The sequence below is a fragment of the Citrus sinensis genome, chromosome 4 (assembly GCF_022201045.2).
Source record: "Citrus sinensis cultivar Valencia sweet orange chromosome 4, DVS_A1.0, whole genome shotgun sequence".
Taxonomy (NCBI): Eukaryota; Viridiplantae; Streptophyta; class Magnoliopsida; order Sapindales; family Rutaceae; genus Citrus; species Citrus sinensis.
This window is the reverse complement of record NC_068559.1, coordinates 17261477-17333565: the sequence shown is the minus strand read 5'-3', so window position 1 is coordinate 17333565 and position 72089 is coordinate 17261477. Positions and strand designations below refer to the sequence as shown.

The following is a 72089-nucleotide window of genomic DNA, read 5'->3' as shown; positions in this document are numbered from 1 at the left end:
AAGATTCATTAAAGATTTTAGTAAAATTTCTAGACCCTTATGTAATTTACTTGTTAAGGATGTACCTTTTATCTTTGATGAATCTTGTCTTGATGCTTTTGCAAAGCTTAAGAAATTGGTGACTTCTCCACCTATCATTTAGCCACCTAATTGGGATTTGCCTTTTGAAATTATGTGTGATGCATCTGATTATGCTGTAGGAGCAGTTTTAGAACAAAGATTAGATCGTGTGCCTTATGTGATTTATTATGCAAGTATGACACTCAATGATGCACAGTTGAACTATTCAACTACAGAAAAAGAAATGCTAGCTGTGGTGTTTGCACTTGATAAATTCAGATCTTATCTTATAGGTTGTAAAGTGATTATTTTTACTGATCATGCTGCTTTAAAATATTTGTTTACTAAGAAAGATGCTAAGGCAAGATTGATTCGTTGGGTGTTGCTGTTACAAGAATTTGACATTGAATTTAGAGATAAAAAAGGTTCTGAAAATGTTGTGGCGGATCATTTATCTCGCCTTGATCTTAAATTTATTCCAGAATCTTTACCTTTGAATGAGTCTTTCCCAGATGAGCAACTTATGAGTGTAAATGTTGTACTATGGTTTGCTGATATAGTTAATTACCTTGCTACAGGTCAAATCCCAGAGCACTGGACTAAGCAAGATAGAACAAAGTTCTTATCTAAAGTGAAAGACTTCTTTTGGGACGATCCCTATTTATTTAAATATTGTGCTGATCAGATTATTAGGCGATGTGTTCTCAATAATGAAATTCAAAGTGTTATCTCATTTTGCCATGAACAAGCTTGTGGAGGCCACTTTAGTGCTAAAAAGACAGCAACAAAAATTTTACAATGTGGTTTTTATTAGCCTACTCTTTTTCATGACGCTTATATTTTCTGTTCTTTGTGTGATAGGTGCCAACGTATGGGTAGCATTTCAAAGAGGAACATGATGCCACTCAATCCTATTCTTGTGGTTGAGATCTTCGATGTCTGGGGTATTGATTTCATGGGACCTTTTCCTCCATCTTTTGGTTATCAATATATATTGGTTGCAGTGGACTATGTGTCGAAGTGGGTTAAAGCTATTCCATGCAAAACCAATGATCATAGGGTTGTAGTGAAATTCTTGAAGAGTAATATTCTGTCTCGTTTTGGTTTCCCTAGAACAATCATTAGTGATGGTGGCACCCATTTTTGCAATAAACCTTTCAACACTCTTTTGGACAAATATTCCATTACACATAAGGTTGCCACCCCATACCATCCTCAAACCAGTGGCCAAGTAGAGATTTCTAATAGAGAGATCAAGCAGATTCTAGAGAAAACAGTTAGGCCAGATAGAAAGGATTGGTCTTTGAGACTTGATGATGCATTGTGGGCATATAGGACTGCTTTTAAAACACCAATTGGGATGTCACCTTATCGACTTGTGTATGGAAAAGCATGTCATCTGCCAGTAGAGTTGGAGCATCGTGCATATTGGGCTATCAAGAAATTCAATTTTGACATGCAGCAGGCTGGTTCCAAGAGAAGATTACAACTAGCAGAACTTGAAGAGATTAGAAATGATGCATATGAGAATGCCAAGATTTATAAACAGCGAATGAAAGTCTTTCATGACAAACACGTTTTGAGAAAAGTCTTTACACCAGGTCAGAAAGTACTTTTATATAATTCCCGATTGCATCTCTTTTCAGGTAAGTTACGTTCTCGATGGTCTGGTCCTTTTATAGTTCGTACTGTCTTCCCTTATGGAGCAATTGAGATTGAAAATCCTAAAAATGGTGATTTATTTAAGGTGAATGGCCAAAGATTAAAACCATTTTTAGAATTAAGAACACCAGAAGTTGAGGAGATACTTTTAGATGATCCTGTTTATCAGGATTAATTAAGTTCATCTTTGCACTCTTGTTTTATTTTAATAGTAGGTTTTCTTTTCTTTGTTTGTTTTTCTTTTCTAGTATTTTTCTTTTCTAATGTTTTCTTTTCATTTGGTATTTTCTTTTAAGCTTTCCCAGCCCATTCAAGTGTATTCTCTCCAACTTTCTTTTTATTATTTATGTTTTTATTATTATTAATTTTTTTTCTCTTTCATTTGTTTGCATGCATATCTTTTGTTTGTGAAACATTGAGGACAATGTTCCGAATAAGTTTAGGGGTGGGAATAGTGTGTGCTTTGTTTGTTTAAAAAAAATCAAAATTTAAAAATTCAAAAAAAAATTGTGTTTTTTTGTTTTTACGTGAAACGCCAATGATAAGAACTTGATTGACAATGAATATGGTTTTTAGAAATGGTTGAATATTGTCTTAGTTTATACTTGATTCTTGCGTTAGTTACTCTTGATTGAGATTCTTTAAACCATGAGCACTAATATCAATTCTTTCATAATTTTGACTTGAAATTTGATATTGACGCAGCCTGAGTTGAGAATTTTAAATAGAAGTAAATGACTGTTTGTCTTGATTCTTATCTCCACAATACAAAATAGTATACACGGGCGCCAAAGTCAGAAATAGCTACCTATAACCCTTAAGAGTGAAGCTATCCTTGAGTAATTTGGGCCTATGTACCACAAGTATGTAGAGGATAATCTACCATGAGAAGAAGGCTACCTTAAGGGGTAGAATGAAAGCTCCTGACTATGGTTTAAAAAAAAAAAGAAGAAAAAAAAGAGGAAAGGAAAAAAAAATCAAATCAAGTGCATGTGCTGAAAAAAAAATCAACAGAAAATGCACATAAAAGCCTGTGAGAGGAAAAAAATTGGAGATCAAGATGATAAGATTAGTTTGACCTACTCTGTTCTTTGTTTGAGGCGAAGGCTGTTGAGGTTGAGGATTTTGGGAATGGATTTGATTGAATTGATTTCACACACACACTACAAGAATCGAAAGAGAGGTGGGATTGACTATTGAATTAAAATTAGAACTTTGCTAATATTTGAAATTTTCTTTGAGCTATATAATTTTTGCAATCTTTGAGGCTATTTTTCATGTTTTATTTAAAGTTTTTTTGTTATTTTAATTTAATTTATTTTTTTAAATGATGTTTGTGGGTATCATCACTGAAGCCCTCACGAGACTATAACTCGTCCACTAGGGCCGCCTAGGGGTTTAAAGGCTTGTTGCATACGCTAAATGCAATCGCGATTACCTGCGAAAGTGGTTTAGTTAGGATTTACTTTTTATTTTGTTATTTTTATTTTTGTTTTAAGTTTTAGTTTTGCTCGAGGACTAGCAAAATCTAAGTTTGGGGGTATTTGATGAGCATATAATACATACATATTTTACCATTAATTAAATAATTGTTAGCTATATTTATTTGTTATTTTTAATTAATTGAATTATTTTATTGAATATGGAATTAATTGGAGATTATGGATAAAAAGAACATAAAGGAGTTCAATTTGTAAGCATTAAAGATTAATTGAATTTTGGAAGAAATCAGACGTACATGCATGTGGAAATCAAGCCAAGAAACCGAATTCAACAAATTCATTTACCCATGCACATGCGGACAAAGAAGATAAATGGATGGAAAGCAACTTAAAGGGGCCCACACTTGGCTTTTACAATTGGAAAAAGGAATCCTAGTGCAAGCCTAATTGGTGAGCACGTGAGTGAGAGTAAAGAAAATTAAAAGGCCAAGCCTTTTGGCTTAAGGAAATAACAAGGTCAGTGGGGCCCATTTAAAGAGTAATATAAAAGCAAGCTTTTGGCTCTTGGAGAGAGTAGCCGCCAGTGGAGGAGAATTCGGCTTTGGAAGAGAGCAATCCGCAGCAGCAATATTTCGGATTCCCATGGCTGATTTTATTTCTTTTGTTGCTCTCAATTCAAGTATGTCTAGCTAATTTTCTTACACTGAGATTAAGGATGAAACCCTATTCAATAAAATAATTATCTTTTTATTTAATTAATTCCCTATATATGTTCTTTGATGATTATGGTTTTTATTTCACATGATTAATTGGATGTTAATAAAATCTTTTCATCAATTCTGTCATGCATTATTGATTGTTAAGATTAATATTCGATTAATTCTATGCTTGGATTTATAAAGTTTATACATGATTATCTTTGATTTTATGTCTTTCATTAAATTGTTTACATGGAGTGCTTAGGAAACTTTGACTCTTTGTTATTCAATATGTTTACATGAGATTCTTAGATGTCATATTATTAAGCAGAAAAAGAACCTACATTAGATTTAATTACTTGGGCTTAATTGTTATATTCATGAGATGACATAGATTGATTTCGAGTTGTCACTCTAAAATTGGGGATTAATTAATAATTAGATAATTACTAGTTGAATAGTGGTGGATTCTGAAACCTTGGTAATTCTTATCTTATTGAATTCTCCTTTATTTTAATTGCTTCTTTAGTTTAATTGGTTTAATTTTCTTAAAAACTCAATTTGCTCAACTAGGTTAGAATTAATATTAATTTTAGATTTAAATTAGACTTTTCAATTTATAACAATCCCTGTGGGATCGACCTCGTTACCACTATTCTATCTCTAGATTCGTGCGCTTGCGAGTACATTAAAATTTTCAAAAGGCTTTGCAGGATCCTTGGTGTCAAAGATAGGGAAGGAAATGAGAAAATGTATTTCATACACTTATAGAGTGCAAGTTTTCCCGAAAGATGTGGAGTCTTACCAGCTTCAAATTAAGAGGATCTTAAAGGCCTAGCAAAGGAAGATATGTTAATTGTTCTGCAAGCAATAACAGGAAAAAGAAACATAACGACATGAAATTTTTTGCAACCATGTTTTGGGAAAATTGGCACTTAAGAAATCTTTTTATTTTTGAAAGAAAGAAAAAGGACCCCCAAATTCCAAGGGTTAGAGCTAAAGCAACAATTGAGGTTTATAGAAGAATCAAAGCTCCTCAAAATGCAAGAAATGTAAGGTAAAGGTCCACAAAAAAGCTAATATGGAAACCTTCCTTGGGGCTTGGTTTAAACTTTAAAGTCAATACAGATGCCGCAATTCAAGCATAAGGGCAAAGATTAGGGCTTGGAATTATAATTAGAGATTCAAAAGGTAGTTTTGTAGCTACTACAATGAAGAAATCTAGGTTTTAGGACAATGTAACATATGTAGAAGCTAAATAAACTAGGAGATTGAAGTAGTAGAATTGGCAACGAATTTACTACTGATAGTTGAAACTAATTGTTTAGAGGTAGTAAACCAGACGTCCCAAAAGAAGGGAAACAAATCAGAGCTTTCATGGATTCTCTTGAAAGACTAAAATTAGGTGCAAAGACTAAAGAAAATTAAAGTGCAGTTCACATTATGAAATTGTAATGGTCTTGCCCATAATTTAGCCAAGATGGCTTTGAATATTGATGAACCTATCGCATGGTTGGGTACATGCCCACCTCATCTATTTATAAAAAATAAAATAAACATTATCTAAAATCATGTCTTATAAAGTTATATAAATAAAATCATTTTTTTTTATTTTGGATCGGGTTGGGTCGGGATAGATAGGGCCCACACCTCGACTTGGATCTAATCGGGCCCTGATATTTAGGACCAAGCCTAACTCGAAGGGCTTAAATTCGAGTCGGGTTAATTAGGATAAAATTCGAGCTAGCTCTTTATTTCTACTTGTAATTGATTTATGAATAACTTCAAACACACCTATTAATAATTTAAAGGGAAAAAAAATTCTCCACTTCCCTTGCGAGGAGGGCTAAATTAAAATTTTATCTATTTGGATTTTACTTTTTCTCATAATGTTTACATATTATTTGTTAAATTTATTTGTTTTACAGTTTTTTCGTTATAGTCCCCTCAGTAGCTCACTCAATTTTTAATATTTTACATTACAGTCAATGAAACTTTACAATATTTTTTATTTTAGCTCAGTGCTACTTGTCATCTCACCATTTGCCATTCTCAACCACAATTCCAACTCTATTCTCAATTCCACAATTTCGGCTAATGAATCTTTTCGAAGACTAGGATTTCATATCTTTAGTTTGGTTTTAGATCTTATGATTTTAGAATCGACGTTAGATTTTTTTCTTCTTGTTGTTCTTCTATCTCAATGGAGAATGGCCGAAAATCCATTTATTATGAGAGCTCGAAAATTTTCAAAGTTGTGGAGCGACGAGGTGTTTTGGAAATATACAAGGGCCTATATTTCGGATGTTATAGTGATACCGTGGGTACTTTCTTCTGTAAAAGAGAAGGAAGACTAGTCCCATATAAGGGATTCTTGAAAGTCGAGTTCGATAATGTGGCTCTTCCACTACAGAGAAGAAGGCCAGTAGACCCCAACAGCCCTAGTTTCCAAGACGATATTGCAAATCTAATGTCACAAAATTCATCATTGATGAGTCTATAAAAGTTGGCATCGATAGGATTCTCATAGGTTTGCCTCTTGCTAAGTCTTTTTATCACCATATCGACTGTGCAGTCAAAGATACCTCAATTAGGAATGTAGTTGGTTTTGTTGACATTGAAATGGATAAAAAGTAACATAAGAGAATAAACCTCGTCTTCCATGGTGAGAGTGAAACTACAAAGAAAGGCGAAAGACAAGTTGATAAAAAACAAAGGTTTCATAAGAAAACGTATCCTCATCCCATGTTTAAGACATGAGGGAACATGTGAACACTGTGTTATTTGTCTAAAAGATGTCTGGCTACATATGAAATTTTATATTAAGGTGAGATTTAAAGTTTTCTTTTCTTTTCTTTTTTAAATTGTAATAACATTTAATTGTGTGGATGGCTGTTGGATTCTCGAATATGACTTTATACATTTTTAAGTCTTGAATTGTCATGTATTTTGATAGGTGTAAACTCTAATTAGCGAAAAGGTGGGGCTATTTGCACCCTAAAATTTACTTTGAACACTCACATTTTAATAAATTTTTATATTACTAATTTAACTTTAATATAATTTACTATTAAGGACAATTTAATAAAACACAATTTGATAAATTTTTATCCAATAAATAGTCATATTTTTTCTACTATAATCCACACCAACAATGAAAAATTGAGACAAGATCTCCACAACATCTCAGTGTCATTGGAGGTAATGGCTCCTAAACAACTAAATAGTTGTCCATTTGTTGGATTAAGCAAGGTCATATTGTGACCAAGAAGGAATTGCTGCCACGCCCAGTAGATCGCAAAGGGAAAACAAGCAAAAGGGTCCACTTTGAGAGGAATGTGATTGGGGAAGTTTCCGGCTTTGCACCCTACGAGAAAAGGATCGATGCGCTTCTTAAAGTCGGCAAGGATAAGAGGGCACTGAAGCTTGCAAAGAGAAAGCTCTGCACTTATGAGAGGGGAAAGATGAAGCATGGGGAGATGTCTAATGTACTCTGCAGGATGAGGGCCACTGGAGGAGGAAAGAAGAAGAAGTGATGCATTACTTTGCTACATGTCATGTTCACCTGAACTTGGGTTATTAAATTAGCAGAATTTTTTTAGGCTACGTTGCTTGCTTTTTTTTTTTTTTTTCAATTCAAAATTGTCATAAGAGGAAAATAAAAGTTAATAAAAAAAGAAAGAAAATTAGATATTTTGTTTGTGACGATGAATATTTTATTGGGTATAAAGATGTGATAAGGTAATTAAAGAAATGGGTAATAAGGACAATATTGGAATTTAAAAGAGTGGTCCGAGTAAAAATTAATATTTTAAAATTATTACTTGAGTGTACAGAGTAAAAGAGTGTTCAAAGTACATTTTAGATTGCAAATAGTCCTACCCTTAGAGAAAGGATTTTTAACTTTCAACTCGCTTGATTTTCCAACTGAGCATGGCATGGTAATTTGATTTAGGAAAACCGATGAGTTAAGCTGGCTTAGTATACCATTTTGTTTACATTTAGCTTGTTTTAGTTTTTATTTCCTTTTACATTAGTATAACTGGTGGGTATAATTTATCTACATATTTTACCCTTTATTATATATATGTTAATTATTTTTATTTGTTATTTTTAGTCAATTGAATCAATTTTATTGAAGAAGGAAATATTTAAAGATTAGAGAATAAAATGCTTAAAGTAATCAAGATGGCAAATAATTGAAGTTATTGGATTTATGCTTGATGGGTCGATTACATGAGTGAATTAAATCGGCCATTATTGAGTTTTGGACATGAATAATCATAGAGCCAAACAAGAAATTCTCAACTCCTTTTTAATTAAGCTCACACATGCTAATTATGGAAGAAAATAAAAATCATTTTGGCTTTAGGAACAAAGAAAGTCGGTGGCCTATTATTATAAAAGCCAACCTTTGGCTTTTGCACGAGAGGACGCAAGAGGAAAAAGGGCAGCCACCAGAAGTAAAAGAAAAGAGATAGACAGCAAGACACAAAGAAGAATCGAAGGCCGCAGCTTGACAATGGCTTGTACTGGTTCCATTGTCCTCAATTTCTTTATATCTTTCTAATTTTTTAGATTAAGGTTAAGGACAAAGTCCTGTTCAATGAAATAAAATAATTTTTATTTAATTAATTTCTTACTTGTGTGCTTTAATTTTATAGTTCTTATTTCACATATTTAGTTGAATATAATTAAATCCTTTCACTAATTATGTTATGCAATATTAATTGTTAAGATTAATATTTGATTAAACCTATGTTTGGATTTATAAAGTTTATTTATGATTATCTTTGATTTTATGTCTTTTATTAAAATATTTGCATAAACTAGCATTTAGGAAATTTTGACTCTTTGTTATCTAATATTGTTTACATGAAATGTTTAGATAAAAAAAAATCTATGTAAGATAAATTTTAATTAGCCTATATGTTTAGGGATAGAGGGTAACTAACTGGCTTAATGGAGTTTTGCAGATACGGGGACTTAATGGATCTGTTTTGAAAAGAGAAAATTGAAACAATAGGAAAAAGGCCTTACTTTTTCCTTTTTTTAAAAAAAATTATCATTCATGATAAATAAATAAAAAAGAAAGTATTCCTAGGCTGAATTAGCGCGCGCGCACACACACACACATATAGTTCTTTTCTAATACAGACGTCATCATTTTCTTTTTATGCAAATACACTTTAAACCCGTGGGGTTTAAAAGAGTTAATTTTTAACTCTCTTAAACCCCATAATTTTATAGTTCATTCAAAAATTATTTTTTTTAAACTACATGATTTAAAAGTGTGTTGGCATTAAAAAAAAAATGCGGGCGTCTGCACCTGAGAATGATTGTATAGATATATACACACACACATACGAAAATGACACTCATACCACAATAAGCACCAAATGGTGTGTTTTGGGTGCGCTATAAAATGTCTATGTAGCCCCATCTCACGTGACACACACTTAAGCACCACAACACACGTGCGACTTCTCTTGCGCAAATCTCACCGCTTTGTACTCTCTCCGCCGACAGTCACTTTCTCTGTTTCTCCATCTGCTCTCTCTACTCTCCATCCGCTCTCTCTTTCCTTCTCTCTCGCTCTCTCTCGTCGTGGGTCTCTCCGTAGCTGGTGAGAAAAAAAGAATAAAAAATATTTAAACTTAAAAATAATAATCTGGATTGTGAGAAAAAAAAAATCTGCATAAGAATGAAATTAAAGACAATTCCAAGAGATTGTTGCACAAACAAGTGTAGTTTGACATTTCAAGTTTGAAGCGGACGAGGTGGATACATGTTACAACTCTGAGGGTTTGACTCTTCTGAATGCGTGAAACGGTAGACCCATCAAATTAACAAGATTGTGGCCAATAATATATGAATGCCACATCTGTAACCCTTTAAATTGTAAGTTTTATTTTACAAGTGTTTTGCAGCCACGGAAGCTCTTACATATTCTCTGTTCCATTACTTTAAATTCCATAAATTTTTCGAACATTATCATCACTATTAACAGTTGCAATAGAAACATACACACAATTGAGCTACAGCTTCAGAATGAATACAAAAGGAAAACTTTTACTAGTTTTCACAAATGTATTTTATCCCATTAGTTCTAGAAATACATTTTTGTTTCAAATATACTCATTTTTTGTGAGATTTTTGGTCAGAGGCACCGTGAGGGAGAGTCCACCAGTAGAACAAAAAGTGGCATGGGAGAATTAGCTGGTGAGATTTCTGGCTTGATTGAGGTGTGGATTTGCTGTGAATGAGAGGGAGAGTGACGGAGAATACGTGTGTTTGATCTGCGCATGTATTGTGTCTCGTGTTCAACAATCACTTTTTATATTGCACTCAAAACGCACTGTTCAATGCTTATTGTGGTGTTTAGTATGGGCTAAATATTGGTGCTGATAGTTTGATTGATTATTTACAGAAATATTTGATGGAAAATCAAGTCATCTGTAAATATTTTTAAAGAAAAGAAGCATGATAAATCATGCAAATGATGATAACTACAAGGAAAATTTGCATGATAAATCATGCAAATCATGATAACTACAAGGAAAATTTGATCTATTTTATAGATGTAGATCAATTATTAAAAACCTTTAATTAATTAAACTAAATCAATTTTCTAAAAACAATGTATGTAATTGCTATTCGTAAATTACAGTTCACATAATTGTTCATACACACCTAAGTTATTAATATTTCTCGAAAGCAGTAAGTACAAAAAGTAAAGCATATAGAAAATTTTGTGTGGTACACCAACAGGGCCATGCGCAAATAGTAAGCAATTCATTGAGAATCTAAAGATTATAACTGCTTTCTTGGGTTTGTACAACTTCAGTCAAATACAATTTCCCATGTGGGTAATTATCATAAACCTCCCCTGAGGTTTGGCATATTCTCAATTTGAACGATTGTATTCTCGTATTATCAGCCACCTCCCCTAACATTAGTATAACGTTTATTATAATTTGAGTTGGTGTGGGCAAAATGGTAATAGAACTCATTAATAATAAAAAAATTCATACAAACTTTAAATTATCACATTAGATTTTGATAATGGTTTGAATTTTGTTCATATCCACTAGGTAAAAAACAAAAGCAAGCTTTTAAAATAGAGAAATAGGCATCTCCTTACTCAATTCAAACCAAAGCTACCAAGAACAACACTCCATCCATTTTCTCTGCTTTTGCTATGCTTTAATAGAGAAAGGGCGCCACGAGCAAGAAACAATTACGACGAACCCGAAGATACCAACACCAGGGACGACTGAATCACGACTCCTAAGTGGAAGAAGGCTAACCAGTGAGTTTTGCCGCCGACCCACAAACAATCTCAATCCGTACTAGCCACGAAAGAGGTATGAAAGTGGATTATTACTGTGCATGTCAATTTTATTAGCTAGAACTAATCAATTTAGTAAAATTTGTGTAATGGATGTCGATAAATTTTTGAGAAAATCTTAGTAATGCTTCCATCTTTTTTTTCTATCTATTGGCGTTAGTTGTAGGTTAATGATTGTTGTGAACGTGTGTTCAATTGGTTTTGATTCAAAATGGCTTCACTTACATATTGCCGCCTTGTGAATGATTGAAAATAGGTATGGAAAATTTTGAATTTTTTAAGCTACTACAACTAATTGTTGAACATGGATGCATGGTAGTTTTTGTGAAATTGAAGATGGGATTGAATGTTGGAGATAACTTGGATATATATTAATCTGTTGAGGATACTGCATTTTACTTTTTATTTCCATAATGGTATTTTAAGTGGAGTAGGTTGATAAAATTTCATGAGTTGCTGCAGTCTTGCTTACTAGAATGCTGTCCTTTTACATTTTGTAGCACTTGAAAAATGTCACCAAATTGTCTCTAGTAGCACCGGAAAAACATTACATATTAAAGTCTTATAGCACTTTAAAAATGGTACCAAATTGTCTATCATAGCATAGTAAAAATGTTACGATTTTAAATGATTTGTAGCATTTTGAAGATGCTAAAAGTTATAAGTAAATCACTAAATAGCTTGAACAAATGCCAGAGAAATACAATATTATTTTTAGATAATAACACAAAATTTCTCATATAAAAACTTATAATCCATATGAACAAAATTACACAATATATATTATTTATATTGATGTTATATCAATGTAATATTGTAACAATTTCATAATTTGAAGAAAAATATCAATTACAAATTAAATTATACTTAACTATAAACAAAAGAGAAACAAACAAATTGATCAAATCTGTTTAAGTATAGTGTTTAGTAAAATAAAATTAGTAGCATGATTTTTTTAATTTAAGAATTTCATCATAATGCATAGATAATTGTAAATGTTTGTCTCATAAACCTTCTTTCAAACTTATATGGACTATCATAGTTTTAAGTGGTGAAAATTCAAATATGCAGCTAAAGGATAAAATGAAGTATGGAAATTGGCAATTTAAAGTCGTGAACTATAGGCTAAAATCCGAAATAGGAAAAAATTCAACCACATGAAAGCACAAGCAATGAAAAAGATTGCAAATTTGTGGAAAGACACTATAGAAAATTAAATTGGATCTAGTACTTATTTTTTCTCATTTAAAATAAACAAGAAGAAAAAGGGTCATCAAAACTAATATTGTTGGGAATAAACATTTTGCTTTCAAATTAAATAAAATTTGTGTTAACTAACTAAACTCATAGGTTATTAAAATGAAATAGAGAATAGATTAGAAGCTATATAACTTGGCAAATTCATAATAACATCCAAAAAAACCAACCAATAAACACCAAATAAACAAAAAAAACTAACAGATCAAAGTTCATAAATAAACAAAACAAATGACACTGCAAACTTTACAATAAAAACTAACAAACCTAGTAGTCGAGGAGGCTGGAGCATTATGAAATTGGCCATGCAAGCCAGAGTTGCAAGTTATATATCAAAACAATGCAAAATATCAACCAATGATGGTTATAAAGCAGGCTGACGGCAAAATGCAGGGAGGAAGTACTGGCAATGTAACAGTCCCTAGAGATTTGAGAATTAACGCAGGAAATGAAAACTCAACTGAGGGGGAAAAATGGAAGTAGTAAGGGCCGAGAGACACAAGGAGACATTTGGCTCAAATGCAGTCCAAGAGGAAACAGAGAAAATGAAAATATATGCTGGGGCAGGTATATCCCAAACTCAGTCAAACAAAAAAAAGTGGAAGAGACAGGCACATGCCACAAAAAATGAAGGGGGAGCAAGCTCGGGCCTAAGGATTCATAAAAGGCCAAATAGCGAGGCAGCAGGGCTAAGCTCGAAGGTAAAGAAAACTAAAGTGGATGACCCAAGCCATTCGGAAATGAAGAAACTTTCTTTGATAGCAGAACAACCAAGTTGCACCGGGAGCCATTAGCAATAGAGGAAATTGAGCTCACAGCTTCAAGCTTAGAAGAGATATTGGCAGAGGCTGGTAGCCAGCCTCGCCGGAAGCCATGAAAATTCTTAGTTGGAACATTCGGGGTTTGGGGAATCCCCGAATGTATTTAGCTCTTAAGAAAATTCTCCAAATGCATGGTCTTCTTCTTGTTTTTTTATGTGAAACGAAGCTGAAGACTATGCACATGAATGAGGTCAATAGACAACTAAATTATGAAAATTGCTTTGTTGTGAGTAGTAACGGAAAAGGAGGTGGCCTAGCTTTACTTTGGAACTTAGGAACCAAGGTGCAAATTAAATCTTTCAATAAGCATCACATTGATGCCGAGATAGTTATGGAAAATGGGAAGCTTATTCGGTGTACGGGGGTTTATGATCATCCAGACATGAGGCAGAGAAAGCATACCTGGATATTGTTGAGGTGGTTATCAGGTTTATCTTCCACTCCCTGGTTCTGTTTCGGGGACTTTAATGAAATTCTTCATATTTATGAAAAGAGTGGGGGAAATGAGAGGCAGTTAAGCTTAATTACTGATTTTAGAGAAGCTCTCCGAGACTGTAATCTGTTAGATGTTAGTTACAAGAGGTACCCTTTTACGTAGAGTAATAGAAGGTTCGGCCCCGCTTTCGTAGAGGAACGGGTAGATAGATTTGTTTGTAATAGTGCATGGAGAGACATTTTTTCAGATGTTGCAGCTACCAATATTGACACATGGACTTCGGATCATTGCTCGGTGGTGATGGAGGTTCAAGCAAGGGGCAGCGGAATGAACTTTAACCAAAGGCGAGCCACCTAGATCCATTACAAAGATATGTAGAGCCCTTACGATGCTTGTAAGGAAATCATTGAGGAAGAGTAGAGCTTGCAGGGAAGCTGGAATATTGAGAATCATGTATCGATGTTTCAAAAAGTGTCCAAGAAATCTATGGCCAGGCTGATTCTGTGGAGCAAAGAAGAATTCCAAAGGAGACAAAAGAAGTTGGAGAAACTAACGAAATAACTCTGAAGCCTCAAGCTTAGTAGAGTATAGTATGTTAATGGGAATAAGATTAAAGAGGTGGAAAGACAAATCCAAAACATGTTAGCCGACGATGAAATTTTCTAGAAACAACGCTCAAGGGCAAATTAGCTTAAGGGAGGGGACAAGAACACGAAATTTTTCCATCACAAGGCATCATCAAGGAAGAAGAATAACCGAATCTGGGGGATCGAAAATACAGCTGGAAATTGGATTGAAAATGTCGAAGAAGTAGAGCATGAGTTCAGCAAATACTTCACAAACTTATTCACTACCTCCAAGCCTAATCAAGCTCAAATAGCAACTGCGCTGTCAGGGATATCTCGAAGAGTTTTTAGTGAGATGAATGATCTCTTAGAGATGACATTCACACCCGAAGAAGTAGTGGAAGCATTGACACAAATGTGCCCAACAAAGGCACCGGGTTCGGATGGCTTGCCAGCAGTGTTCTACCAAAAGTACTAGCAAACGATCAAGCAAGGAGTCCTCTCAACATGCCTCCACATCCTTAACAAGCAAAGTGATGTAGCCCCTTTCAATTATACCTATATCGTTTTAATTCCAAAAAAGGGGAAGCCTAGGAAAGTTACCGATTTTAGGCCTATTAGTCTTTGCAATGTTATTTATAGGATTGTTGTTAAGGCAATAGCTAATAGGCTTAAACATGTACTGCCCAAAATTATCTCGCCAATGCAAAGTGCTTTTATTCCTAATTGCCTGATCACCAATAATATCATTATAGGATATGAGTGTCTCCATAAGGTAAGACATTGTAAAGGAAGAAAAAATGTCTTGGTGGCATTGAAGCTAGATGTGAGCAAAGCATATGATAAGCTGGAATGGGATTTTCTTGAACAAATGATGAAGTCCCTCGGGTTCTCGCACAATTAAGTTAGCCTAATTATGAGGTGTATAAGCTCAGTGTCATCCTCAGTGATTATAAATGACGTTGTACGCAGGGTGATTCGGCCTCAGAGAGGCCTTAGACAAGGGTGTCCCTTATCTCCGTATTTATTTATCATTGGTGCTGAAGCCTTCTCCTCTCTTCTCCAACAAGCAGAGAACCAGAGGCTTATTCATGGGCTGTCTTTTGGGAAGGAGCTTAAAATTTCTCATCTCTTATTTGCGGACGATAGCCTAGTGTTCACGAGAGCCTCAGTTACCGATTACCAAAATTTCCAGCTAGGCCGACAAGTTCAGCAACTGCACAGAACCAATGGAACACTATATGGTTGCTCACCTTCCCTGAGAATATCAGGATTTTTGCTTGGAGGGCTGTAAAAAATCTTCTTCCTTCGGCCGAAACTCTTTGGAAATGAAGGTGATTCAGGAGCCTTTGTGTCAAATTTGTAACAACAAGTTAGAAACCATTTTTCATGCTTTAGTGGGCTTTAAGATGGTGAAGAAAATTTGGAAAATTACCAGATTTGAGGATGATCTGAAGGATTGTGTTGATCAAGACATTCTAAGCTTATTGATTGGTTTGAAGCTGAGAAGAAGTAAAGATGATATTGAGCTACTGGTTACGATTTTATGGATGATATAGAATGCTCGAAACAACTGGCTTTTTAAAGGAGTAAAAGATAAACCCCAAGTGACAGTCTCTAAGGTTGAAGCTGTGTTGGAAGCCTATCAAAGAACCCAACTTCCAGTAGCTACCCATATAGGCAACCAGAGATCTCTGATGCTAAAGGCCTGGAATCCTCCCCAAAGAGGATACTTTAAGGTTAATGTAGATGCGGCCACCAATTCAGAGAAGCAAACTGCAGGTCTAAGGGCTGTAATTCGAGATGAAGCTAGGAATGTGATTGCAGCTGCAGTTAAAGTTTCCAAGTTCTATAGGGATGTGTTTTCTGCAGAGGCAGAAGCAATCGAATGGGGGCTTCAACTTGCAGGGAATGCTTGTATCGAGTCTTTGATTGTGGAATCATATGCTCAAGAGGCTGTTAAGTTAGTTAACAACAGTCGAGGCTACAGATCCGAGATCTTCTGGACCATTTCAGAGGTGCAAAGAGTTTTGAAGAGCTTTAGCTCAGTTTATGTCCAATATGCTCATAGATCTTGTAATGTGATAGCTCACTCTTTAGCTAAATTAGCTTTAGAGAAGCTCAAAAGTATTGTTTGGATGGGTTTATGCCCTCCCCACCTGTTGTACTTGTCTTCTTCTTTGAGTTGAAATGAAGGTACTTTCCATTAAAAAATATATATATCAACCAAAGGTACTTTTGTCAAGCAAAAAATATAATATATCTTAATAACAAATAAAAAAAGTTAGCTATATGTAGTGGATTTCTCATCTTATTCCTTTCAAGGGGCCAAATTTGATTTGTTTTTGCCTTTTTTTGGGGTTACAATGTGCAGCTTACATGATTTAATTTGTTAAGAATTGAACTTGTTTCAAACATTTACTAACTACTTCTCGTTGTTCCGTTTTTCAGCCTTATTTACATGGACATTAAGGCTATGGTTGATAGTGAAGTAATTAAAGTTGGGTTTGCAATCCCTGAGCAGTACACTTTAAAGAAGCTATGGGAGGACATCAAATATATGATGTACAGGAAGCCTATACGATATGCTGAAAAAGTGAAGTTTGAAGTCATGCTTCTGTGGCAAAATGCTGAAAAAGCCTATACTTTGTGCTTCCATTAATGTGCAAGAATGTTCCAGCTTGGAATAATACTTAGGAAATGTTGAGTTTTTTAATTGATTGTTGAAAGATATATCAGAGATGGTTGATAAGGAGATGAAGTGATTTTAGCAGTGTTGGGTTGGTGATTTAGAAGTGAAAGGAAAGCTAATTGTTTCCTTCAGTTTGAGTTGAAAGTGTATGCTGCTTATTTAGCTTGTTTATGGCAGGTTATATAGCCAATGGTACTGGCAATATAACCGCGAAAGGCAACGATAATAATGTCAGTAACAATTGCAGCTCAATTTCAAGTATTAAGTTTGAACTTTCACATCCTTTCCAATTAAAAAAAATTGAAATTGTTTGTTTCATTCATCCAAGTCATTTTGAAAAGTCACAAGGGTGATTTGGTATTTTCAATATGACCCCTTTGTTACCAAAACATACATGCTATTACTAACACACAATTCTTTAATTTGTGTATAGAAAGAGTTTTTCCCATGTCAAGGGTATTTTCATCATTTAAATAAGGAATAAACGGTCAAATAAACAGATTAGTAACGTCAGAAAAAGTGGCTGATAATACGCCAATATAATCTCACACTAAGAATACGCCAAACCTTTGGGAGGTTTCTGATAATTACCCTTTCCCATGCCTTTAAATAGTAGTCCAACTATCCGAGTAAAGCAAGGCAAAATTAATGCACGACATTCTTTTAATTAGGCATGCAATTTATAAGACTACACTCGTAAGTCATGTAGGCAATTTAATTCTTCAATCACGCATGCCAAGCTTCCAATGTACACATGCATGCTCCAATTTCAACAAGTTGCCTTGCTTCCAATATCTTCAATAGTTTCCTTATATATAGTCGTCTTGCCCCTCACATATTAATTTGCTTCCAAAATAACACTTATGAGGGTGGGACTATTTGCACTCTAAAAGTTATTATAAACACTCTAATTTTAATAAAATTATGTATTAAAAAAATACTCATCATGTGAATTACTATTAAGGACAATTTATTATAAGTAACATTGTATAATTACTTTGAAGACCTATATAGCACTAATTATTAATTTATAATTCTCATACCTTAAACACATAAATTTTTATTGCTAACATCTCAATTAATATTTAAATGAGTAATGAGGAAATTAATTTTGAGAAAAAATTTGGCTACAAAATATGTGTAATACTTTTATTTTTTTAAAAATAAAATAAAACAAAAGTATTGTATAAGAATTTTTTTTGGGGGCTTTGGCCATTCTTCTTCATCTATGTCTTCTTCTTCTCCTACTCTTTTTTTTTTTGGGTAGTTTTATGGAATATTTTCTATTATTATATTCTCATTGCAGGTTATTTTGGGTGCGAAATTCAATTTTGGACATAAACAAACAAAAAATTAATAACTAAAATTATGTTCAATTTTTTTTTGCAACTTGATTTAATTATATTATTGTAAGTATATGTCAAATCTCTTAAAGATAGTATGCTTAATAGTTTTATTAATGTTTTAAATAAACAAAGTTAAGTAAGTTAAATAGTTTAAGGATATTTTGCAATTTTAAAGAGTTAAGGAAGTAAAGCTTAATTTTTTATAATTAAGCAATGAGTGTGCAAAATAATAGAGTGTTCAAAGTAATACTTGGAATACAAATAACCCCACTCTTCTTATGAATTAAAAAAAAAATACTTGACAAAATAAATAACTAAATTATTTAGGAAAGAATCTCACTAAGGGTGCATTTGGCGCACTATATTATATTATATTGCATTATTTTAGTACATGCATTTTGTATTATGTTGTATTGTATTAGCACTATATTATAATAATATTGTACAATGTTTAGTGCTACATTGTACTATATTAATTTTTAATTATACTATATTTGGTGTTGCATAGTACTGCATTAATTTTTTGTAATTAATTTAAAATATATATTTCAAAAATAATATTTATTAGTACTTAAAAAAATTTAGAAATTTAACAATTTTTTTAGTGTAAATATTAAAAAATATACATAATTCTATTAATTATATTATAATAATTAAATAATGTAATATTATATTATATTTTATATACTATTTAAGTATTTATTATTAATCATATTAAATTATAAATTTTATTAATAAATTATAGTATAAAAATAAAAAATTATATTATATTAGAAATAAAAATATAATATGATATTATTAAATAATAAATTATTAATTTATTAATTTATAATAATAGTTATAATGTAAAATAAAAAATAAAATTACTATTATGTTAAATTAAAATTTTTTATTTTTTTATTTATTTATTAATTATTATTATTAGTAGAAAGTAAAAGAAAAAAAAAAAAGAAACCCAACTGCGAGTCAGGTTTAAGTTAATGCAGCAATTGCTGCATTAGCACAGCTCTGAAGACCAATCCCAATGAGCCTCAATTAATTCCCATACATGTGATTGATTTAATTTAATGTTGGGTCCACACTTAATGCTATGTAATACCACACACCAAACACACCCTAAAGGAAATGAACCCAATAAATAAGGATAGATAATTATATTATTTTTGAAATAATATTAACTTGCCATAAGATGCCAACACTATAAAAACCTAAGAATGTCTTAAAAATAAGAATGGTGTGGCACTGCCTCATCAGCCTCAGCCTCGGTCTTGTGATTTTATGATAAGAGACAAGATTGATTCATGTGCTGTGACCTCTTCACGTTCGCCCATTTCAAGCTATAGTGGTATTAAGAGATTTCTTTCAATAGGTCAGAATATGATGATGATGAAGAGGAAGTACGGCCACAACATATGTATATTTTGAATTATGAAATTTTCTTTTTTGATTAAAGGGTGCGTTTGACACATTGTATTATATTATGTTGTATTGCAATATTTTAATACAGGCGTATTGTATTATGTTGTATTGTATTAGTATTGTATTATAATAATCCTATACAATGTTTGGTGTTACATTATTTATATTAATTTTTAGTAATACTATGTTTAGTGTTGTATTGTATTATGTTAATTTTTTTAATGATTAATTTAAATTATTTATTTAAAAAATATAAAACATTATTTTTTTAGTATAAATGTAAAAAAAATAGAATTAATGTCATTCAGATAACACTTGTTTCAACATTTATTAAAAAAATAAATATTCTAAAAATAAAAAGCACATGTAACACTCTGACTTTGTTAAAATTAATAAATTCGAATACTAAAAATAAAATTGATGATTTTTTATTTATAATTTTATAGAAAAATGATTTTTATATACAAGTTTTACTAGAAAAAAATGATAAGAATTTTCTTTTTTTTAAACAAAATTCTAAGCTCAAATTTAATTACCAATGATGGTTGCACAATAAATCTAATCAAAACAAAAATAATTCCCATAGCAAAATAAAATAAAATTTTGGTTAAGGCATTCAATTTTATTTTAGTTTTTTAAATCTCATCCATCAATGTCTTCTTCAACCAATCCACAAAATCAAAACCCTTGAATCAAACCAAAAAAAAAAAACTAAGGGTGGTAGCAGTAGTGGCTATTAGCGGTTATATGAAGATGTTGAAGAAATGGAGTAGAAGACGAACAAGAAACACAGAAGAAAAAGAAGAAGAAACAGAGAAGATGAAGAAGAAAGGGGAAAATGAAAACTAAAAATAAAAGATAAATGAGAGAAAGATATAGAGAAGACGAAGAAGAAGAGGGGAAAAGGAAAAAAATTAAAAGAAAAGAGAAATAGAGATATTAGAATTAATAAAGGTGTTTGGCATAAGAGAAAGTGAAAGAAAACTTTAACTGAGAAAATTCTTATTGATTAAAATCTGGAATTATACATTATGATCGTGTTAACCACTATTTATAGTTACACTAAAAACTAATTACAGAAGCAAACCTCAAAGCTACAATATTAACAAACTAATCAGTCTTCCAATCATAACAAGCCAGCTGGATAATTTGTTACAACTTAATCAAAGCAAATAACCACACAATCCAGCTCAGCAGCTCAATACGTCATCAGCCAACTCAGCAGCTTCAGCTTATACACTTAACATCCCCCCCTAAGCTCAACCTAGTGAAGTCAGGGTGAGCTTGTCTCTCAGGTAATGAAAAGGATGATAAACTAAAGCTTTAGTAAGGATATCAGCTGAGTTATGGGAACTAGGAACATAACTAACTTGGAAGCTCTTATTAGCAACCTTTTCTCGCAAGAAATGAACATCAAGTTCTATGTGTTTAGTTCGGGAGTGGAATTTAGGATTACTTGCTAAGGCAGCAGCACTTTGGTTATCACACCAAGTGACAGGAGTAGAGACAAGAGAAATACCAATTTCAGTCAACAAGGACTTAAGCCATAAAACTTCAGATGCAGCCATTGCTAGAGCTTGATATTTTGATTCAGTACTGGACCTGGACACCACTTTTTGTTTCTTTGAACACCAAGAAATCAGATTAGGACTAAAGTAAACACAATATCCAGCAATTGATTTTCTGTCATTCCTATCAGCTGCCGAGTCTGCATTACTGAAACAATCTATGTGCAAGGGACCTTGATTAGAATATTGTAATCCCATATGCATTGTACCCTTTAGATATCTAAGAATACTTTTGCATGCTTGCCAGTGATTATTTGTTGGTGCAGCTAGAAATTGGCTGAGTTTATTAACTAGAAATGCTATCTTGGGTCTGGTCAAGGTAGCATACTAAAGAGCTCTAATTGTGCTTCTATACAAAGTTGCATCAGCAAAGAATTCACTGTCAATTTTGGTAAGTGGAACATTGGCAGCCATTGGAGTGGAGCAAGGGGTACAATCTTGCATCTTAACTTTGTTGAGTAGATCAGCTATATACTTTGACTGAGAGAGATGTAAGCCTGTGTCAGTTTTAGTGACTTAAATACCAAGAAAATAATGCAGTTCTCCAAGGTCTTTTAGAGCAAATGTAGTATGCAGATTAGTAATAACATGCTGAATCTGGGTAGAGTCTGAACCTGTTACAATAATGTCATCCACATAGACTAATACCAGCAAGAGATGACCTTAAATCCTCCGAAAAATCAGAGAATTATCAAACTTGGAATTCTTGAAGCCCCATTGATTAGTTAACATTTTTTTTAATATATCAAACTAAGCTCTAGGAGCTTGTTTGAGACCATATAATGCCTTTTGAAGTTTAAAGATGTGTGTAGGTTTGGACTGATCCACAAAGCCTTTAGGTTGCTGCATATACAGTTTTTCAATAAGATAACCATTGAGAAAAGCATTGTTTATGTCAACTTGTCTTAGTGACCAGTGATTAAGAACAGCCAAGCTCAAAATAAGTTTAACTGTAGAAGCCTTCACCACTGGACTAAAGGTTTCATTGTAATCAATATCTTGAGTTTGATGGAAACCCTTTGCTATAAGTCTGGCTTTGTACCTTGAAACACTACCATCTGCATTGTGTTTAATTCTAAATACCCACTTGTTTCCTACAACTTTGACAGGATATGTAGGCCGAACAAGTGTCCGGGTCTGATTTTTAACTAAGGCTTGATATTCTTCTCTCATTGCCTGAAGCCACTTTGGATCATTTAGAGCAGCTGAAACTGTAAGTGGTTCTGTTGGCTGAGGATCACATTCAACTAAATAGGCCTTTTTTGGTTTGAATATTCCCATTTTGGATCGAGTAATCATAGGATGTCCAATTATGGGTTGTGAAGGTGGAGATAATTGATGAAAAGGTTGAGAAGATGATTGTTGATTTATAGGACTAGGAGTATGAGACAACAATTGATTTTCTAAGCTGAATAAGTTTGAGGTGGAAGGTAAATCAATTGCTGAAGGTGCAGATTGAGAGAAAGATCTATCAAGTTGTGCAGCAGTCTGTGATAATGTGAATGAGACAAAAGGATTTGAAGAAGTAGACTCATGTAAAGAATCAAAACATGACTTTGTAGAAAAATTGTCAGTTGACTTGAAGGGAAAAGATAACTCATCAAAGGTAACATGATTACTTATATAGACCCTTCCAGAAGGATGAAAACACTGATATCCTTTATGAAGTGAGCTATAGCCAAGGAAGATACACTTTTCACTTCTGAACTGGAGTTTATGATGATTATAAGGTCTGAGATAAGGGTAGCAAGAGCAACCAAAAACTTTCATTAATGTATAATCTGGTGGTTTGTGAAATAGTTTCTCAAATGGTGATTTATTGTTGAAAATAGGTGTAGGAAGTCTGTTAATGAGATATGTGGCTGTATGAAATGCATTCCACCAGAATTTGAGTGACAAGTGAGCTTGGGCAAGAAGTGTGAGACCTGTTTCAACAATGTGTCTATGTTTTCTCTCTATTCTCCCATTTTGGTGATGTAGATAAGGGCATGGATGTCTAAATTGTATGCCTTGTTCAGAGAGATATGACACAAAAGGCCTGAATTCCCCACCCCAATCAGTTTGTAAGCATTTGATTCTCAAGTTCAGACAATTTTCAATCATGTTTTTTAAGTCAATAAAGGCTGACAGAGTTTTGGATTTTGCAGAATATCCAAGTGTATCGGGTGTAGTCATCTAGGATAGATAGATAGTATGAGTATCCTTGGGAAGAGGTAATGGGAGCTAGTCCCCAAATATCAGCATGTAACAATTCAAAGGGTTGAGTGGTTGAGGTTTCTATTGAAGGAAAATGCTGCATATGACACTTGCCTAGTTGACAAGCATCACAAAACTGTGATTTTGAGTCTTTGGAAAGGACAAAAGTTGAATCCAGACACTTCATGATTTGTTTTAAAGCATGAGTTGTTGGATGACCCATTCTTTTGTGCAGTAAACTATAATCAACAGTCTTATTACATAAAGCAAAATGAGCCACAGAGGCATTCTTATTAAATTGAGGACTATTTATAAACATAGGAGTATGAGTCTTAGTATCAAAGGAATTCAATTGAGTAAACATAGACACTGGAACTGCTGACAATGGACTTATTGAATTAAAAACAGACTCAGATGAGGTGGACACTGGAATAACAGGACTTGATTTATCACATACTGCATTTAAGCTTGGAACTTGATAAAGACCTCCTCTAACAATCCCCTTAAGCAATGTGATCCTTGAGTTCTTGTCCTTAACAAAATAGACATGGTTGTAAAATTCAATGAAAACATTGTTATCAGCAAGCAATTTGGAAACACTGATAAGGTTTTAGTAATTGTAGGTACATGTAAAACATGATTCAGGTAAATAGGTTTTGTTGACAAGGTTTTAATAACAACAGATCTAACATTATGAATAGGCAGCCCCATACCATTTCCTACATACAGTTTTTCAAAGTCATGGTAAGTTGAGTATTTAGATAGTATACCTGCATCTTGAGCAATGTGATTAATTGCTCCAGAGTCAAGATACCAGGCTGGATCAGCTACACTGCTATAGTTTGCCAATTGTGCAGAGGGATGTACATTATGAGGAATACCAATATTTCTAGCATACATGTTTGCTATTGGAACACCATTATATTCACCATTTGCACCTTGAAAATCAAAAACACCTTGAGGATTCATGACACCTGGATTCTGATAGGCAACATAACCAAAGAAATGTCCAGTTTGTCTAGGAAAATTATGTCTGAATCTAGATCCAAAGCCAGAACCATTGTATCCATAACCTCTGCCAAAATAATTTTGATTGTTTTCAGAAAATCCTCTATAATTCTGACCTCCACCTCTTGGCCTAAATCCATCAAAACCTCTGTTTCTAGGAATAAAGCCCTGGTTGAATATGTGTTTACACTTATAAGCTATATGACCTGGAATGAAATAGATTTGACACACAACATCTTTTCCAGGACCAGTACTACTATTCTAATTGTTATCATAAGCACTAGAATTTCCAGCATCTACATTTTTCTGATTATATCCATATCTATTAAACCTTGGCCTTTCTGAGCAAATTTTGCTGTCATATCATGCAGAGGTTCATTATGAAATTTTCTTTTGCTCATTTCCAACCTAGTTTCATGACTAACCATCATAAAATACACCTCCTTAACAGTGAGTTTCTCTTTTTCCAGTCTAGTAAGTATATTTGTACCTAAAGATTCATAGTTATCATCCAATCCAGTAAGCAAGTTCATAATCAATTCATTTGAAGTAATTGGATTACCTCCAATGGCCAAACTATCAACAATTTTCTTCATCTTATTAAAATAATCACTTACTAAGAGTGATCCTTTATTTGTTAATTGAATTTGCATCTTCAAAGGCAGATACCTCGCTTTAGATTGTGACATGAAGATTTCGGCAAGCATCTCCTAAAGCTCAAGTGATGTTTCACAGTTGATCACCATGATTAATACGTTATCCACAATTGATGACAGCATCCAACTCTGCAGAAGTTTATCGGTTTTCATCCATAAGACATAATCTGGATTTTCTTGTTTTTGTGAAGTTTCAGCTCCAGATCTTCGAAGTTCTTGAGTTGATTCAGTGAGATGACGTTCTGGACACACATCCTCACCATTGATGAAGCTTTCAAGTCCATTAACAATGATTGATGTTCTAACTTGAGCCTTCCACACTAGATAGTTTGATCTGTCGAGCTTTACAGGTTGAACAAAGTGAAATGAGAGTGATGAGGGAGCTATATGATTAGATCCAGACATAGGTGTTTGCTTTGATACCATATTAGAATTAATAAAGGTGTTTGGCATAAGAGAAAGTGAAAGAAAACTTTAAATGAGAAAATTCTTATTGATTAAAATATGGAATTATACATTATGATCGTGTTAACCACTATTTATAGTTACACTAAAAACTGATTACAGAAGCAAAGCTCAAAGCTACAATATTAACAAACTAATCAGTCTTCCAATCATAACAAGCCAGTTGGATAATTTGTTACAACTTAATCAAAGCAAATAACCACCCAATCCAGCTCAGCAACTCAGTACGTCATCAGCCAACTCAGCAGCTTCAGCTTATACACTTAACAAGAGAAATAGAGAAGACAAAGAAAAAGAGAGGAAAAGGAAAAAAATAAAAGAAAAGAGAGAGAGAGAGAGAGAGAGAGAGAAACAGAGAAAACAAAGAAGAATAAGAGGGGAAAATGAACCGATGCAACCCAATATAAACCCCAGTCTCACTCAGGTTTCCCTTATGCTAGTTTTCCCGCATTATTTTTTTTTCTTATGCAATACAGGGTAAGTGCCAAACATTGTATTATAATATATATTTTAATACAATGTAGAGCTCTAATACATCATGATGAGGCATGCCAAATGCAGCCAAAGGAAATATAACAAAATTAAGAAACTTAAATGTGAATCTAATTTAATCAATAAGCTTTAACTTTTTATTATAAGAGTTATTGCTTCCAACTTTCCAAGAATCTTTAACTTTGCGAACAACAAGGCAATGGCATTTTGGAAGGAGATATACATGAATGTCGATGATTGTATCGTATATAGAATATAAGGAACACTAGTATATAATTATATATCGGGTAAAAGCCTATTTAGTCCCTCTATTTTAAGATTAATATTCATTTAGTCCCCGTATTTTTAAAAATACCTCGAAACATCTTTGCCGTTAAAATATTGATACCCCTATCATTACTTTTTATTTCTTTTGGCTTACTTTTACAATATTATCCTTTCATAATAATTTTTTTTGGACATTAATAAAAATAAAATAATTAAGTTATCAATTTAACCCTAAAAAAATTATATTAATTTTTTTGCAAGCACCATTTGCACACTTGATAGTTTGTATATAATTTTTGACAACTAAAAATTAGTATAATTTTTTACTTTTATTTTTAGGGTTAAATTGGTAATTTAATTATTTTCTTTTTATTAATGTCTAAACAAAAAATTATTATAAAAGGGTAATATTGTAAAAGTAAGTTAAAAGAAATAAAAAGTAACAGTAGGAGTATCAATACTTTAACGATAGGGATGTTTCGAGGTATTTTTAAAAATACGGGGACTAAATGGACACTAATCTTAAAATATAAGAACTAAATGAGCTTTTACTCTTATATATCTATCATCTTTGTGAAAAAGAAAGCAATTCCCTCATCCAAATAGTATATCTCAACATGGGGTTCAGCTTTTCTCTATGTAAGTTTTGAAAAGTTTTTATGACATGAATGGAAAGTCCAAAGTAATTGCAAAGCAAGATCAGAGAGGGTTTTGTAGTCAAAATACCAAAGTCTCTTCTTCCTTTTAAACTTTACTATTTGTATTTAAAACTGAACAAAATTGACAAGTAGTCATTGTAGTATGGTCAAATATGAAATTGTAGTGCACAATTTGAAGTTTGGTATCTAAAAGCAAAGGTATTGACGTACGAATCAAAAGTCAACTTGTTTATCAGAGAGAATTCAAACTTTCAAAGCATAGATTGGACCAAAATGTGAATATCTGAAATTTGTGCGAAAGAGCCAATAATCTGGGAGGTTTCTTTCAAGTTTCAAGCCTCCTCTTAAGAATAGAAAACATTACGTTCCTGGCCTGCTTACCTCAAGCGTATAACATGAATGACGCTCACGTTTCCATGGCCATGGCATACGTCTACTAAAGAAAAGTCAAGAGGTCAAATTTTCCCATAAAACCTCCAATAAATTATCATATCATTAAACCTCCCATATAAATTAAACCTCCCATAAATTATCATATCATTTTATTTATTTGCGTTTTGAGAAATTAAGAGAATCAATGGAACTCTCTGATCATCATCACCAGAAGCAGCAGCAGCAGCACTACTACTCGTCATCGTCTTCATCACCCAAAAGACTTTTCGATTTGTATGCTTTGATGAGTAGTCAACCACGTCCATCATCATCATCATCACCATCATCTAATGGTGTGTCGAACTCGAAGAGTTTAGTGATTCCAGCACCAAAGGAGAAGATCGAGATGTACTCACCAGCCTTTTACGCCGCGTGTACTGTGGGTGGGAGCGTGAGCACCGGCCCCACTCACATGGCCGTTACTCCTATCGATCTCGTCAAGTGCAACATGCAGGTTTATTTTCTTCTCCTCCTTTTTAACTCTACCATTTATTAAATTATATTGAAACTATCTTCACTTAAAAAAAAAAAATGTTATATGAAACAAACAGTGTTTTGAAAAATTCATTTTTAAGCAATTTCTTTAAATTATTATAAACAAATAACCTAATTAATATCAACATCTAGGTCGAATATTCTTATTAAGTATTTTAAAATGGTTATTAATATTAGATTTGAACCTTCTCCTAAATTAATTTTTTCCTAAGGTTTAAATAATTCAATGAAATATATTACTTTTCAGCTTTCCCTATCTCAAATTCCCTTTTTGAGATTGTGTGGTTTGAATGATTCAATGGCAACTAAGAGTGTTGTGTGGTTAGAATTTATTTATTAATTACTTTTCTACATTAGTTACTAAATCGTTCTTGTTACTCCTGAATTTTAGCTTTCTCTATCTGAAATTTCCATTTTTACACCACATATTTTGTTAACCTTTCGCATACCTCCCCCTTCACACCCCCCCCACCCCCCCCCCCCCCCCAAAAAAAAAAAACCCAACAGTTACTAAAATCATCATTCTGGAGTGAAAATGATAATGTTAGTAACTGACATAACAAGTAATTAAGAAATAAATTTTAACCAAAAAATAATATAGCTGCCACATGTTGGATCCTCTAAACCTAAGAAAAAAAAATAATTAGAAGAGAATATGAATCCATTAATAATTTAGTCAAAATTGATATATATGCACTTATATATAGTTTGTATCTCAATTTTACATTTCATTCATCATGTTACTTAATGGATCGATAATAATATCAAATAATACTTCTACGAATTAGTGAATTACTATATTGATTAGTGTGATGGATTATTGTACAAATTACTAAATTCCAAATATATAAATGTATTATTTTCTTTTATTTTTTGGTGATATAATAAGACCATAAAGGTGCATAGAATTCGAATGAAGTTAGTTGGAATATAATTAAATTTTGTTAATAAAAATTTATATTTGTAAATGAAAAAGTAAAAGTAAACGCTTTTCTTGGACTAAGAATTGTGCATTTGACCCTGAACTTAGGATTCATTGAATGCGGAAGACAGCTAGGTCCTACGTCCCATTGAAATTTCAAAGCTTCTAAGAACTAGTTTCTTTCTTTCAGAAATTGTTTTCTTTTAAAACAACAACAATAATAATAATAAGTTGACATTATAATAGTCCCAATTTTGCAGATTGACCCAACAAAGTACAAGAGCATAACATCTGGATATGGAGTGTTGCTCAAGGAGCAAGGAGCGAAGGGTCTCTTCAAGGGCTGGGTGCCCACCCTGCTTGGTTACAGCGCTCAAGGTGCCTGCAAATATGGATTCTACGAGTTCTTCAAGAAGTATTATTCGGACATTGCTGGGCCTGAGTATGCTGCCAAGTACAAGACCTTGATATACCTCGCCGGCTCGGCATCCGCTGAAGTTATTGCTGCTGTTGCTCTCTGCCCCATGGAAGCCGTTAAGGTCCGTGTCCAAACTCAGCCTGGCTTTGCCCGAGGCCTTGCTGACGGGTTGCCCAAGCTTGTGAAGTCTGAGGGGGCTCTTGGGTAAGTATCGTGATCTATATATGTATATATATCGGAGATATGTACAAACAAGCTAATAAGTATATGAGACATAACCAACAAAGTGTTGGCTCCACTGACAATGGAGTCCCCTTAAGTGGCTTGACTGGGTTTGCTTCCCAGTTCGAGTCGCAGGGAAGTCGCATTTGTTGTGAGAACCTGTGCCTTCCGGTTCGAGCGGGGACTTCTAGTCTGGGTTGTGGTACGGGCTTAAAGGTGCCTCCCACAGTTGGGGCCCTCCCCAGGATACCTCGTGGATAAGACTAAAAAAAAAAAAAGTATATGAGACATATAAAAAATGTAAAAATGTCATAATTTTATTTTCAGTCTTATTATGATATTTTATAGGAATTGCGTTAGATGATTAAAAAGTCAATAAAATTTAATCATCTATTATCGTGTCTAGGTTGTAAAGTATGATAATTCGGTTCAAATGTTGTACCTCATTAATGTGGCCCACATCCTAGACACTATAAAGTGATAAAAAAAAAGGCAATAAGATCTGACTATCTGACTATACTCAAATAGATAGTATTTATTTAATAGATGCCTTTGTAAATTCTTTAATTACTTTGATATGTAAATATACAAACAATATATGATAAATTTTACTTGTTTACAGGTTGTACAAGGGGATTGTTCCGCTTTGGGGACGCCAGATTCCATGTAATAACCCATAAACTACATGCTAACAATTTCAAATGTGCTTTGTTGTGTATTGTTTGGATGACTTTATGCTGAGTGTTGTTAAGTTGTTGACTGTTTTGCATGCAGATACGATGATGAAATTTGCATCTTTCGAGACAATTGTGGAGATGATGTACAAGCATGCAATCCCAAAGCCAAAAGAGCAGTGCAGTAAGAGTCTGCAGCTAGGTGTGAGCTTTGCCGGTGGATACGTGGCTGGTATATTCTGCGCACTCGTGTCGCATCCTGCTGACAATCTGGTGTCTTTCCTCAACAATTCCAAGGGAGCCAGTGTTGGTGATGCCGTGAAGAAGCTTGGGATGTGGGGCCTTTTTACCCGTGGCCTTCCCCTTCGTATTGTCATGATCGGAACTCTTACTGGCGCTCAATGGGGTCTCTACGATGCTTCCAAAGTTTTCTTCGGCCTGTAAGTTTGTTTGTTCATCAACTTATTTTATCCTAAAATTATTTTTCCAATAGGTAAAATCAAAACGACGCCGCTTTGATTTTATCTATTCGGGAACCAAATCGGGCATAATTTCAGGGCTTGTTTTTAGTTTATCATAATCTTTACAATCAAATTACTTAATCGGTATTTCTTTAATTTCAGGCCAACTTCTGGTGGTGCTAATGCTCCTCCTGCAAAAGCATGAATTACTTGAGAGAAGATGGTTTAGAAGAACAATGATTTTACCTACAAATATTTGATTGGGGAATTTATTTTTACACGGATCAACAGGAATAATGATGGTTAATCTCATAATTCGTCTGTCACTTGATTTGTTGATTTGTTATTATCGATTGATTCATTTGATGTATAAATTTGTAATAAATTGCAACGGACGTGATGAATAAAAAAAAAATTTCTTCCAGACCCAACCACAACCCGCGAGAATCTCAGAGATGAGTGGCCAAGATTCGTTCTCCAGACTCAAATGGTCGCGCCATTTTTCGGGGGAGAAGTGGGCCCTCTTTAACTATTATTTGACTGCACGGACCTGGTTTTCCATGTTGCCATGTGGAATGCTGATTCTGAACCGTTGGCTGGCGATCTGAAAATCCAAGTATCCAACGGCTAGCTTATTGATGCACAAGTTGAACAATGGACACTGGAGCCGTAGTAGGGATGGCAGGGCTTGGGCCGGGCTTTTCGAAGCCCAGGCTCAAGCCCACATCATTTAAACAAAGTTTAGGTCTTTTAAAAGTCTGTCCAAATTTAGACGGGTCGGGCTCGGGCCGGGGCCTGGGTTTTTTAAATTAATTATAAAATATTTTTAAATTAAGAAAAAAATATTTAAATTAAAAATAATTATCTAATAGATAATAGAATAATAAAATATTAGTAATACAACCTAATAAAATAACAAATATTAATATAAAAAATTAAACTAATTTAATATTTTAAGTTTTTTTTTTTATTTAAATTAAATTTATTTTTTATTCATAATTTTAAAAAGCTTGGGTCAAGTCTGGGCTTTTTTGCTAAGCCCTTGTCCAGGCCCAACATATGTGGGCTTTACAATTTTTTGGCACATATCTAAGCCCACCACTTGAGGGCGGGGCCTGAACTTTTTTGCCACTCCTAAGCCGTAGGCAGTGGTCATCTAACCATATTCCATGAAAATTTATTTGTTGGTGCGGCGGTTCGAATGCCGAAATATGGGCATGATCGGGGCGTTTTGCCAGTTTTGCCCACCCGTCTTTTTGGCCATTTTCTGCTGGGGGCTTTTGGCACTCCCCGGGGGCACACCGAGGCCCCTCGTAAAGTCTCGCCTCATTCCGAGTCCGACGGACGAACTTCGCCCTAATTTAAATATAACACTAAAATACAACAGTTGGTAGAAAAAAAATTTATTTTAATGATAAAAGTTTAAATTATTAATTGAATATAAATAATAAAAAAATATAAATGAATCTCAAATTATTAATTTAATATAAATATTAAAATAAAAATATTATTTTATATGATATAATGTATAGTACATCAAACATAATATTATATTATAACTTAATATAATATAATACAATACAATATAGTGTGTATCAAACGTACCCTAAAAAAAAAAACTATATTGCCGTAATGTCACTTACCACAACTGCATGCACAAGTTGTAACACCTAATACAATAAAATTCTAACATTAGATCGATTCAATTTTTTAAGAAAATAATTATGGGACTAACTTATCTATATAAAACACATCGTTTTTGAATCACCATTTATCATTAAGTCTCAAGCCGTAAATCTTTAATTTAGAAGACTAGTTTTAATACGAAGAACAATGTAAGGTCATATTTTATTTATATGCTTTCAAAGCTAACACATGTTTTTGATAAAAGAATGAAGATTAAAGTAACATGTTAAATTAACTAAAGCTTAGGAAAAATTAAAATTAAAAAAAAAAGTCAATAAAGTGTAAATAAATAAATAAATAAAAGTCAAGAGGGTAAAAACTCGCGGCAAAACCTTTTATAAAATATCACGTTCCCAACAAAAACGCAAACATCCTCGTTTTCATTTAAAGCTGATTTCTCGCGCTCCATTTATGGCTCCAACCACAAACGTTCCCCTTTCATTCGTTCCCTCTCTCTCTCTCTATTCAGAAACAGTCTCATTTTTCATTTTTTCTTTTTCTTTCTCGTGAGAGGCCAATACAACACAAATAAAGCTAAAATAAACGAACCTTTGATTTCGATATAATTACGAAAATGGGACAGTCGGACGATCAGCACTACTCTCGCCAGTCACTGATGCCGAGCTTTCTCTACTCGTCGTCGTCCAAACGGCTCTTCTATTTGGACGCCCTGATGAATAATACTAAAGCTGGATTGTTGAATCGATCAGCGCAGTCCGTTTCGCCGTCATCCAGTGGTGCGTCGAAAAAAGCCAGCTTTGTGATTCCGGCGCCGAAAGAGAAGATTGAGATGTACTCGCCTGCTTTTTACGCCGCGTGTACAGCCGGCGGGACGTTGAGCTGCGGCCTCACTCACACGGCCGTGACTCCTCTCGATCTCGTTAAATGCAATATGCAGGTCCTCCCCTTTTTCTTCAAAAAAAAAAAAAATTAAATAATTAATTAAAATCTCATTCTTATTTCTAACAAAATTAATCATTAATCATTAATTTGCGTAGGTACGTGTATCTGCATTTGAATGTTGTTTTATAGGAAGTGCATTTCTAAAATCACTTTTTATAATATTTTTATCTGTTAGATAAACAAAAAAGCACTTTTAGCAGCCAAATGGACTGTTGTAAATTTGATTTTTGTGAAATCTGGAAATTCGATGCTTTGTTAATAGAAGTATATAGTTTTTTTTTCGTTTTTTAATATATTTGTCTCAAGGAGATATTCAATATTAAATAATTTTTTGGCTGGTGGCTTTTGAAAGTTATACATGTGTTGACCGTCAACAGTACTTGTAAAAATCTAAAAGATGCCTTTATCTGTTGGGACTTTCAAAGCTGTGTGGGCGGCATTTTTCAAATGCCAATGATAAAAAGAGTTGCTTTGGTGAAGTAGATATTGATATATTTTTTTAATACTTCAGATTGACCCAGCAAAGTACAAGAGCATTACGTCTGGATTTGGAGTGTTGCTCAAGGAGCAGGGACTGAAGGGCTTCTTCAGAGGTTGGGTACCAACCCTGTTTGGTTACAGCGCTCAAGGTGCCTGCAAGTTTGGATTCTATGAGTTCTTTAAGAAGTATTACTCGGACATTGCTGGGCCTGAGTATGCTGCCAAGTACAAGACATTGATATACCTTGCCGGCTCAGCATCTGCTGAATTGATTGCTGATGTTGCTCTCTGCCCTATGGAGGCCGTGAAGGTCCGTGTCCAAACTCAGCCTGGCTTTGCCCGAGGTTTGGGTGATGGGTTGCCCAAGTTTCTCAAGTCTGATGGTGTTTCTGGGTATGGATTTTATTAATGCCATCTTTGGTTCTGTGATTTCGGGATTTATTATTGCTATGAATTTTGAATTTTATATTGTAGATTATAAATGTTTTGCAGGTTGTACAAAGGACTTGTTCCTCTTTGGGGGCGCCAGATTCCATGTAAGTCAAAAACTTGTTCATATTCTGCCGGGTTGCTTAAATCTCTCTGGTCTTTTACTATTTTGGGATGTCAGATCATTTCCTTTGTTCTTTGGCGTTACCACATTTTCTAATTTGGTTGCTGATATGGTAGAAAAATACTGCTGCTGGGGGCAGCCACATTTTGCCTATCGTTAATGCTTTGATTGCCTTAAGCATTTCATTAGATATCTCAGATCATTTTAACCATGACAGTCATGATATGTTTCTCTAGAGTTGTACATTTCTGTGTTGTTAAAAATAAGTCTATTTAAGTAGATAGTAAAAATATGAAAAACAAACTTCGGTTAATGGTCTGATACAGCTAACGTATTATGAGGTGAAACAACTTAACAAGTTAGGTTGATTTTAGGTGTAGGCTAACCAAGTTGCTTGTTTTACTTATTTTGCTAAATGAGTCAAACTCATTTTGACTGAATTCTGTAGAAATAAACCCAATCCCTAAGTGTTATACTTGGTTCAAATGGTGTTCTGGGCTATGTTTAATTCTGAAACATCTACTTAGACAATAGATGTTTGCTATCTATCACCAAGTAGGAAAAAGAGAACTTTGCCGGTCCATCAATTCTCATAAGGGTGTTACCACTCCTTTCTACTCTAATCAAATCATTGTATTCAATAGCATGGACTTTGTTACATATTGGCTTTTATCTAGAGCCCAGTTTAATGTGCCTTTAATATATTAAATATTGGTGCATAAGAGGTGGAACTATGGAGCTAGGATATATTGACAGTGAGTATGCTTGACTATCCTTCTGCTGCTTTTCATCTAATTATGTTGCGAGAAGAGTTTCAATTCATACTTACTATTCATTTTTATGGTGAGGGTTGCTGACAATGAAAATGATTGTGTTGCAGATACCATGATGAAATTTGCATCTTTTGAGACTATTGTAGAAATGTTGTACAAATATGCCATCCCAACCCCTAAAGAACAATGCAGTAAAAGTCTGCAGCTTGGTGTGAGCTTTGCTGGTGGATACGTAGCCGGTGTCTTTTGTGCAGTTGTTTCACATCCAGCTGATAATCTGGTTTCTTTTCTCAACAATGCCAAGGGAGCAAGTGTTGGTGATGTGAGTGAATTTTGAACACATCCCATGCATATCTATACTTATTTTTTTCGACATTTTCATCCACTTTGCTCGTGTTATGTATATTGCAGGCAGTGAAGAAGATGGGGTTGTGGGGTCTTTGTACTCGTGGCCTTCCCCTTCGTATTGTTATGATTGGAACCCTCACTGGTGCACAATGGGGTATCTATGATGCTTTCAAAGTTTTTGTTGGACTGTAAGTTCTTATCCTGCATTTATGGAATTGTATTAAACACTGTTACTTCTTTTTTTTTCACTAGCATGCTTGAACAATATTTGCTCAGAGAAGTTTCGTTTAGTGCTTTTGTTTCTTTCTGCAATCAAGTAATTGGGAGCTTCTTGTTTGCAGGCCAACTACTGGTGGTGCAGCTCCACCTCCTGCTGAAAAAGCATGATTCATTGCTGCTGGTCAAGGGACAAGGAGCACTAGGATATTTATGTGTCGAAATTGCAGAGGTGAGTTTATCTTTTGACGGATTATACTATTAGTGATGCTGCTGTTATAGCAAGAGTTGCTTGTGTCATCGTATTCTTTCAAACACAGTTCATTTTTTATATTATTCTTAATCTTGCTGTTAATCGTGAGTTTTGATAGGATAGTTTTGTTAGATGGGCATTTGCTTGAAAGTTGAGACAACAATCACTATTGATGTCTGCAAAGTTTCCGCCTGAAGAAATAATGTGCATGGTTCAATAAATTTTGTTTTGCTCCAGTCTATTTCACTTTTAGTAGCATTCTATGTCATGATTTTTTATTGGTAATTGAAAGAACAAAGAAATTATGATTTGAGATGCTGCTATCCGTTTCACACTGCAGTGTAGTGTTACAAAACAACATTGATTGATGTGCAACGGGATGTGTCCTTGCTTGACGAAGGAGTTTGCATGTAAATTTAGAGAGCAATCCATATTGCATTTTAACTCATTTTTGGGTCTTAATCATATGCACCTGCAGAAATTTGTGGACTTTATTGTGCATATTGTGCAAACTTAGTATCATTTATTTTTGGGTTAATATCAACCCACCCCATCATTTTTTGACAATCTTCATACGGTACCACTTTATACTGATAATAGTGAATATGTACCCTAATGGTGGCACTGGCAGTATAGTTGATCGATTTTACTTGCGCAAGTTCGAAATGACCTTGATGTTAGCTAATCAATAAGATTATTGCCACATCTCCAGATAGAATTGTATTTAAGTTTTAGCTTTATTTTATAAACTTTTAAGTTTTAACTGAAAAATAAGAAGGATATATCTCATCCACGGTCTAGTGTTAACCTCAGAGTTAGTCCCACATGTTCAGTTGGATAATCTTACTCCTACAGCCCTTGCACTTTCAGTGAGTAACGTTATATATTCTAAATTTATTTCAAAATTCATTCCAATTGAAGGTGGTATTCATCATGTGCATTAAAAAATAATGAAATAAATTATTTCAAATATTGTGAAAAATTATCTACCATATCTTTAACCAAGCAATATGGAGGTGTTTGGACTGTTATTATTTTCGACTTCACCTTTAGACTTCTTTCCCTGGTGATATCTTAAAGATTTTCTTCCGCTTTTTGTTTATTTTTGAATTTATCTTGTTCAAGCATAAATCTGGTCCATTAAATATTAAAGCCTTGTTAGGTATTGAGATTGAGCAGCTATAACTTTTAAGTTATGTAATTAAAGTGTTTACTACTGTGGCTTGGAAGCTAAATAGATTTGATCCACTATTTATATGACAAAAAATTTATAAATCTTTATAAAATCTGTCAAAATTATTATTCAAAAGTCATATTTATTAGACATTATTAATTTTTATTTTATAATTATATTTTTATTCTTTTTAATATCAACTGATAACACCTTAATATCAAAGAGAGTCTAAATAGGTGAAATGATTGATCTAATAAGTATTATGACTAGTAATTTGTGGTGACTATAATAAAATTAGATTAAAAAAAAAATTCACCTCATAACTTTATTTTTCATTATCTGACCAAAAATTTCTTCTCCTCTTCCCTCTAGTGATTATACTTATTCTTAGTTAGACCATAACTGGGCATGACTTCCTATTCTGAGGTGTACTCTTGGTCAGTCATTATAACTCATCTTCTATAGACTAGCATGGAATTATTTGGGCTATTCTTGGATTGTTCCTAGTCCCACCAAGGATTTCTCCTCTATGAACTCATTCTGTCCTGATCAATGATCATGGTCTGACAAGGAATTTGTTCTTTGTGAACTATTATTTTTGGCAAGTCATCATAGACTGATTATGATTTCTTTAAACTATTATTGATTATTGATTATTGGTCAGTTATTGTTGTCTAACCAAGAATTCATTCTTTTTGGACTATTTATCGTCAGTCATCACGATGGGACTATGAATTCCTCAAATCGTTGACGCCCATACCATGTGACTATGAATTCCTCAAATTATTAACGCCCATACCATGTGAGGCAACTTCAGGACCATCTCCCTATTGGTTGAGTAGGTCCACCCCCGATAAATTGTCCTTGTCTAATTAATTATTCTTTTCTTACGGACATTTTTTGACTAATCATTGTGGTTTGATAAAAAATTCCTTCTTTGTAGACTATTCCCAATCTCATCTTGATCTCAACAATAGTTCATTCTTATTCATCATGATCTAACTAAAAATTCTCTTTATTGACTATTCATGGCTAGTCATCGTAGTATCACAAGGAATCACTTCACTTAATTTTTGTTATTTTTTTCAATTAAAATAATTCACTCTGTCCACTCCCTCCCCCCCCCCCCCCCCCCCCGAAAAAAAAAAGAGAGAGAAAAGCTCATTCTGTCCTGTTCTAACATATAACTACCTGTATTTTGTGGTTTATAGTTTTTGGGTTTATTGCTCACTAATTAAGAGAGAACATTAGCAAGAAAATTAGTAAATTAGTACTAAGTTCATATATCAACGTACCGTTTTCATCATTTCTACTCCAAGATGACTACGAGTTCTAAGAATGTATTTCTGTTGCCCCGCTGAACACGTTTCACCAATTTTGGAATAATAAAACCAGAAAAAATGATTTTGAAAACGGTGTTGAATACACTCTTATTATTCTTAATTTCTTTTTTTTTTAAAAAAAAGTATCCATACGGGTTTCAGAAAAATGTTTCTAACGTAACTTCGTAATTTCTGCTGTGCATTTCCACGAACAGAGAAGGTTTGTATTTCTCGTGCAATGGAATCTCATCTTTGCCTTTGTTGCTCAACAGAATTGCATTTATTATGCATAAATTATATCCGAAATAAGAATTTTAGAATACATCAATGATAATACAACCAGTTAATGCATAAATAATAATATAATTAAATTTAATATGACTACTAATTACTTATAATATGACTTACATAATAGCTCTGATGTATTTTAAAATTTCCTCTAAAGAAAAGTTCTTTCAATAATTTTTTACCACAAGATGAAAAAAAATAATTAATTAATGAATATTTTTAGAATATTATTTAGCTATCATATATGAATTTTCTGTTGCAAATTATTCGGTTAAATCAAGAGGGTATACAGTGTCGAAGACAATTCTTGCAAAAGTATGCCGAACTTCCTGCGGGCTTCCGTAAGCTAAAGACTCATAATCTATCTTGCTACCTTGCTTCGATGCAAATCTTCTCTCTGCACCCCCTCTCATGCACTCAAAAATCTTGATTGCTTTCAAGTATAATGCTAGTGGGATGAAAACCTGCACATTTACATCTGAAAAGATTCAGGATGGCAGGTTGGATAAAATTGAAGTGGGAACAATGAAAGAATGCATGGTATGCACCTAGAATTAGAAACTAACTGCACCAAAATGACTTCATAGTTTGGAGGCACTATGATACTGCAAAACATTAGAAAGCTATTATTTGAAAAGACAGATTTCCTCGTTAGTGAAGACAGTGCTATGATGCACCTTGCAAAACTAAAAACATTCATGTTACCACCTAATGCCATTAGAAGTTTTAAGAAATTTTCTGAGTTCATTGGTCATTGTCAGGAAAAAGTGATCAGCTAAATATCTGACTGACTTTCTATTATTACCTAATTTTGTAGATCATTCCAGAAAATCTCCCAAGAACTAATAATATACTAGTATAAAACCAATTGACGGCATACTTGTGAGTCTGTCTACTGCCACTCTGTTACGTAAGATTGCACAAGGAAAGGGAAAATGAAAGAAATGCTCACCAGATCTGAAAATGGGGCTCGAGAGTATCCTGCCATTGCTTGAGAGACAAAATATTCATCGGTCATCTTAGACAGGGCACCTTTTGATGATTCTGCAAGATCCATAACTTCATGTTTCAATGCCTCAAAGTCCAGATCCCGAGGTTCTAATAATTCACAAAAGCTTTCATCATGGGACTTATTAATCCTCCTTGCAATTTTTACTGCTTCCAGCATATCTCCACCATTGTAGACAGCAAGGCTAAACACAGCTACCACCAAAGGATCCCTAGGTTGGTCTGACAAAGCTTTGTGGAATGCCAAGATTGCAATCCTGAATAATCAGACATTTATGGATAACTGGCTTCAGGTACACCAGAGTCATGTGACAATAAGGAAACATGTATTCCTAGCACACATTTCTGATAGACAATAAGCATTTTATCAGCATTTGTCCAGTCATCTAATTGGTTAAAAGCAGGGCAAATATAGGCACGCATTATCCTCAAAACAACAAATTAAATGCAAATGACAAGAGCAACCCTGTGTAATTTCAATTCCTTAGATAAGTGACCAAAGGGATTAATATAGCTAGCGGCAAGTAGTTATTAATTTCTAAATCTGATCAAAGGGATTGATATAACTATATTAATTTCTAAATCTGATCAAAGTGATTAATAAAACTAGTGGTAAGTAGTTATTAGTTTCTAAAACTGAGCAAAGGGATTAACATAACTAGTGGCAACTAGATATTAATTTCTAGAACTGACATAATTCAGTGCCCACAGAGACAAATCATATCTTCATATTTGGTTTTTATTTTTATTATCTTGCACTGATAATTTCTCCTACCAAGCTGGTAACTTGACTTCTCTAGTATGCTGGGATGCTCACTGACAAATCTATAGCTTCCCCTAAAAGTGCTCTCTTCACCAAAAAGAAAGGTTAGTTGCTTTGAGATTTCCTTGTACTTTTGGTTAACCAAAATTCAAGAAAGGGTTGGAAGCATTACAGATATTTCTTCTAATAAATGCATCAAAAAAATTGATAATCTCAAAGATATATGTTAGGTATGCGTAGTCTGCCTATATTACATTGGAACATGGAATACCGTGAAAGCCAAACTGGGAAGCCATATTGTTAGAAATTAACCTTATCTAAGAGAAAAACTTAAACAAATTTGGTAGTTAAAGATCTTACCATAAGCTACTGTGGCATGGCCTGTCAGGTGCCAGAAGTTTATCCAGGTTAGAGAAAAGTGACTGCAGATGAGAGACCAGAATGTTATATTGAATACTTTTCAATAATCGTGCCTTTTTGTAATCATACCCAAGTAACAAGCCACAGAATTAAACAAGAAAGATCTAATACGTGGGACCAAAGAGCATATAGAAAAACACAGTAAATATTTTAAAGCTCCAGCTCAATATCTGCTGGATGGAGTGTAAACTGAGTGTGTTTTTGTTATGTTCTTCAGATCGCAAAATTTGCTAGTAATTAGGTACGAGAAAAGTTTCTTATCTGAAAATTATGTCTCTCACATGCATTTCTAGATAAAAATCAGGTCTATGATGCTTTAAAACTCAGGCAAGGATATAAGCTTCCTCTGCTACAATCAGTTTGGCCTCTTGAGTATCCCAAAAAACTTAATATTTCAAAAAAGAATAAAATAATGATCAAAAGAAGATATGTTGATATTACCAAAAGCATGTTAGATCTCTTGTCACGTCTCCGGAAACCATGCTTGACAAGATATGCTGCCTGTGAGATGGAACACATCAATCCAAAGCACCGTACCTGATGAATAATAAGTAAACAGAACTTAATTATCAAATCCATACCTGAATAGGTAGAAGTACTTCCAGGAGTCCAAATTTCCATAATAATCTGAGAGAAGCTTCAGCAGAACCATAAGCTAGCATATAGTTCATTTCCATCAGAAGCCTTCCCTGAGATATTTGTAAACATAAGAGCAAAACCAGAAACATTTTAATGTTGGCCAAATGCATGAATAATTGTAAGTCATCAAGACAGACTTTTTTAAATACCCTATCAAGTTTTAATATTGACGGAGATAGATGTTTGACAAAATGAGCGGTTTCCCTCGAAAATCGGAATCCTAAGCGGGCAGCAATTCTTATTGCACGCAGAATGCGAGCTGTAAAAAAAAATGGAGTCAGACAGTTTTTTATTGGTTTTAGTGCAAGAAGATGAAGCATAAACTGAATTAACAGTGTGATTCTTGCAAAGGTAAAAACTAATTTCAGTAAAGCTGCATATCAAAACTCACCACAATCCTCCTGAAAAGACGTACTGGCAGGAATCACAGTTTGCACCTATGATCACATAAGAAAAAAGTGAGGACAACATACATCAGTAACAGGTACTAAAAGAACTCAAGAAACAGCAGTTATGAAATACATTCACACTTTAGCTTTCCTAATATCTTCAATTCCTCCAATGTAGTCATAAATAATTTTCGCATATGGATCAAACATCAAGCTGCAAAACAAAGAGGTATGTTAAACGATGTCAAAGAACGCTACTATACCAGATAAAATTGCAATAATCAGGGAAATCAAAGAGAATCAAGCCATACTACTCTAAAAATTTGGAACAAATAACTTCAAGATCAAAGGGTCATATAAAGAACCCGTTAATTGTAAAGTCCCGTTGCAAACAATTCCTCCACCGAATGAAATCCTTCTCATCGCAGCCAATAGGTCTCTGAAATTCATATTTGAAGTCCCTACTAAACCTCCGTCCACTTGTGCTAAAACTTGAAACCTAATTTGTGAAGACATTAAAAATATTTTTCCAAAAATAGAACAATCGAAACTCTTGACAAATTTGACTTTCTCTGCCAGCTAACTCACTAATTAAATTTCTCAAATCTATCTGATAATTAAAGAAGATATTTAAACATGAAAAAGCAACAAACCTCCACGATGGTATCCTCAAAGTGAACATGACAAATAGGAAAACGTTTGCCAACTATTTCACACTGCGAAAACACCCTCACCACCTGCAAATCCAGTAGGAAATTATTATGGTATCTAAGTAGTGAAAATGAGATTTATCTGAAAAAGAAAAGGAGTGAAAATGGAATGTCCTTTTATGACGGAGCAGTAATAAAAGTATTGACAGTTCAAAAGAAAAACTTCTTCAAATTAATATGCACATACAAGTTATAGTAATAACAAAATGAGAGAGGATCTTTCCAGACACCATGATGTCGGGTAGAATAAATACACAATCAAATTAATACACCATCATCTTTGATCGCAGTTCTACCCAACATCATGGTGTCTGGAAAATACCTCTCTCATTTTGTTTGTTAGAAGCATCGCCGACTTACACAGCTATTAATCAAGTTCAATAACTCTTCCATAAACATTTTGTGACAGATAGAAAACTTCAAAATGTCATAATCTATCTACCTTTATTTAAAATGTTCCATCTCAGAAATTGACAGTCAAAAAAAAAAAAAAAAAAGAAACTCTAACATATCTAGATATAAGAAAAACTGCTCATAGTGCTTTGCATAACATAAACCATCCAAATTGGACCAAGAGGAGCTTCACTTATCCCTTTCCTCTCTTTTTCCTTCTTTAATTACGATTAGCATGCTTCGCTTATCCCTTTTTTTACTAAATTTATTGTCTTGACTAGTATACAGAATCCACCAAAACTGTGCATACAACAAAAGCATTACTTGAATAGTCCAGAAAAAATAGTCTCAAAATTCCTACATTTTGATGAAAATCGATATTGCCAGGCAGGCAATTCAAAGAAAATACATTTGGTTAATGAATTGTATGTCTAATTAGTAGCCAAAAAAAAAATGGCGCTAATAATATTTAAAGAAACATAACAATTTGATACAAACTATAACATCACCATCTCCCTAGCATTGCAGTAAGTAAAAAATGAGAGTAACCTCTTTAAGTTCAGCTGAAGTTATTATGTCAAAATCCTTTGGAATTCGATTCAACATAAGATCCCGTACACAGCCTCCAACAAGGTAAACTTCATACCCTACAAGGGAAAAGAAAACAAAAAATAAAAGAAGAGTTGCTATTAGATCCTACCTAGCTAGGATAAAACAGGAAATTATATGGTCAAGAGAAGTTAATAAAGATGTAATTGTTGTGAAACAATCTGAGTTCCTATAGCACTGAACTATTCATCGAGTTCAGAAACATTGAAGCAAATCATTGGTGGAACTAGATCACACTGTGGCAAGCTTAGATGTCATCAGTCATATTGATAAATAACGGACTCCAGTATATCTAATTCATGGCATATTTACTCTATAAGATCATTTGCTTAGTTTATATCCATCATAAACAGCATAGGGAAACAGACTCAAATCATTCCCTCCAACATTCAATCAGCACCAAGATCACATAACACAAAATTTTAACTCCAACAGATTAAAAAAAAAATCAACTCCAAACAAAGCAACATAAATTACATTCATTTGAAAGTACAAGAGCAACAAAAACCTTTCTTCTTGAGCCCATTGAGAACCTTTCTCGTTGGCTTATCGATCATGGAAGTGCTAATTCCAAGGTCCTTGGCATTCAATTTCTTCCACTCCGGTTTCTTTTTATCTAATTCACCCACTTCAACCCCATAAAAAATAATTAATTAATTAATTAAACCTTTCAGAGCCACAAAACACAAGTCAATAAACAAAGAAAAGAACTTTACTTGCCTTTGTGAGGGGAATTATCAGAATTGTAAGTGTTGTATTTAGTTAGAGACTCGGGCTCATCAAGCGTCTCAATTGCCGCCACAGAGCCGAACCGAGCCTGAAAATAAAGAACCCAGTTAATTAAAATTCAGACACGTGTGCTTAGAGATAGAGAAATAATAAAATACCTTGCGAATGCAGTGAAAGAGTGAAGGTCGAAGTGAGAATTGGGGTTTACAGGAGAAAGCTAAGCCTGAAATCGCCATGCGACGTGGATGAAGATGAAGATAAGCTTAAACCCTGTGAAAGGGCAATTAGGGTTTAAAAAAAAAATTCGTCAAAAGGTTTTGGCCGCTAAGAATAACCAGCCTATGCGACACGTGGCACCCTCAAACTCTTTTAAATAATTAAATTTCCATTTTTATGTGGTTGGGTTTTTTAAATGGCGCTCAGTAACACATTGCTAAATAAACTAACACTCGCATTTCAAAATTTTAAAATTTACCATACCAGTCCATTTAAACACCCAATATATTCTTACTAAGTTAGTGAAGCCATTTGTTAATATAATTTATTTAAATAAATTTTTTTGTTAATAAAAATTTTATAACTAGAGTTTTTATAAAAAAAAATCAGTTGTTTAGTTATTAATAAAGACAAAACTACTTTTATTAAAAATTATAAAATTATTTTAATAAGCAAGTTTGCTAAAGTTATGTTATGAAAGAAATAAAATAAGATTGTCAAATAAGTGAATGGTGTTTTGAATATTATTTAATATTCAAAAACTCTACTAAAAATGACATAAAAACATAAATAAATTAAAAAAGAGTTTGTGAAATTAAATAAGTAATTATAACCATTAAATAAGTCATGCTAAACAGACACTAAACATAATTTATATAGTAATATTAAACCCATCAAATTCATTTATTTATGCCAATAGAACAATACACCATAATACACAGAAAACCACCGTTGTAGCAAATCTTGAATTGGTGGTATGAAAATTATTTGTTATTTGTTATGAAAATTAAATAAGTAATTATAACCATTAGATAAGTCATGCAAACAGACACTAAATTTAATTTATATAGTAATATTAAACCCATTAAATTCATTTATTTTTGCCAATGAAACAATACACCAAAATACATAGAAAACCACCATTGTTGCAAACCTTGAATTGGTGGTGTGAAAATTATTTGTTGTATTTTTGTTTTTCATATTTGATAAATGAGACCTTGCGTATGTCTCGAGCATTGGAGATTGGATTGTTGGTTCAACTCTTCGCATAGAACCTACAATGATATTCATTTAATCTATGAATGATGGGAAAAGGTACGGGCTTTGATGCAAGCGTGATGTTGATGATGATTAGTGCTGGAGATGAAAATGATTTTAATGCCTTAGGTACAACTTCCAGTTGTAGAAAGAGAAATGAATGACAATTCTTAGTTTCATTTGTGTTGGGGACATTTTGGTTTTTTAAGTTGTGTACCAACCAACTAAGGTTGTATTAGTACTCATGACTAAGGATTATTTTTTCTTTTTTGGTTTCATTCACCTCATCGTTGGATTTTTAATCTAATGTTGGGCTTATATATGAATAATATGTGTTGCAAACTGTAACAAAAAGTAGAGGTGGGTAAATAACCCGATTTGAAAATTTTGAATTCAGATCAGATGCGAATGAAAAGCTCAACCCGATCAGATTGGATTCCCGATCAGATCGTGTTCGAATCGAATTAAACCCGATCCAATCCGAAAATCCAGTCGGGTTGGCACAATTAAAAAGAAAAAAAAACATTTTAAACTTAAAATCTAAAACCTACCTAATCGATTGAGCACTCAATTCACAGCCTCACATCACAATTCACACACAGCTCACTCGGCTCACACCACGCACACACATACAAAACTCACCCCCCATATAGCCACACACACAACTTACCCCCCACATGGCCACACACACAAAGCACTGCAGTCATTACTCAAGCACTCACTGTTGGGATTATATGCTCTTTTAAAGCATATTAATTTATTTCTTATTAATAAAATATTTGAGATATTTTCAATTGCATAAATATATATTGAATAAGGTATGTTTAATCATATTATATGTATTTATGTGATCATCATATGGATTCACAAAAGATATAAATACAAGTTATCTTATGATTAAATAAATTTAGTTCGCAGTTGATAAATAAAGTTGGACGCTCTATTTATGTTTAGACTGTAGTAAATTCATTAAATAATTTGTCTTAATCATATATGAATTTACTGATGTAGTTTGAATACATTGAGCTGTATTACATATGAGATTTAATTAACCTTAAAATGACTGTCAGACTTATTAAATCTCATAAGCATTGATTTTACTGTAATCTTAATTTTGAGTTAGTTATGATTTCACGATTGTAATTGTTATTCTATTTGAGTTACCAATGGGCACGATACACACTTGTGGTCAAGATTACCCGGTATCTTAGTGGGAGCAATTATGAGTATTAGAGTTATAGATTAACAATATAGAATTTGTACAACATATCTCTTGATGGGTTTTCGGTACTTGATCATAGAATTCTCTGGCCAGAGTGTGTCAACATATTTAGTATGTTGAAAATGATCATTAGAAAAAACCAGTAAGTATCAAGAAATAAGATGTAATTAAATCGATTGGACAGTTGAGATATTGATTTAATTAATGATATGGTACAAATGATTATGCAGTAAAGAAATCAATGTGGCATGGGTTGAATTATTATTCGAGTACACTATCCTAGATAGCATACAATTATGGTCAATTCCAATCTTTTAGTGGAGTAGATTTGGAATTAAATAATTGGACTAGTTTAATTACAGGCCTAATTATTGTAGCCACTATTGTATGTACTCATATGATCCCCAGGTTAGCTCATTTAATTGACTACACCGCTACTGAATTAATAAGCAAGATAAATAGCTATTTATGTTAAAAACCTAAATATATTATTTAGTGGGAGGCTCCATTAATATGCTTGAGTGTAAGGGGCCTTATGTTATTTTATAAGGTGGGCCCATATAATACAAGAACAAGTAATGTGACTTTTGTTTTAATTATTTTTTAATTTAAATCAAATGGGATTTAATAGAATTAAAAATTAAATAAATATGGAGCTTAGGGTTTCTACTAAATAAAGATATAAAAAAACTTATTTTCTCCCAAAAGATATTGAGCAGCCACTTTATACAGATCAGAGAAAAAAAAATTTCTCTAATTTTGAGAGAAAAATTTTCTTTTGCTAGTTGTTTATAGTGGTGATAAAGGCGCCCACATGTCAATTGCAGATTAAACTTGAGTCATAATCTGGAAGATCAGTGGTAACGGACCGTGATCTAATATGAGTGGTGGTGACAGATAATGATCTGGCAGCCTAAATCACTTCAGCGGAAAAAACAAAGATTGTTTAGCTTCTCATATTTTCAAGGTATGAGTTTTAAATTACGTATTCCTATATATTGTATGAGATCGGTTCTAAAAGTTTTTATAAAAAATTTAAAAAATTAATTTTTCGCCAACAATTGGTATCAGAGTCATCTCATATTAATATATAAGAATATTGTACGGAATAATCTTGAAATTTATGTATTAGAATGACACAATTTATTCAGATATATATTATATGTTTAATATATGAATAAAGCATGTTTTGGTTTGTTTGAATTCATGGTTAGATTCTTTGCTGTATTTTTCCTTTGGATCTATAACAAGAGGGGTGGTTTATTATAAATATGTTTCCCTTTTAATTTAGTTTATTGTTATAGAAATTTTGTAAGCCAAAATTGGTATAGGAAATTTGTAAATCACTGAAAATAATCACACAACGACAGATTGAAAGAATTGCTGGAAATTTAAGCGATGACTAGCAAGCAACGCGCGACGAGAAGCACGCGACCAGCAACACACATGCTAGTAGTGCGCGCAGCAGGCTGCACACTGCAGGCAACACACGCTGTGTACGCAGTAAGCAGTGCGTGCTGCAACGCTGCCTGCAGCAAGCGTGTGGAGGCTGGAAGCTTGCGAACGTTTGCAGCTAGCAGAGGACGTCGTTTGGTGGCTTCCCAGTGTGGCGAAGATGGTCAAATCGGCGATAGAAGATGGGTGAACGACAGCTGGTGTTTTGTGGAGATGGCGAATGGGGAAGAAGAAGAAAGAAAAATATGATTTTAGGGTTTCATGGTTTTTATCATGGAGGTCTTTATAGTTTCATAATTTTTCTTATGGGTAGAAAATTTTTATGTTTATGCTTTTAAGTCCAAAAATAGTTTTGGACTTAATGAATCATAGTTTTAGGCCCAATTGAAATTGGGCTTAATGAATTAAAATGCATAGATAAAATTTAACATATTAAATTTATTTTTGGTCCAAAAATTTTATTTTATAAAAAAAATAAATTAAATTATTATTTATTTCCTTTAAAAATTAAAATTGGACCAATAATAAATTAAAATTTAAAAGCTCAATTTTCCCTAGTCCATTAACAAAGACAAACCTATGAAAAGATGGACATTGACAAGAAGCCCAATGAAGATTAGGCTTATGGTTAATGTATTTTTTTCATTTTAGGAAAGCCATAAATTAATATTATTTAATTATATAACATTTAATTCATTATAATTGCTTCAATGTGGTCACAAGATTTTGTTGTTGTCATTGTTGTTGTTGTCCTTGTTGTTGTGGTGAACATGAAAGTGATCTAAAAAGTGAACATGAACTCTTATCTAAAATGTTAAAAATGAGTAGGAATATAGAATAAAAAAGTATTGGTAACAAGAGCTGATAAAATTAACTCAAAAGTTGGAACATATTAATAATAAAAAACATGCCTAAAGCAATGAAAAAAATTTAGTTACTAAAAATTTTGTCGTTGAAGACGTGAATTCTTGTAGTGACATTTGATACATTTTAGAACATACACTACATTTGGTATATTTCCTTTAGTAATGTAGATTTTTTACTCCTTTCAAATGAGAATTATGAAGGATGAAAATTGTAATGATTAAAGACTAAAAATTATATGAAACTTGAGACTATTTTTGTATATGTTTTTCTTTACATCGAAGGCTTACACAATAGTGATATATATATATATATATATATATATATATATGATTAATAAAGAAAGATAATGTATAATTATAAGGATCTTAATTAAGCTATCTTATTAACTACGCTATATTATTGTGGAAAAGATACTTCTAAGAAACTTTTGATTTGAGAAAGTACAATTTGTGCTCATTTATAGGTAAGTTTATGTGTATGTATTGACAAGCTCTTCTTAAAATAAAAATCTCTTTCTGATTATTTATTAAGTGATAAATGACTTATTTGTTAATTATAAATAGTTGTACTAAAATAATATTTTTCTTTATTCCAACAAAATAAAATAATATTTTTACTTAGTTCCAATAATATTACTGCACTTAATATCAAGTAAACAAATAGATTTATAGATTTCCAACTTCTTTACAAGAAAAATTATTTGTGAAAGAAAGAGAATAAGTACCTTGAAATGATGAGCGAGTTTGACCCTTTTCCAATGCATGAGTACCTTGCAATGAAATAAAATTGAGGAGAATAAAATAATTTCTACACAAGTGAATGAATAAATTATTTGAAATTAAGATGCCTCCTTCATCTTCTGTGATGTTTGAGTTGGTTGAACTAGTGTGGCCTCCTCTCTATTGTCCAAGTTAAAAACATGACACATTAAGATCTCTTGAATATTCTTTGTCAAACTAAGCAAATTTAGTGATTTTCCGCTAACTATACTGTCATGGTCTTACTTGAATTTATCAAGCTACAAATCCAAGAGAGATCTTGGATTCCTATAAATGCATTGAGGTACGCTTTTCAAGCTGTAAATGCATTCCTTGTAGTAACATTGGATATGTCAACATATTGAATACAGTAATACAACTATATAGGAAAAAGATACATAAATAGAACTTGTAATATGATTCCAACCTTTATCTCATCTAGACAAATCTCTATATCTTCTTGAAGTATTGCCTAAAGTTGCTAGTTATTTCCAATTTTTTTTTCCATTCCAGCTTCTACTGCAAAATGATTAAAGAAATAAAAAATTATTAAAAATCACTTTTTAATTAAAAAATTACAATTAAACCATAGACACAATTACTTAATACTTTTTATTCAACTAAATCTCTCAACTCAAAAGTATCTTGCAAGCTTAATAGTTGTGGTAAAGGGCTGTTGGGGGTCTGTTGTAACTTTCTTTTACCATTTTCCACCGGTTTTTGTCCAATTATCCCAATCATCTTCGTATCTAATGTCCCACATAAATGGTTCACACTAAAAAACAAAATGTCAGGGAAATAAAAGAAAATAAACAACAACAATAGGAAATTGTATATCTTATCAGAATGTCGGAGTAAAAATGGCAAAAATCGACCTGGGTCCAAGTATGGCAATGCCCAGACCTAACCATGATGTACTTTTTAGACACTTGGGCTGACTTAAAATGCTTGACACCAGGTCGGGTTTTTTAATCTGGTTTTTATGCCCGAATTTTTTGTAATAATATATAGGTGTTTTTCAATTTTTTTGTAATTTTAAAATTTTAAATTTATTTTATTGAAATTGGACATGAAAATATGAACTTTAAATTTTTAAAATTTTACATATATGTAATAGATGGATCAAATAAATATAATTATTTAAAATAATATACACTTTATAACATTTTAAAAAAAATTTGAGTTCAGTGCTGGACCTCAAACTTATCAAGTAATGCATGGGGCCTACCCGTTTTCATCCCCTAGCCGAGTAATAGCCAACCCGCATCAGCCGTGTCTGGCCCGGATATGGGCCAGGGGGTATTTTTGACATACCTAGTTGGAAAAGCTACTCTAATGTCTCAAATTGTAGAAATACACAATATAGGAAAAATTCAACAAAAATCATGGATACAAGAAAACAACTAGAAGAAAGTAATCATGGAAGCTCTCAATTGAAGGTGTAAGTGTCATTTTTTTTTTTAAATAATGGAGTAGTATATAGAAGAGTGTATGATTACATGTTAAGTGATGAAGACCAGGTAAGATTATTTATTTGATCATCATATTGATTTAGAGAATAAGCATGAAAAAGATTTGTTAAAGCCTCTAACTTTGTTAGTGAACATACAGTTTAGCTAGAATTATTAAAACATCTATCTTTATTAGTAAGTGTACTATCTAGCCTTATGATTTACTGTTAGCATTTCAAAGAGGACCACCAGACTAAAAAGTAAATCATGATTATTAAAAATAATCTAGTAGTAATAGAAGAACGTATGATGAGCATGTTAAGTAATGAAAACTAGGTTAGATTATTTAACTGATAGTATGCATGATGGTGGTACATGTCTTGATATAGAATTGTTATAGCCTCTATCTTTATTAGTGAATGTACTGTTTAGCCTCATGATATACCATTTAAATTTCAAAGTGGACCAAATGTATCAGACCACAGATAAGAAATCTACTTTTAAATTAATTAATGAGTTTTTCTTTAAAGCCCTATAGAGTCATGTTTAAGGCTTAGAGAAATTGTAAGGTGTTGCCATTTACACCATATTTATAAACTTAATTATGCCAAATCATGGCTTTTTATAGTCCCTAAATACTAGTGAATGTGCGGTGTAGCCTAATGATATATTGTTTAATAAAGAGGACCAGACTAGAGATTAGAAATTCACTTTTCAGTTAATTAATGAATTTTTGTTTGAAGCACATAGAAGATGTAAGGTGTTGCTATCTCAATATGCTAAACTATGACTTCTTACAATCCCCACGTAGTAGCCACGTGTTTTCCTAATTCTTTTTTTGATTGATGTAGATTACTTTTGTTTAATAGATATTGTCCGTAATTTTTGGCAGAGTCACAACATTACTAGTTTATTAAATTTAAAATAGATTGTTTGTTTGATTAAAGTTTCAGGCACTAGATTACAAAGAGATGCTTGTTTTCACTACAACAAAAAAAGAAAGAAAGCTTCAACGATGAATAGTTTGCTCGCTAAAATATAAAATTTTCATCGCTAAAAACTATAGCAGTGAAAAAAGTTTTGTCTCAATTGAAGTGTCAAGTTAGGATTTAGGTATCGAATTTTCAAATTTCGTCATTAAAAGTATTTTTAGCAACAATTTTCATTTCGTCGCTAAAAATAGTTTTAGCAACGAAAATTATTATTTGTTGCTAAAAAGAATTGTTTCTCTACCATTTAATTATTATTAATATTGTTAAAATATTATCATTTTTTATACTAAACTACAATGATAATTAATATCATTATGATAAAAAGAGAATTAATTAATTTAAAAAGAATTATTATTATTGATGAAAAATATTAAATACTTACAAAATTTAATATCTATTTTTTTAAGAGAACATTTTTCCAAATGAATATAAATTTCTTTATTTTCCTCATCCTGGTGTAATTGATCTTCAAAATTTCCTACATATAAAAAATCAATAATTAGTTAACAAAATAAACACAAACGTAATAATAATATATGATGTAATAAATAAGGTAAGTGAAAACAAAAAAAAATTACACCATGTTAAAAATAAAAGAGAAAAAAGTAGAGATTAAATTAGAAAATGAGAATTATATATTTAAAGATGAGAGAATTAAAGAAAAAAATAATAAGGGAATGAGAGAATGAAAGAACAAGAGAAAGAAAGAATGAAATAAATGATATTTAAATGATTTTTTTTTTATAAATTTCAATGCTAAAAATACACATTTAGCAATAAAATCTAATAATTTATCGCTAAAAGTACACATTTTGTGATGAAAAATTTCGTCACTAAAAGTCTTAAATTTTGGCGAAAAATAATTGGCTAAAAGTTTTTAAATTTTCACAATTTTTTTTTGTATTTCGTCACTAAAAATGCACATTTATCGACAAAATTTAAATTTCATTACTAAAGTCTTAAATTTTGGGGGAAAACTACAAGTTTTTAATCCTTAAATGAATATTTTCAGTGACGAACTTATAATTTCATCACTAAAAATACATATTTAGCGACAAATGCTAAATTTTATCTCAAAAGGTTTAAAATTTTGACATTATTTTAAATATCTAAATGAGTGCTTACAACAACAAACTTAAATTTCACCGGCAAAAAGACATTTAGCAACAAAGTATAATTTTGGTCGCAAAATGCCTATAATTTTGACATTGTTTTAAAATTTTAAATGAATATTTTCAGTGAGGAAATTTAGATTCCGTCGCTAAAAGTACTTGTTTAGCAACAAAATTTAATTTTTGTCTCAAAACGTCAAAAAATTTGGCATTATTTTAAATATTTAAATGAATCTTTTCGGCAATGAAATTTAGATTTCGTCACTAAAAGTATACGTTTAGCAATCAAATTTAGATGTCGCAAAATGATCAAAAGTTTGACTTAAACGAATATTTTCAGCGATAGACTTACAATTGCATTGCTAAAAATATATAATTAGGGACGAAAGCGAAATTCTATTGCTCAAAATACATATTTAGAAATGAAAAAGAAATTTGTCTCTAAAAATTCATCACTAAAAACTTGAAATAAATGTTAATTATTTCTTACATATTTTGAAATGAAATTATTTTTTCATCGCTAAAACATACCTAGGGTGACAAGAAAAAATTCGTTGCTAAAAATTTGGTCGCTAAAGACCTAAATTCTTGTCTAGTGCATGGTGTATACAAATTAAGGACGAGAACAAGTTCAATTTTGGAACAAAGAAAAGGCAAACAACCTTAGATACACATTAAGTTCAACTTCTTCTTCTACTATTGGGGTCTCCTCCAAAGTTGAAATCTTCACTGATATAGAACTAACTGGTACATATGAAGTTACATCAAACTCCACCCGCTGCAATGTCTTATTGGTCTTGTTCTCCAGTTGTTGGAAACTTGAAGCCTTTAGCATAGAGGATTCATCAAAAGTGACATCTTTGATATACACAAACTTTTTATCTTCAAGATCTTATAACTTGTAGCCTTTAACTGTACCTCTAAATCCCACAAAGATAGTTTTTCTTGCACGAGGATCAAACTTATCATTCTTTACATGATAATAAGTTGGACACTCAAACACATGAATGGAATCATAGTCTTGTGCATGCTTTCCAGGCCACATTTTCAGAGTTTTACCTTTAATTGCAGTTTAAGGAAACCAATTTATTAAGTACTTGTGTAGCTCACAGCCTCAGTGTTGAGTGTTAGAAAATGCATATTTATAAAGGAGAAAACCGTCATTTTACATTTCAAGTCTTACTAACAACCCTTACTTTTATGTATTTAACATTCTTGTGATTTAATTACGTGTGTTTTATTTTAATTAAGTAATTTATGTATTTTAGGGGCATTATAGTCATTTCACAATAAAGGAGAGATCAGACGGCAAAACGGACATCACTTTTGAACTCAGGACGGTCGAAAACCTTAGGAGGAGCATAAAAGGAAAAATGACACTATTCACATGTACGGTACTATTCACGTATACGGGACTGTATACGTTACTGTTCACGGCACTGTTCACATAGACGGATCGATGACGTGGCATTGACCGATGATGTGGCAATGACTGATGAGGTGTCACGATCCTGTTGGACTAAAATTCTTATGATGGTGACGTGGCAGCATATCAGTGGACGAAAAATCTCGCGTACGGTGTATGCATCACACAGGATTATTTTCAACCAAACCGCGTTACTGTTCATCCGGGTCAAACCGCGTTACTATTCAAAGTCGGGTCAAACCGTGTTACTGTTCATCCGCGTGGTCAAACCGTGGACTGTTAACTGATGACGTGGCGCAATCCTGAGCGTCCAAACTGTTTTTAATCCGATGGCCATGATTTACTCCATGTATCTATAAAAAGGGGGCCTCTCCCCCCTAATTTGATATCTCTGAATCCATTTTTGGGATCCATTTTCTGTAATTCCCTCTCCATCTTGTATTTTCTTCGTATTTTAATAAATTCCCATTTTGCCCTTAGTTCAATTATGAGTGGCTAATTTTCTTTCAAGTTTGGGTTGAAGGTGAAGTCTCAACATGTGTCATGGGCTTAATTTGGTAAATTTATTTTCTCTTCCCCTCTAGTTTTTGTGGATGTTTTGACTTCTCGTCGACAAATAATACTAATCTTGTCTAGTACCGCCTTGGTTTCACCGGCCCTCTAGTACAAGGTTATTATTATTTGGCACGATAAGCCCTTAGCACCATATTGATTAGAGCGTGGTTCATGAGGTGTGGATTCCCCCCTCATGATTTAATTGGCATTAATAAGGAATATTTAGCCCATGATGCATGTTGATACGGATCCAGATACCCAAGTACGTCATTTCAATATAATTCTCGTCAATTTATTCTCGCCATTTCAATACCAATTTTAGAATTTATTCTCGCCATTTCAATTCCAATTTTAGAATTTATTCTCGCCATTTTAATTTAAGTTTTAGCATATTCCAAATCATTTCCACCATAAATCCAACAACCCATTTACAAAATTAATTCTATACACAATTAAACTCCACCTCCTCGTGGGATCGACACTCGTCATCATTAGTCTATACTACAATAGATTCGTGCGCTTGCGAGTACATTAAAATTTGCACAACAAGTTTTTGTCGCCGTTGCCGGGGAGGTAAGTAATTTTAATTCATAGAATTAAATTTTTTTAATAATTTCTTTTATTTGTTTTCTTCTATTTTTTTTAATTAAAAAAAAAGAAAAAAAGTGAATCTATATTTAAAGGTTAGTATTTCTTTTCTTTTTCTCTTCTTTAAAATTATGTGATTTAATTTTCAATTTATTTTTCTTTGTAATTTTTATTTTTATTTTATTAATTTAATTTTTAGTTAATTTATTTCACGTATTTGTTTTTGTGTATTTTTTTTAGTAAGGTTATAATAGCGCAATAAGGTTAGTATTGTAATTTCTCCCTCTTCTTTATTTTTACTTGTTTTGTTCCTATCTTTATTTTTATTTTATTTGTTTTGCATGCATGGTCGTAGGTCATTATTACCTAATCTTGAACCTATAGACCTTGAACTAGAAAGAACACTTCGCACACACAAACAAATTAAAAATAAAATGGATTTGCAACCACAGGAGAGGCCATTTAAGGATTACTTCAGTCCCTTAGCTAATTTGAGCACATCATGCATAAGATACCCAAATGTAGTTGCTAGGAGCTTTGAACTAAAACCTAGTGTGCTAAATTGTCTCCCCACATTCTATGGCTTAGAAAATGAGGACCCATATAATCATCTGAATGATTTTCATGCTATTTGTCAAACTTTTAAATACGAGAATTTTTCAGACGATGATGTTAAACTCAGATTATTTCCATTTTCTTTAAAGGATAGAGCTCGTTCATGGCTTAATACATTGCCTGCCAATAGCATTGCATCATGGGAACAAATGGTAACTAAATTTTTGAATAAATATTTCCCAGTGCATAAAACCAATGCTATTCGCAGGGAAATCTCGGAGTTTACCCAGAGAGAGGACGAGCAATTTTTTGAAACATGGGAGCGATTCAATGGGCTACTCTTGAAGTGTCCACATCATGGGTACGAGAAATGGCACCAATGCCAATACTTTTTGGAGGGATTATTGCCAAATATGCAAGAATGGCTAATGGCAACAAGTGGAGGAGAGCTAATGTCAAAAAGTGCATCAGAAATTTGGGAATTCTTCCAGCGACAAGCAGATAATTCCCAACAACGGAGTCGATCACTCAGGACTACTAGAAGAATTAAGGGAGTAAATGAGGTTCACATTGGCGAGTCAACTTCGGGAATCAAAGAAGTCAAGGAGATGGTTGAAGGTCTTGCTCGACAAATAGCATCGTTATCGACTGCTAAATCAACAGAACCACATGACCATGACTCATACTCAGATCAAGCCAATGCCATAGGTGTAATGAGAAAGCCATCAAATTACAACCCATACTCCAACACATATAACCCTGGATGGAGAGACCACCCCAATTTTTCATGGTCTCAAGGATTTCAACAGAATGGACCAGCAGCTCCAGCTCCACCAATGCAACAAATTCCTCAAGTTCCTCAAGCCTCTCAGCCACCATTTAGACCATACAATCAGAACCAGAACCACTCTCAACCTAGACCATGGGAGGATGCATTCTAGAATTTCAGGAATGTTACTCACTCCACGATTGAGCAACAGAACCGCACCATTGATGGACTACGAAATGAGTTGAGAGCAGGCTTCAACTCACAAGCTCAATCGGTTTCAAGCCTCGAGAAGATGGTGGGACAACTTGCTTCTTCAGTTCAGACCTTGGCAATGACCGTTGAGAAAGGCAAATTTCCAAGTCAACCAGTGCCTAATCTTAAAGGAGTACATGAAGCAAGTACCAGTTCACCACAGCAGCATGGAGAGGTCAAAGCAGTAATGACCTTGCGAAAAGGAAAAGAAGTCGACAACAAAGTGGAGATGCCGGTGACAAAAGAAAATCAAATCGTACCTGTGAATGTTGAGGACTCACCACCGGAGGAAAAAGAAGAAACCAACCCACGGGAATATGTTCCCAAAGCTCCATTTCCTCAGAGGTTAGCTAAAGGAAAAAAGGGAAAATCCACAGGTGAGATTCTTGAAATCTTCAAACAGGTAAGTGTTAACATCCTTTTGCTTGATGCTATTAAACAAGTTCCATCTTATGCCAAGTTTCTTAAAGACCTTTGTACTAAAAAGAGAAATATGCATGTTCAAAAGAAGGCATTTTTAACAGAAAACGTTATTTCTATACTCCAACATAAAATTCCTTTAAAATGCAAAGACCCAGGCTCCCCCACTATCTCATGTAGTATAGGGAACCACACAATTGAGAATGCTTTGTTGGATTTAGGAGCTAGTGTAAATTTGTTGCCTTATTCAGTATTTGTAAAACTTGGACTTGGAGAATTACACCCAACTCCAGTGGTGTTACAGCTTGCAGATCGGTCCACGAAAATACCTCGTGGTATTGTGGAGGACGTGCTTATCCAGGTAGACAAGTTTTATTTTCCTGTTGATTTCATTGTAATTGACACTCAACCAATACAGGATTCAAGGAAGCACATCCCCATTATTCTAGGCCGACCTTTCTTGGCAACTGCGGATGCTCACATTCAATGCAGGACTGGAAATATGCAGTTGTCCTTCGGCAACATGACTATGGAGCTAAACATTTTCAACATTGCCAAACAACCTCACAGTGCAGATGATAGAATTATTGATGTGGATTTAATTGAAGCATTAGTTGATGATACTTTTGTTTCAAACCTTAGTGATGATCCTTTACAAACATGTTTAACTCACTTTGGTTTGGATTTTGATATTGACAGATCGGTCGATGAGGTCAACGCCCTGCTTGACTCAGCACCATCCATGGACACTAATAAATGGAAGTCAAGAGTTGAACAACTAGCACCATCAGAGAAGAAACTCATCCCATCATCAGAATCACCACCGAAACTCGAGCTCAAACCATTGCCCAACATATTGGAATATGCATTTTTGGGAGAAGAAAGTACTCTGCCGGTAATCATCTCATCATCCCTAAATGACGAACAAAAAGGTAAGTTGTTGGATGTTTTAAAAGAGCACAAAGGAGCATTAGGATGGACCATAGCAGACATTAAAGGTATAAACCCAGTAGACTGCATGCATTACATTCACCTTGATGAAAATGCTAAATCTACTAGGGAAATGCAACGTCGGTTAAATCCTAATATGAAAGAAGTTGTTAGAACAGAAGACCTTAAGCTATTAGATGCTGGTATCATTTACTCCATTTCTGATAGTTCATGGGTTAGTCCTGTACAAGTTGTCCCCAAAAAGTCAGGAGTCACAGTAGTTACCAATGCTGATAATGAATTGATACCCACTAGAGTAACTACAGGATGACGTGTATGCATTGATTATAGAAAGTTGAATTCTGTCACACGTAAAGACCATTTTCCTTTACCATTTATTGATCAAATGCTTGATAGATTAGCAGGCCATGAATTTTATTACTTTCTAGATGGCTACTCAGGATATAATCAGATTCCCATAGCACCAAAAGATCAAGAGAAAACTACTTTCACTTGCCCTTTTGGCACATTTGCATATAGGAGAATGCCATTTGGATTATGTAATGCACCTGCTACATTTCAACGATGCATGTTGAGCATTTTTTCTGATATGGTTGAACGATTCCTTGAAGTCTTTATGGATGACTTTTCTGTCTTTGGTGACTCGTTTGATCAATGTTTACATCATCTAACACTAGTTATGCAGAGATGTATCGAGAAGAACTTGATCTTAAATTGGGAGAAATGCCATTTTATGGTAAAATAATGTATTGTTCTCGGTCACATCATTTCGAGCAAAGGTATTGAGGTTGACAAAGCCAAGGTGGATCTCATTTCTAATCTTCCTCCACCCAAAACAGTCAGAAAAGTAAGATCTTTCCTTGGGCATGCTGGGTTCTATAGACGTTTCATTAAAGATTTTAGCAAAGCTTCTAGACCCTTATGCAATTTACTTGCTAAGGATGTACCTTTTGTCTTTGATGATTCATGTCTTGTTGCGTTTGAAAAATTAAAGCATTTGTTGACATCATCACCCATCATTCAGTCCCCGAACTGGAGTTTACCATTTGAACTCATGTGTGATGTATCTGATTATGCAGTAGGAGCAGTATTAGGACAAAGAGTTGATCGAATTCCCCACGTTATTTACTATGCTAGTATGACATTGAATGATGCACAATTGAACTATTCAACTACTGAAAAAGAAATGCTAGCAGTAGTGTTTGCATTAGAGAAATTTCGATCTTATCTCATTGGTTGTAAAATAATTATATTCACAGATCATGCTGCTCTTAAATATCTTCTCACAAAGAAAGATGCAAAAGCTAGACTAATTCGTTGGGTGTTACTTTTGCAGGAATTTGACTTGGAATTCAAAGATAAAAAAGGGACAGAAAATGTTGTGGCAGACCACCTCTCTCGTCTCCATCTTGACACAATTACAGAGCCATTAATATTGAATGAGTCATTTCCAGATGAACAATTAATGAGTGTGGAAGTATTACCTTGGTATGCTGATATAGTTAATTATCTTGTTACAGGTAAACTTCCTGAGCATTGGACTAAGCAAGACAAGGCAAAATTCTTTGCAAAGATAAAGAATTTCTTTTGGGATGACCCGTATTTGTTCAAGTATTGTGCGGATCAAATTGTTAGACGATGTGTCCCAGAAAGTGAAATTCAGAATATCCTTTCATTTTGCCATGAACAAGCTTGTGGAGGCCATTTCAGTGCTAAGAAAACAGCGACTAAAGTTTTACAATGTGGTTTCTATTGGCCATCTATATTTCGAGATGCTTACACTTTCTGTTCTTTATGTGATAGGTGTCAACGAATGGGAAGCATTACACGAAGGAACATGATGCCACTAAATCCAATTTTAGTGGTTGAGATTTTTGACGTATGGGGTATCGACTTCATGGGACCCTTTCCCCCTTCTTTTGGCCATCAATACATATTGGTTGCTGTTGACTATGTATCAAAATGGGTAGAAGCAATTCCATGTAGGACCAATGATCACAAGGTGGTGATAGGATTTTTGAAAAGCAACATTGTCTCGCGCTTTGGATTCCCTCGAGCAATAATCAGTGATGGTGGTGCCCACTTTTGTAACAAAGCATTCAAAGCTCTTTTGACAAAGTATTCAATCACACACAAAGTGGCGACCCCGTATCATCCGCAAACCAGTGGCCAAGTTGAGATCTCCAATCGAGAAATAAATCACATATTAGAAAAGACGGTGAGGCCAGACAGAAAAGATTGGTCATTAAGACTTGATGATGCCTTATGGGCATATAGAACGGCTTTCAAGACCCCGATTGGGATGTCACCCTACAGGCTAGTGTATGAAAAAGCTTGCCACCTACCTGTGGAACTCGAGCATCGTGCATATTGGGCCATCAAGAAATTCAATTTTGACATGCAGCAAGCCAGCTCAGAAAGAAGATTACAGCTGGCAGAACTTGAAGAAATTCGCAATGATGCATACGAAAATGCCAAGATTTACAAGCAACGAATGAAAGTCTTCCATGATAAGCAAATTATGAGGAAATCGTTCACTCCAGGTCAGAAAGTGCTTTTATTCAATTCTCGCTTGCACCTATTCCCAGGTAAGTTACGCTCTCGTTGGTCTGGTCGCTTTATTGTTCATACTGTTTTTCCACATGGGGTAATTGAAATTAAGGACCCAAAGAACGGTGTCACGTTTAAAGTTAATGGTCAAAGATTAAAGCTATATCTAGAGTACCAACCACATGACGAAGACACCGAAATAAATTTGAGTGACCCACCAAATTTGAATTGATTTTTTTTTCTTTTCGTTGATTTGATTTTTCTTTCTTTCTTTTTATTATTATTCTTTTGCTAATTGAAATTGTTTTTGCATAAGTGTGTTTATTTTACCATTAAGTTTTCTCTTATCATTTTTAATCATGAGTCTCATACTTAGACCGTTCCTCCTGAACATTCTTAAACCACTTCAACGTGTCAAAACTCATCTCAAAAGGCAGATTCAATTTTGTAAAACACAACGCAATTGGGCTCTACAACCACCAGAGTTAGTAGCCTATGTTGAGGGTTTAGAACGCCAACTCAGAGACATTGAGAGAAGTGTTTACGACATCCAGTTGGAGCTTGAGGTAAATTCAATAAGAGGACGATTTTAATTTTCTTTGTGTGTTTTAATTTGTTTTTCTGTTTGTGTGCTTTAGTTTGTTACCCCGGTGAAGTGGCGGATAACGGTACTCCGTGACAATCAAGTCGGTTACTTCAGTTTCCCATAATAACTGATATTCTGAGTCGAATGTATGGACAGAAATGAGATTCTAGCAAAGCTTCACAAGCGATTCCCTTCACTTCCTCAGAATGCCCTCCTTACGATCTATAAAGCTCGGTCCGAACGCATGCGATTGCTCATGAGGAATAACATTCCTGCTGATATCCGTTGGTTAATTGAGGCGAAAGTACGATCGACAGGTGAGTTACCTCCAAAATTTATTGCATTCATGCCTAGTTGTGGTAAAGGAAATTATGCAAGAAAACGACGAGCTCGAAGAATTTCTGTTGCTTGTCATAAGTGTGCCAGAATGAGTTGCAATAAAAACTCATGTTCTTTAGGAATAGTGTCTGACAACAGGGAAGATAAGATTCAATTCATTAGGGATGGCTTGAATAAGGAGTCATTGGATGATATCCTTTTGTCTCTTGAAACGCATCCCAGTGGATATGTGCAAGGAACGATTCTCCAGTTATGGCCATTATTCCAGAAAGAGCATGCACGATATAGTCTCGGGAATCTGACTATAAACAACCCTGTTTGCCAGTTTATAAGAAAACTGGATAGGAAGCCTATCCTCGACCCATAGAGGGCGTTCAAGCCGTTTCTGGACGTAAAATCAGGGGAAGATGTGAGCCACAGTCGCAACTACCTGTAAATATCCTTTTACTTTATTGTTATTTTATTTCACTATTGTCTTATTGTTTGCATTATTGTCTTTAATAATTTTATTACTGTTTGCTTTTTCTTTTTTACTGTTTTCTTTTTGACTTGCGAGCCACGTGCTTTACGCGTTATTTGACACTGATATATTACCTCATACACAACCATGACCCACTATCACCAAGACTCTTAAATGTGATTTCTTTTTTGTCAAGCACTCACAAATTGTTTTCGAGAAGTATCACAATGGCAGCTACTCCCAATAGACAATTCAAGAACATTTGTGTGCTTTCTGGATTTACCTATGGCAAACATAAAGAGTTCGTTGAGGCAGCCATAAATCTTGGTCGAAGCATAGCAGCGAGAAAATTACACTTGGTGTATGGAGGAGGTAATCGAGGGTTATAAAAAATGGTATCAGAAGCAGCTTTTATCAGAGGAAGTCAAGTGTTAGGCATCATCCCAAGAGTCCTAAAACCATTGGGCAGTTCGTCTGACTCATCAACTGGAGAAGAGTTAGTCGTCTCAGGTATGCAAGAAAGAATAACTGAAATGCTTAATTATGCTGATGCTTTTATTTTCCTTCCAAGAGATCTTGCAACACTAGAGGCACTTATGACACTAGCATCTTGGGCCCATCTACACATTCACCAGAAACCCATCGGTTTGTTAAATGTCAATAACTTTTATGATGGCTTTATCGCATTTCTTAACCATGCAATAAAAAACTATTTCATTCCTTCTAATGTGAAAAAACTCTTTATTTGTGCTCACTCTGCTACTGAGCTACTTGATATGTTACAAGCTTATAAACCGGAGCCAGACCCCTGGACCTTTGTGTTGGAGCGACCAAATAATGATGGTAACAGTAGCCGCAGTAAGAAGTACAAATTAGATTTAACTCTCCGCCTGTAAATATTTTCTTCTGTGTTGCACCACCCAGGTGATGTCTTCTAAACTCTACTTCTTTCATTTCAAACATTGAGGACAATGTTTCGTTCTGGTTGGGGGGAGGGAATAGTCGACAATTGTGGAATTTTGGTTAAGTTTTTACTAATTTTTTGTTGTAGAAACTAACTGTTGCTAACTTTTTGTGTTGAAGATGGCTGAATATGGAGTGTAGTTACTCTAGAAACGCATCTTCATTGTTTGAAAAAAAAATATTCAAAAAAAAAATTCAAAAAAAAAATTAGACATTTTCTTTTTCTTTATTAAGTTTTGATGTTTATTTTTCTTCTTTTTAATTTCTCCTCTACGAATATACATTTTCCAACTTTTGAGTCGAAGATGGCTGAATATGGAGTGTAGTGCCTCTAGAAACGCATCTTCTTAAAAAAAAAAAAAAACCATTTTTCGTTTTCTATCATTTTAAGTGTAACTTTTCTAATTAGTTTTTATGCATCATTTTCATATCTCTGCATACATATTTTCCTTTCATGTTTAGAATAGGTTGGGGGGGAGAATGTTGTTTAAAAAAAAAATTATGTGATTTGTTTTAACATTAGATGACATGATTAATTTCAAATTTTAGTATTTGTATTATCTTTGGTCTTAAGTGATGTTACATTATGTTTGCTACTCTACATGTTGATGTCAGAGACAAATATGCGTTGCTTGAAGGAATGAACATGTCATAATAAGTACCAAGTGAGTTTTTGAGCCTATCATTTTTCTTGGAGAGTAACCCTTTTGCCCATTCTTTATACAGCTTAACAGTTTATTATTGTATACACGATCTCTAGATTTCTTTTGAGTTAACCCTTAATAAAAAAAAAAAAAGAAAAAAAAAGAAAAAAAAAGTGTGTTGCTACATTTGGAGGCCCATCTAACTAGTAGATATGGAAGGTTATTTAGAGCCCTAAAAGACGATGGAAAGGCCATCTTTGATCCGTTTGAGCCTTTCTAGCCATCCCTTTTATTAAATATCCATAGTTAACCCTTTTGAGCCTTTAAAAAAAAAAATATTTTTTTGTCAACTTATTATCTTGACCCACTCCGATTTGGAGTATTATCCGATATCTTATAAGTTCCATCACCTATTTATGTTTGAGAAAATGTAAATAATTATGTTGTTCAGTGAAGTTATACAAAAAAAAAAACAAAACAAAAGTTGTTGTTTCAAAAGAATAAAAATAAAAATAATAGGTGAAATCCACCTTGCAACTTTCAAAAAATAAAAAAATAAAAAAATTCTTTGCATTTTTCTCAAACATACACTTTGTTTTCCTTATTTCCTTTCTTTGTTAACCATGTCCCTAGCCTACGTTACATCCTAATAAAAGTCCTTCCTGATTTTAGGGAACTATAATCTGAAGTAGAAGCTAGTTATATGGGCTAAAAGATGTAGTGGTGCATATAAAAAAAATAAATAAATAAATTGGGTTGACTAACAGTTTTTATTTGACTTGAGATCGTATTATTTTTAAGCTGAGGGCATATTTATTTCATCTTGGTGAGAGCATGTGATATCACTTCTTCATTATTTTCTTTCAATTACCATTCATTGGAGTGACTATTTTTATTGGGTTTAATTTATTTGTAAGAGTGTCACTACTTCCAGTGAGATTTTGGGGTTTGACATGTCATTCTTGAAAGTAGCTATAACAAAGTCTACTGGGCTGATTCATGTGGATGGTTGATGTGGGTGTGATGTTGCTTTAGACTGGAGATAATGCTTATACTTTTATTTGATTGCTATCATTAATCTGATTGAATAAACACAAGTGTTTCTAAAAAAAAAAAAAAAAATCATTTTGAATTTGAATTTTGTTTTCGCTTTATTTGCTAGGGACTAGCAATAAGCTGGTTGGGGGGTGTGTTGAGTGTTAGAAAATGCATATTTATAAAGGAGAAAACCGTCATTTTACATTTCAAGTCTTACTAACAACCCTTACTTTTATGTATTTAACATTCTTGTGATTTAATTACGTGTGTTTTATTTTAATTAAGTAATTTATGTATTTTAGGGGCATTATAGTCATTTCACAATAAAGGAGAGATCAGACGGCAAAACGAACATCACTTTTGAACTCAGGACGGTCAAAAACCTTAGGAGGAGCATAAAAGGAAAAATGATACTATTCACATGTACGGTACTATTCACGTATACGGGACTGTATACGTTACTGTTCACATAGACGGATCGATGACGTGGCATTGACCGATGATGTGGCAATGACTGATGAGGTGTCACGATCCTGTTGGACTAAAATTCTTATGTACTGTTGATGGTGACGTGGCAGCATATCAGTGGACGAAAAATCTCGCGTACGGTGTATGCATCACACAGGATTATTTTCAACCAAACCGCGTTACTGTTCATCCGGGTCAAACCGCGTTACTATTCAAAGTCGGGTCAAACCGTGTTACTGTTCATCCGCGTGGTCAAACCGTGGACTGTTAACTGATGACGTGGCGCAATCCTGAGCGTCCAAACTGTTTTTAATCCGATGGCCATGATTTACTCCATGTATCTATAAAAAGGGGGTCTCTCCCCCCTAATTTGATATCTCTGAATCCATTTTTGGGATCCATTTTCTGTAATTCCCTCTCCATCTTGTATTTTCTTCGTATTTTAATAAATTCCCATTTTGCCCTTAGTTCAATTATGAGTGGCTAATTTTCTTTCAAGCTTGGGTTGAAGGTGAAGTCTCAACATGTGTCATGGGCTTAATTTGGTAAATTTATTTTCTCTTCCCCTCTAGTTTTTGTGGATGTTTTGACTTCTCGTCGACAAATAATACTAATCTTGTCTAGTACCGCCTTGGTTTCACCGGCCCTCTAGTACAAGGTTATTATTATTTGGCACGATAAGCCCTTAGCACCATATTGATTAGAGCGTGGTTCATGAGGTGTGGATTCCCCCCTCATGATTTAATTGGCATTAATAAGGAATATTTAGCCCATGATGCATGTTGATACGGATCCAGATACCCAAGTACGTCATTTCAATATAATTCTCGTCAATTTATTCTCACCATTTCAATACCAATTTTAGAATTTATTCTCGCCATTTCAATTCCAATTTTAGAATTTATTCTCGCCATTTTAATTTAAGTTTTAGCATATTCCAAATCATTTCCACCATAAATCCAACAACCCATTTACAAAATTAATTCTATACATAATTAAACTCCACCTCCTCGTGGGATCGACACTCGTCACCATTAGTCTATACTACAATAGATTCATGCGCTTGCGAGTACATTAAAATTTGCACAACACTCAGCCTAAAACTTTTTATTTAAACCAGTATTAGATAATATACACCATATTTTCTCCAACAAAGTATGATTCATACGCTTAACCACACCGTTCTATTGCGGAGTATGTCTCACTGTGAAATTTTTTATACCCTCACTCTGGCATACTTGTAAGAATTGATCAGAAGTATATTCACCCTCATTATCAAAACGCAATACTTTTAATCTTTCTACCAGTTTGAGTCTCCACTAGTTTTTTTCTATTTCACGAAAATATCTAGAACCTCATTCTTTACTCACATGGTGTACACCCAAACACGTCTAGAGAAATCATCAACAAATGAAACAAAATAATGGCTTCCACCAATTAATGCAGTCTTGGTTGGTCTCCATACATCATTGTAAACATATTCAAGGATCTCACGAGTATTGTGATTAGTCGTACCAAACTTAACCCTTGTTTTCTTGCCAACAACACAATACTCATAGAATTTCAGTTTACAAGTGTTGGTACCTTCAAAAGTCTATGCTTCATCAGAATTTGCAGAGACTTTTCTCCAGCATATGCCTCAGAAACATTAGCTTTATCGATTGTACCTCCTTTTAAATAATACAAATAGTGACATCGAACTCCTTGCATAATCACTATAGCCCCATGTGTGAACTTCATTGTGTCATCTTAATGGTAACCTTGTAACGTTTAGCCTCCAAAATACCTACAGAAATTAATTTTTTTTTTAAGTTGGAACATATCTAACTTTTTTCAATTCTCTAACCATTTCGCCAAACATTTTGAGTCAAATTGTTCATATCCTTATTGTGAGATAAGGTTGATCATTTCTCATCATAACTACAGCAGCTTCCATATCTCGAAAATCTGTAAATCATTCCTTTATAGGACACAAATGATAGGTTGCTCCAGTATCAAGTATTCACTCGCTTGAATTAGCCACGTATGCTGCAGTAGTAATACTTAATGAATAGTCAGAGTCTTCATCTTTACGTGCCATATTCGCTGCTACTAGTTTCTTCTTATCATTCTTCTGAGCCTTCAAACAATTTTTCCTCTAATGACCCATTTCATGACAAAAGACATACTCATCTCGAGTTATATTTTTGCTTCTCGATTTAAACCGAGAGTTCATTTAACCGCGCTTCTTCTTTTCTCTATTGTCCTTTCTCTAGCCAACAAAGCTTCAGGCAATGCTCTTTTGGAATGTTTATCATTATTTAGAATTTCCAAATTAGTAAATATTGTGCAGATATCTTTGAAGATGATTACGCTTTTTCTATATAATAAAGCAGTCATAAAATGACTATACTCTTCTGGAAGTGAGTAAAGTAGAATCATAGTCTTGACTTCATCTTTAATAACTTCATCAAGATTCTTTAAATCTACAAGTAACTTTTCAAATCTTGATAGATGATCATGCATTGACACCGCGGACTTCATTTGAAAGCCATTAACCTAGCTCATTGCATGAAGGCGATTTTCAAAACTTTTTCAGCATATATTTCTCTTCCAATGTACGTCACAAAGTCATCGCACACTCTTTATATGTCACTAGATATTTCACCTCCTTGGTCAAACAATATCTTATCTGACCATAAGTTTTCTCATTCATACGGTCTTAAGTTTCTTCGTCATACACGTGTCTTTTATTTTTCAGAACAACATCGAGATCGATTTGAATAAGGACATTCATAACTTCGCGCCACCCCATGCCGAAGTTGATTTTCTCATTAAACTTTTCAACATCGATCTTCTGGCCTCCTATAACAGATGCTGAATGGCATTATGGTAAGTCTCGCCTCCCACTTGAAGTGTCCCTTGAAATAGTCTGGGTATATCTCTCCCTACTTCTAGAAGTTTCACCTTCTACTATTTTCTCAACGAACTATTCCCACTTGAAAGAACAACCTGTATGATGTTAATTTTTCATGAATAAATGCACCGGGAAAGTCCCTAGGAGAATGGAGAGGTCACAACATTCCCACTTAAAACCCAAACTCCTTAGACTTTTATCTTCTTGTTGACGGAACTTTCCTAGACATACATAAATATACACTACTTACAATAGACTGTCTCCTAAATACAAATAACAGTCTCCTCCGTATCTGTGAGCAGTGTCGTATACATGAATAGTGTTGTATCTCGTATACGTTTATAATGTTGTATACCTCAGGTACGAACCTTCGGTTTTGATACCACTTGTGCGCGGAATACGTGATCAAGCACACAAAATATTATAGAAAAATAAAGGACACAAGAATTTAACATGGTTCGGCAATTGTGCCTACGTCCTCAGGACCAAAAGAAAATAATTGTATTACTAACAATTATTTGAGTACAATATTTAAGTAAAGAAACCTCACTTCCCAGAACCCAAATACACACAATACTCTCTCACACACTTGAAAGGAAAGAACCTCTCAATTGCTCACACTTTCCAATTGCTCACTCACTAAACAACTCTTCACTTGAATTATTTTCTCAGTTTTGGAATGCTATGATCGAAGGAATGCATTGGTACCTATAAGGAAGCTTATTCTCTTCATTCGATTTTAATAACTGCAAGCCCATGTTCAATGCAGGCCACAAGCTTCTCTTTTCACATGCCATTGTCTGCCACAAGCTAAAAGTTTAACCATTGAGTTCACTTTTAATAATTCACCCCATTATTGTTGGTCACTAGCTAAATTTAGCCACATGCATGCACATGCTCAACAAAGATATCTTGTGAATATAAGTGCGTACTATAGGGTAATTTTGTGAGTACCAGTGTCTATTATATAGTGAGTATATAAACGCATGATAAAATTTTGTGACAGCAATAATGTTTAAGTAATAAATTAATTAGATAGAATTACATGATACTATCACTCATTATAAAAATGAGTATATCATCCATTAAATCATTATTATATAGATAGAATATTAGAAAATACTTGATATCTATGAAAAGTCAAATGATTCTTTACGTGTCTAGAATAGTTGATACGTATGAGAAGAAATAATTGATCATTACTTGTCCAATGTGTTTGCGCTCATTCTTGAAGAAAGGGCTCCCATTACAAGTCACATGTAAAAGAGAGGAGACCATGGGATAATTAGTACGTTGTTTCTTTGTTCTTGTTTCTATTTTCTAATGAAAGATGTTATTTTTAAATAGAAAAATTTTTAAAATATAGAATTAACTATAATATTATTCGACTGTAAAAGAAAAACAATAAAAGAAATAATAAAAATATAGTTCATTATACTTCCCTTCTATCATTCTTTTCGTTTCTTTTAATAATTTTCTTATGGTAATTCAACGCAAATTTAATGAGTGAGTTATGTTCATAAGAATTCTCTGGGAAGAAACTTGATTGTATACTTTGCATGTCTTTGTATCATCTCATTAATTATGACATTTCCTAGCCCAAAATGCACTAATAGTGTCATGCATATCTATACATAAACATCAGGAATAAGAGGCTAAATCTATAAAAGTACGTATGTCATTTTTGAAAGAAATTTAGATCTATTACAAATAGATGTAAGTAATTTTAAAACTATAGAACTAATTAATTAATGACTTAATTAATTAAATTCCTTAACAGAGTGAAACCTGAAAAAATCTCCAATATAATTAACTTAATTATATTAAAAACACAAAATTAATTAAACTACATTAATTTTCGAAAACTATTGTTCATAGTTACTGTTTATGATATTGTACATGTTATTGTTCATCCGCATAAAAAATATTATTTTTACTAAAAACAATAAATTACAGAAATTAAATGACACAGATTTTTATGTGGCTTGGATTAATTAATCCTATATTTGCAAGGACATGCCTAGATGAAAAACAATTTATTAAGTTGAGATGTTACAACCTATAGATTTACCAACCTTAAGACTCTCACTTACAGTTTATCACCATACAACTTACTCAACCTCAGACTGAATCCGTTTCTCTTAAATAGCTACTACCTCTCTCGATCCACAATCCTCAAGGTATTTCACAAAGTGATCAATAGCAATTCTTCAATTCTTCAATGTCTAGTGATCCAAGATCCATATAGACTCTCCACAAAGATGAAAAGAAATAGTATTGTTGCAAGACTTGAATGAAGAAAACAATAAAACAAATCAACACAACATCATGCGCTAAAACTGATCTAGGGAGGTGGCCGAATTTTGCTTCTCTAGTTTATGCTCTGTGTTGTACTTTTTCAATTGTAAAATATCTCTCTTTATATAGACACTAAGGTTTCACAAAAATCACAATCTTAAAAAACTTAAATTCTTTCCAAATAAGAGTTTATTTCTTCCTATATTCCTATGAATCTGAATAAGAATAAATATGATATTCTTGTCTTGCTTCTCTCCTAAGAAATATCTAGAGCATTTAATAAATTTCGTGTTTGAAATAACTTCTTGCTCTAAATAAATCCTCCGCATCAATTATAGAATCTCGTTGCTAATTAACCTGCTAAATTAGATATCTAATTAAACTAGTAAACAAATATTCCTAATAAATTAGAATTTCACTAAATTAAGAATTTAATAAATTAAACCCTATTACAAGATATTCAATAATAAAACTCCAATTTAACTAGATTTTCCATAATAATAGAGTTACAAATTATGGCATTAATTATTGATTGTGGGTTTGAATTTGAGAGTGAGCCAGTGCCATAATTATAGAGCAGTAATAATTTTTCCTGAGTTTGGCTGACTATTAATTAGACAGTTGGTGATTACGTTATGGTTTTCATTGTTATCAATGTGAAAAATGGCAGGATGTATCACAATTCATAAATAGGAAAATAGCCACCAACACCTACAAGACTTACTTAAATGGTCATGTAGACCCCTTAATTTCATAAATGATTATTGTATTCTTCAATTATAAGAACTCAAATAAATATAAATATAGTAATAAGATAAAAATAATAAATAAATATCATATGATATAAATAAAATATTACAATAAGTATAATTAATAAAA

The 72089-nt window shown here is 33.4% G+C and overlaps 3 protein-coding genes, 1 non-coding gene and 1 pseudogene across 8 annotated transcripts; 3 read left to right on the top strand and 2 right to left on the bottom strand.

Moving 5' to 3' along the window:
* Positions 1–7032: 7032 nt before the first annotated feature.
* LOC127901925 (60S ribosomal protein L36-2-like) lies at positions 7033–7538 on the top strand (annotated as a pseudogene).
* A 19933-nt stretch (positions 7539–27471) lies between these two features.
* Positions 27472–31116, top strand: LOC127898578 (mitochondrial phosphate carrier protein 3, mitochondrial-like). Its single transcript, XM_006485051.4, has 5 exons — positions 27472–27947; positions 29171–29532; positions 30173–30216; positions 30325–30664; positions 30848–31116. The coding sequence occupies exons 1-5, from the start codon at positions 27639–27641 to the stop codon at positions 30888–30890; spliced, it is 1098 nt and encodes a 365-aa protein (XP_006485114.1). The 5' UTR covers positions 27472–27638; the 3' UTR covers positions 30891–31116.
* A 1624-nt stretch (positions 31117–32740) lies between these two features.
* On the top strand, positions 32741–38067 carry LOC102607266 (mitochondrial phosphate carrier protein 3, mitochondrial). 4 transcript variants are annotated; one of them, XR_371308.4, is made up of 7 exons: positions 32741–33269; positions 33786–34147; positions 34247–34290; positions 35188–35402; positions 35492–35616; positions 35770–35876; positions 37786–38067. XR_371308.4 is itself a non-coding variant. In XM_006485049.4 (6 exons), the coding sequence occupies exons 1-6, from the start codon at positions 32946–32948 to the stop codon at positions 35813–35815; spliced, it is 1116 nt and encodes a 371-aa protein (XP_006485112.1). In that variant the 5' UTR covers positions 32741–32945; the 3' UTR covers positions 35816–36210. The 4 variants fall into 4 exon arrangements, 1 of the variants encoding a protein (XP_006485112.1); XR_371310.4 differs by lacking the exon at positions 37786–38067 and adding an exon at positions 36021–36210; XR_371309.4 differs by lacking the exon at positions 37786–38067 and adding an exon at positions 36016–36210.
* Positions 38068–38870: 803 nt separating this feature from the next.
* Positions 38871–44664, bottom strand: LOC102608253 (uncharacterized). 2 transcript variants are annotated; one of them, XM_006485052.4, is made up of 14 exons: positions 44500–44664; positions 44333–44429; positions 44121–44240; positions 43553–43650; positions 42554–42637; positions 42266–42399; positions 42042–42114; positions 41903–41948; positions 41661–41770; positions 41454–41561; positions 41314–41373; positions 40813–40874; positions 39634–39946; positions 38871–39145 (listed from the first exon to the last, which is right to left on the bottom strand). In XM_006485052.4, exons 1-14 carry the CDS (start codon positions 44575–44577, stop codon positions 38945–38947), a joined length of 1584 nt encoding a protein of 527 aa, XP_006485115.1. In that variant the 5' UTR covers positions 44578–44664; the 3' UTR covers positions 38871–38944. The 2 variants fall into 2 exon arrangements, with proteins under 2 accessions (XP_006485115.1, XP_006485116.1); XM_006485053.4 differs by having other exon boundaries at positions 44121–44228.
* A 12172-nt stretch (positions 44665–56836) lies between these two features.
* Positions 56837–56940, bottom strand: LOC127901971 (small nucleolar RNA R71). The gene has a single exon (XR_008054376.1). It is a non-coding gene; the product is annotated as a small nucleolar RNA R71 (small nucleolar RNA).
* Between the last annotated feature and the right edge of the window lie 15149 nt (positions 56941–72089).

What these genes read in the sequence shown, in the direction of transcription:
- LOC127898578 (XM_006485051.4), top strand. Translation starts at nt 27,639, where the DNA reads ATGGAACTCTCTGATCATCATCACCAGAAGCAGCAGCAGCAGCACTAC. An exon ending in TCGTCAAGTGCAACATGCAG is followed by an intron (nt 27,948 to 29,170) that starts GTTTATTTTCTT and finishes CCAATTTTGCAG; the next exon opens with ATTGACCCAACAAAGTACAA. An exon ending in AAGTCTGAGGGGGCTCTTGG is followed by an intron (nt 29,533 to 30,172) that starts GTAAGTATCGTG and finishes ACTTGTTTACAG; the next exon opens with GTTGTACAAGGGGATTGTTC.
- LOC102607266 (XM_006485049.4), top strand. Translation starts at nt 32,946, where the DNA reads ATGGGACAGTCGGACGATCAGCACTACTCTCGCCAGTCACTGATGCCG. An exon ending in TCGTTAAATGCAATATGCAG is followed by an intron (nt 33,270 to 33,785) that starts GTCCTCCCCTTT and finishes TTAATACTTCAG; the next exon opens with ATTGACCCAGCAAAGTACAA. An exon ending in AAGTCTGATGGTGTTTCTGG is followed by an intron (nt 34,148 to 34,246) that starts GTATGGATTTTA and finishes AATGTTTTGCAG; the next exon opens with GTTGTACAAAGGACTTGTTC.
- LOC102608253 (XM_006485052.4), bottom strand. Translation starts at nt 44,577, where the DNA reads ATGGCGATTTCAGGCTTAGCTTTCTCCTGTAAACCCCAATTCTCACTT. An exon ending in CTTCAGCTGAACTTAAAGAG is followed by an intron (nt 42,638 to 43,552) that starts GTTACTCTCATT and finishes CTGGATTTGCAG; the next exon opens with GTGGTGAGGGTGTTTTCGCA. An exon ending in CAATATTAAAACTTGATAGG is followed by an intron (nt 41,562 to 41,660) that starts GTATTTAAAAAA and finishes CAAATATCTCAG; the next exon opens with GGAAGGCTTCTGATGGAAAT.